Genomic DNA, 72,089 nt, shown 5'->3' on the forward strand with positions numbered 1-72,089 from the left:
CCGACAGAAGCAGTACTCTCCTCCCGTTGTTTCGGTGCGCTAGTTATTAAAGTTTTACGTGTATTTGCAACCGATTTACCCATTGGAATACCTCATAGAGCACTGACCTCCTCGAAGATGGAAGAAGCTGTCACGCGACAGCACGCGCACCCCAACACAGTTTTCCACTGCCTCTACGGATTTTACTGCCTTGAATATTCGCGTGAGCAGCTTACTCACATATATCACAAGACATTGAGGATCATCGGGAATTGGATAAACGTGTACGAGTGAACAGGGACGTACCAGCGGGCAAACGCTAGCGCTAAAGGAAACTGCATCACACCGCTCCACGCTGATTCTGCAGGTCTTTCAACCGACCACGCATCAGCAGTTTTTGTAGCATGCCCCTTGACATGGCTGCTAAACTTCTCCCACAACTTGTGCATGATATCACTAAAGAAGGAACCATTGGCCGCAAAAAATGTCCAGTTGCGTGCCTGAAGAATCGCGCTGTCCGACAGTGTTTTTGACAATCCCTTGGACTACCAGTTGCAGACGATGTTGGTCGGTGCTCTCAGGCGAAGTATCTAGAGATACACGCACTCGTACACTGCCTGAAGTTTCTGGAGTTGGGGATCTTTGCGGCGGGGTCCTCTCACGCAAAGGATATGGAGAAACACGAGCTGTTGACGATGAGGTCGAGGGTGGAGTTCTGCGTGCAGGTCGTTGATGTATTGAAGGAGAAACACGGGGCTCTGGGATGCCCTCCTTTTCTGGAGTTGCTGCAACGAAGCTGCCTTCAACGTCCTCCCCGCCGCCGTCGACGCCAGTTCTGACCTTCTGACTCGAATAAATTATTCTATTACGCATTTTACGTGATTGCGTGCTGGTTGACTTGAAGAACCGCGCACGGAAATTTTGAGTAGAAACCACAATATTGACATCCAATTATATCACGCGAAAACGGATAGTCTGATAGTTATTTTGCAGTTTTCAAACAAAAAAATTATGAAGAATTATGGTTTGAAAAGCGAGCTGTCGATTCTTAAGTGGGCCAGAGCGGTAGCGAAACATGTATAATCAAGCGCTAGATGAGCACCCAGTGTAGACTCAGCGCATCAACATCACCAAGTCGCGTCTGGATGAGCACGACGCCCGCATCACGCGCGGCAAGAAGCGCACAGACGTCTTTAGCGACCAGCTTTCCCGCCAGACCAAGTCGCAGACCATGCTTCTGTTCAAGCGCGCTGCTCTTACGGAGGACCGCGATTCCGACTGCAAGCTGTTCGACGAGCACCGTGAGGACTGCAGGAATACGCTGGACGAGGACCGCAACGCTCTGGTCATCACGCCTGATTACGTGGCCCGTCTCGAGGCCGACATGAAGGTCCGTGCCGCCGAGTTGCATGTTGTCAAGGACAGCAACAAGCGCAACCCGCAGGAGTGGCGACGCCGAGGTGTACGAGGGCGACGAGTTCATGAACGACGCTTGTCGTCGCCACGCCCAGTTCCAGAAAGAGCTGGACGACCAGGAAGAGGTGGAGAATGCCGCCCAGGAGGAGAATATGATCTCCGAGTTTAACAAGCTCATTGATACAGAGACTGACATACTGGCCGACGAGGAGTCCAAGCGCGAGGAGAAGAAGTGACTCATCACGGAGCTCATTAACAACGCCGGCAACTGAGTGTTGGACTTGCGGCACGAGCACTCGAACCGCAAGAAGGTGGAAGTCAACCGTCTGGTCAAGCAGGCTGTGAGGATGGCCATCAGCCCGCGAACGTCGCTTTTGGCAGGGAGAGTAGCTCCTGCTGCAACGAGCGCCGTGCTGAAGTCGTGCAGTATTATGTATTCGCGCTCTTTCTCCCGTTGTAGCTGGTTTGCTCTGGCGTCTGATCCGTGTCTTAGCATATCGAGAAGACGTCGAGTAGTATCGGGAGCTCCCTTAAGCAGAGTCAGCAGTCTCCTCAACGCTGAGCGTTGGTGCACACTGGCGCCGATTCTTTCATCGTGAATGGCACCAGGCTCGGTAGCTTCTCCGTGGCGCTTGGTCGGGTCGTTGAGCCCGTTTGTGAACGTGCTGGGCCGACCAAAGGCGTTTCTCCCTCCGAGACAGTCGCGGCAAAGTTCAAGCCACGGATTCACTGCGTACGAGTACCTGGTGACAGTCGTGCTCTGTACTAGATCCAGTTTCATTTGGTCGATGCTGTCAGTCTGCGCCTTCGTCAAATGCTGAATATTTGAGTCCACTTGGCGAGCCAGAGAACCATTGCCTCAACGCGGAACCCGCTCCTTGACCAGTTCACCGGTAGGTTCGAAGTCGCTATCGTCCTGAGTGCTACTCCGTGGCAATCGAGTTGTTGCTCCTCTCGTTCGCGTGCACGCTGCTCACTGTGTAGCCGCTGCGCAGTCTCAGCTAAGAACTGGTCATAAGAGGGCTTCGAGGTTCAGACCCTGGCTTATCCGCCGCGTAGTCGGCGTACCGGTGGCTCCCTTGCGGTGTAGTTTCGAACGGAGGTGGCGTGATCTTGCTGGCATGACTGTTGAAAGCGATCTTTGCAGATGTGTCATGCTGGAGGACACGCTCGTATGTCTGCTCGATCCGAGACTCCTTTCGGTCTGGACATCCACAAAGAGCAGCAGGTTAGAAACCCACAGCTGAGAGATTGAGAGCGATACGAAAACTACTTTCCTGGTGCGAGGTAAGGTGCTGGTACCTTTCGACGGTCGTGGTCGGTCTTGTCACGGAGAGCTTCTTCCTCGACCCAGTTGCCCACTAGAGCAGCCTTATTGTTCCTCACGTTGTATGTCGTTGATAGGGACATGACTGTGGCGATCGATCGGACTGCACACAGCAGTGGCTGTGACTACTATGATCTCCACGACGCGCCAGCTAATTAGAGCAAAAGTGTCGTTAAAGAAAACGGGGTTCTCTTTAAAATAACCTGTAAAATCTGCTCGTCACCGTCATTGTTTTTAATCTACAATTTTAGTTTGATCGCTCTTCGAACTCTATCATGTCCACAGCAAACGTGACACGAAAATGGCGACTTTCGGATCCCCATGCGGAGCTGCCCATCAAGAATCACAAGTATGTGAAAACTGCACCGAGATGTACATGGCAAATAAGCGCATCGACAAAATTGCGAACTTCGATGCTTTCGTCAGCCTCGAGGTGCTCTGGATCAATGACAACCAGGTACGTCATCTGTGCAGTAGTTTTTCCATTAAGATTATTTCTTTGACGACCTGCCAGATTCAGGAACTTGACGGACAGGACGGTTGCTTCCGTCTCAAGCAGATCTACGCTCACAGCAACTGCATCCGTTACGTCAAAAGTTGGCATTGTAGACCTGCTCGCCTCGATAAACAAGTCTACTTCTGGTCCTTTAAACAGCTCGCTTGAAGGTTCACCGCAACTACTACGACCGCAAGGCGTGTGCCGAGTTCGTTAAGCGCTTCTAGGTGGACCAGGAGATAAGGAGGTGCGGGGCGTATTCGACTGGCTCAAGGCTGTCATTGAACGCGACATTACGCGCATGGAGAAGTGGCTCGACTCAAGCCGCAAGGAGCGTAAGGAAATCGCGAACCTCAAGGTCAATGGTAAGGAGATCAACTGGGACGAAGACACGCTGGAGCGTATTCTTGCACTCAAGGAGATTCAAAAGAAGATAGATCGTCAGAACGACCCGCCTTCCAACCACAAGGGCGGCAACAATGAGGCTAAGTTGGCTGACGCTGTAAACCCGTCGGAGCAAGTTCAAGAACATCTCGGAGATCGACTCCAGACTACTCAAGGACACCAGCGGGACTGTCCACTGGGCTGTGAGCGAGGAGGACATGGTGAATGTCACGCCGGCGGAGGAAGTGAAGGCTGAAAAGGAGGAGGGGTCTGCAGCCTCGACCGAGGGAGTGTTATAATAGCTCCAATATTACGTTCAACACATCGATCTCCTCACTTACTTTATGTAAACCGTCCTATTCTTTCGCATTTTTGTATAGTATAATCCAGGTCGTGGTCGTCCCCTTTGTCGCTCGTTTGGTTTGCAGTACGTCGGGCAAATTGTAGTCTTGATACGTTTCGGTGGGGTTATTATAGCGTATGATTGGATCTGCAGTATGATCTAAGTCGTTGACGACAAAGAAAGACGGACCATGTTGGCCACAACCTCCACTCCGTTCCTCATCTTGTAGTCATTGTCGGCTGCATCGACGACCGTGATGCAGCCAAGAGCAGCTTCATCCAATTATTTCGGATGAAGCTATTCGAACCGAATTGCCACCGATAGTTGAACCTTTAAAACCAGTGCGGCCACACGTGGACAATGCTTCCATACAATACATTAACATTAAATGCGCAAATGCTATTCTTCAGCAGTTGAAGATAGCGACGTTCTTTCCGCTCTAAGTCACAACTACACATATTGCGATCGTACAGTATAAGTGCCATTACCAGTGTAGTTGCGATCGTATGACACTGAACATTCTCAGTGAACGTAGTGTTTATATCGTTTGGGTTGGTGTGAAGCTCCTTCACATCTTGCATGTGTTCGTTTCTAAAGCGATACACTATCATACAGATGGTGCGTGCAATCCGCCACTATTTTGATGCTACGTACGGCCGCACTTTGTTGTGCATTTGCTACTTCTTTTTGCAGTTAGGTGGCAGACACGGTAGAACTTCGTGATGATTCTCGAACAAAGCACAAAATTTAGCAAATGTTAAAATACTGCCAAATTAAGCCATCAGGTTTTGTATCTGTACGTCGCTGGTTGGACCCGCTCGGCATTCTACCAGCCCTGGGCTGGTAGTCCTCATCGAAAAAATCTAACTACTTTTGAGCTGTCATCAGGTCCTTAAAGGCTGCTGATGTGATCTTCTTAAAACCTTGAAAACGAAATTTTTCGGCGGAATGCGTACCAGTGCCGAACTTGATGCTACGCTCATGACCTCCGATAGCTAATCCAAAATCCAGACGTATTCACTCGCAAATATTTTGCGAATATGGCCAAATCCCCGACAGCAGCAGGATTTGTATTTACGAAGAACTTATGTTCAATTGACCCCAGTTCGCCAGCTTGAACTAAACCAAACAAAATCTTGATAGCGAAGTTGTTCGCATAGACTGTCAGTTTCATGTAGCCATTCGGAACCATAATCTTGGTAATGAAGTGGTACAACATGCGGATCACTTCATCCGTTCCTTTTTCAGCGACAGACTTGACGAACAGGTAGCTGTACTGAATGCCCTTGTTAGCGTAGTAGATCCAAACAAAGAGATACTGAACAGCGATATAAACTACCTCTGAGACGGAGTCGACAAAACACTCGGCAGCTTCAGCTTTTTGCTGTAGCCCATGATCATCACAGCGTGATCATCCGAAGCGGCTGACAGATCTCGCTGGTACTTCTCACTACAGAAACGCTCACAGTAAATCGAAATGCTGTTAGCGTACGCAGCAGAAGCCAGCTGTTAAGCAAAATGCTTCTTGTATTCTTAATACACATACCTCCTCTTTCTGGCTGCGCTTGTTTGAGCATCGAGTTGCTCTGTGAGCTTCGCGGTAATTCGCCTTCATCTTCCAGTACAGGATCGCACCGAAGTCGCACACGTTGCTGTGTTGGGCTCGGATGCGAATTGTGTGTGTATGTGTCTGTGTGTGTGGAGGGAGGGGGCAAGACGGCTTCCTGAACGCTGAGTGCTTAGGCTCACGAACGTCGATGCTATCCTCGAGAGCATACGTTTGCATTTCGCCACGAAGTAGGTCCCACGTAAAGTGACTCGGTAGCATTATGTAGTTATCTGAAGAACCGTGTTTGCGCACAACGCAGTCGACTGGCTTTTGAATGCGCATGCGAACAGGCACCACGCCACCCGCGGAAGCGGCAAACGATCGAAACCATTGTACCAGCTAGTCATTTTCGATCTTGTTTTCGCTCAGATTGAAGTGACCTCCATGTTGCTTTACCGGGAAATCTCCACGTTGAATCTGCTGACCATACCGGGTGACCGTCGCCATTGAGACATCATACAGAGCACACCAAGATGCACGGCAAACATGCCCAACGAGAGGTAGTTACTACGAAAACCTTAGCCGCGATCCAGTCCCGCGACGACGTACAGTAGTGTCTGTCTTCATGAGCAGCGCCAAGGCAGTGCGAATGCTCTGTTTGCGCTCAAGAGGAGTCATCTATACCACGGAGCAGACGCAATCATGTACATTCAGGGCCTTCCCCTCTACACGGCGTTATTCGAAAGTGTCAGTGTTGATTAAGGCCGTAACGCTCGCGCACGTCCGTAGCAATCGAAATGATTCTTCCTGCCTTCCGTGCGTTCATCGTCGATGACTGCGTGCTGGCAATGCAGAGCCATTTTAACAACCAAATTCAGGGTCATACACCCGATGCAGAGGAATGCATCAGCGTCCCCATCAGCTTCTTGCTGATGGTGTACAAGCTGAGCCGCACACCGACGTCGACGTACAGCATCTCGCCCAGTGTACCCGTGCAGATATCGCTCAGATACTTCTCTAAGGCATCCTACATCTCGATCGCACGCTATAAGCAGACAGAAAGTATCACTCCGTGCAGAGGCTCGACCAGCTCTGTCGCGATGTGTCCCGTACCCGGGAACGAAGGGGTCATTCCAGGAGCTATACGCCCCGACGGGATGACCCGAGGCCCTGTGGCTACTCCTCGCCCGGCCGTCCCGTCAGGATGGCCCCCCCTTGAGCTCGACGACTCGCGTGCCCCTGACCGAGCCCGTTAAAGTGGTTCTATAAGGTGGTCCAAGAACGCTGATTCTCAGGCGTCGTGGGACCAAAGCACCTAGCGTCATCAAGTCCCTTCCCAGAACTCCATGTTGTCCCACGAGGGCGGACGTCAGGTGTAGTGAACTCTTCTTTCTAGTATAAGAGAAGCGGTGTAGTGTATGTAAGGAAGAAAATGTGTTAGACCTTTCTTCCAGTTAGCTCTCAGTCTTATATTTCTCACCTTCTACTCAAGAGGAAGCCAAGTCAATAAACAAGCTTATATTCTTTTGAGTGTTCCTATCTACCGTTCTGGCCATTGAACAAGACTGCACTCCCTGAACAGCCGCGGACTACACGACCCTTGAAGGAGCAGGTATACGACAGATGATTCGGCGTGCGGTCAACTCGGGGATGCCGTTGTGCTTCGCCACCACCAGCGAGTCTCCCCATCCCGGATACCGTCGAGAATGCGGGTTCTAGCGGTGAAGAGGGAGTGGTTGATATCAGGCACGGGGTTGTGGCGTTTTTTAGATAATGTGATGCTTGGTAAGGCGCGAAAAGAAGAATGAAGGAATTGGTCACCAACTTGCTCTGCGCAAGATCCGCTTTGAACTGCAATACCATCGTTTACGAAACCGATCTCGTACGTAGCACAAATAAGCTTTCTTCAGAAACTTCGATGCTACACTTCACCACATTGCTCTGCAGCACCTCCAACTTGAACAGGCAAAGATGTAGTCTCTGTGGGGCCACTTCAACTGGCATTAACTACGAAAATTCAAATCAGACCACAGTAGATAGAGTTCAGTCTCTATTGATACCGTTAAAACCTCTTTTTCTTTATATAAAGTTGAAAGACCCCAAAAGCTTCCACGTTATGTAGTCAATCTGAAACGAAGTAAAGGACTTCAAAGTATTTTGAATAGCAGTAGTACACTATATTTCAAAGAGCAAATTGCAAACCGATCCACTCCTTATAATATTTTTTAGACGTGGTTCAACCACTGGTTGATCGGGTAGATGCTGTATGACGCCGTACCGAAAACTTTACAGCAACGGTCTGCGCTCGCTGCTGGATTCACGGCGGTTGTTATAGGCGCGGATAGCAACAACAGCGGCACCAACCACCACGACTGCCGCGATCACAATGACCACAATAGACCAGGTCGACAGATCTTCGCTGCCGGATATTTCGATAGGGGCGAACACCGCTGCAACCTCCGAGGTCGCCGGAATGCACTTCGTCTTGGCCAGTGTGCTGAACCACTTGGCAGCCGGACGTGGGATGCGCTCGAGCTCCGAGGGCTTCGCCGAGACGTAGTTCGTGGAACCAGTCTGGGACGTAAAGTTGACGTAGTACAGTCCGAAGCGTGGCTCAAAGGAGCCCCATTCGTAGTTATCCAGATAGGACCAGGCCGTGTAGCCAATGACTTTGATCTTTTCCTCGGTCACAGCTTTGTAAACCTGTTCCATATAATTCGTGTAGTACCACATCTGGTCTTCAGCACCATCAGCCTCAGCGTTGCCGCACCAACCGTTCTCTGTCAGCAAGACATCAGCCGACGGATCGTGTGCAGCGACCCACTTAATCAAAGCCAGATATCCAGGCGGGTACGCCGTGAACCAAGCGCAGTTGCGATTGCCGTTGCGGTCCTTGCTGGAAGAACGCGAGCCTTCGGGAGCGCGTGTGTCGTCAACACCCTTGTCCTTCTCCCAGCCAAGAGTGAGCTGATCACAGTCACGTTTGGACGTCGGCGAGTCGCAGTCTGTCACGGACTTGGAAGCATAGTGATTGATCATAAACAGATCGTACGATCCCTTGAGGGTCTCTGATTCTTGCGCAGTAAAACGAGGAAGACGGTCGCCGACCACCTCGCGCATGACGGCCGGGTAATCACCAGAGACAATGGGCTGCAGGAACCAACCGTAGTCGAACTGCAGCGCGCGCTCAGCGGCAGCAACGTCCTTGGGATTGGAGGGGTCAAGCGGGAACATCATGTGTGCCACAAGCACGATACCGATGCGAGCCGTAGGTCGCACAATACCGTTTTTACGAAAATCACGGAACTTTTGCACCGCTAGAGCATGGGCACGCAGGAGATTATGAGTCACAACGTACGTGTTGGTATCGGATCCGGTGAAGCCGGGGGCGTGCACGCCGGTACCGTAGCCCTGCGTAACAAACGAGTACGGCTCGTTAAACGTCGTCCAGTAGTCGAGTTTCTGGCCGAACTCCTGGAACACGAGCGTAGCAAAGTCGACGTAGTGCCCAATTATGTCCGAACTGAGCCAGCCTGCCGGGGAGAGCTCCGTTTGCAGAGCCGAGGGCAGGTCCCAGTGGTAGATAGTCAGGATCGGCTTGAGGTTGTTCTTAGCCATATCATCAATAAGGTCGTGGTAGAAGGCGATACCGGTCGGGTTGAGCACCATGCGGCGCTTCGCCGGGTTCCACGTCATGACACGCGACCAGGAGATCGAAAAGCGAAAAGACTGCAGACCGTCGTCGGCCATCATTTTGAGGTCGCTAGGATAGCGATGGTAAAAGTCGTCGGCCACGTTGGCGCAAGCTAGACCGGGTTTCTCTCGGCAGAAATCGTCCCAGATACTGGGTGTGCGACCTCCCTCCGTGTAGGCGCCTTCCACCTGGTACGAGGCGGTGGCTGAGCCGAACATGAAGTCCTTGTGGAAGCAGCGCTCCTCGGCGGCTGCGGGGGCCAGCAGGATGGTGACAGCCGCAAGAGCACACGGCAGCAGACGCAGCATGCTCATTGTTAGTCAAGCTACTAGAAGATGTATATAGGACCTGGAGAATTGGCGACTGGCAGTCCACACACATCGACAATTTGCACTTCAAGTTGGAATATTACCAAAAGAGGGTCATTAAACTTGATTTCAGTAAACGTGGTATCTTGTATTTGAAAGTGTGGACCCCATAATCCACGCAACAATGTTGACACTCCACCATCAAGAGTTAGTGAGCGGTCTCATACTGACACGGAGTCAATTGACCTCTTATTAGAATTAAAGCGCTTTATTGAGATTGTATGTTAAGGTACAGACTCCGCCCAGAAGCTGAGAAGCAAATACATCTTATACCCTCGCAAACACGGTAATACTACTTTCAGCCTTTTCATACGTGGTACTTATTATTTGCAAGAATCAATAGCCTATGATTACTATATATCCTTTGGGAACTAAGATGGTGTACCTGTCCTCCTGCAAAAAACAAGAGAGTGATCCGCTTGGCGACAGCCAATCAGATGCGAATTCCCTCGGATTTTGATTCAGACGCTCGTCATAACCCTTCAACATATTGGCTCGCTCCCTTTTGGCATCGGCCCCACACCTTCCGGGCCTCCTGGCACCTCTACTACGAGTCAGTAGTACTTCCCCCACGGCGAAATCCACCCCGCCGGACTGTTAAATTGTAACTTTGGATGGCCGCAAATCAGTCTATGGCTATTTAATTCTGGGATAGGAAAGCAACGTAGTGCTGATAGCCCAGCCCTCACAGGATTAATTGCGGTGTCCGTCCGTCCGTCCACAGAGACCGGTAGAAAACCGGTACAGCGTGCATGAGTGGTTTGTTCCTGCGAGATGGATGCGGGGCGACTGAGCCTCAAATGATGGCTCCGGACGCTTTCGGCCGCTGCGTGGTTAACGCTCTCATTGCAGATTGCAGGTTGGGAGATGGAGACAGCTCCTCGACGACAGAGCCGGGCTGCTGAGACACCGATCGAGCGGGACGCGCGCATACAAAAGGAGCGTCTGAAACGCGCGAAGAAGCGTGCGGAGGAGACCCCAGCCGCGCAGAAAACGCGCCTAGCAGAAGAACGTCAGAAGAGAGCAAGTAAACGCGCAGAGGATACCCCTCTAGTGCGCACAGAACGTCTTGAGAAGGATCGAGCGAGAAGAGCGAGAGTGAGAGCTGGGCGCGGGCATGCAGCTCGAAAAATACTTCTTGCAGAGAGGCGGGCTGGTGACAGGGCTCGTCGAAGTGGCCAGCGCCGTGAAACCGGGGCTGTTGTTAGCGTCGCTATGGAGGAGCTGAGAGCTGGAGCTTTGAGCTGTGGAAACTTTTCGGGCGAGGAAATTGCATTTCTGGGCTCGTCTCAGCGGTATACGAGTGATCCGCGACTTGCGCTTGCATATCGCCACTGCTTCGGTGTTGACCCGGCGGGGTTTGTGTTTGGCGACGAACAACTTCATGGCGGTAAATGGGACGTTACGCGCGAGCGTCTAATGAATATATTTGATGACTATCCTAAGCCTAATGATTTGACGGCGTGCCAGAATCTCGCGGGTGAAGGCGAGTCGGGGTCAACTGATATATGGGCTTGTGCCTCGTGTGGGCGAGTGTTACTACACAATAAGAAAGGCGACAAGATTGTTTTTCTCTGCTTTGCTGGAAAAGCAGAATTTTGCGTTGGGTGGTGCGAGTCGTAGGAGTTTGTTTGCTGGTTGTTCCGAGGCTAGCGTGCGCAAATACCGTCAGGTTTACTTTGCTGGCGACCAAGTCTATTACTTGATACCGGAGTTAGTCCGCGATATAGAATATATCCCTTTTTGTGAGTCGTGTCAAGAAGATCCAACGAAGAGTCCGTTTAGTGCTGCAAGCGGCCACGATTACGGCCGTGTTGGCGAACTACAGGAGCTGACCCAGATTGCACTGGACTGTATTGCCCCAGTGGAAGTTTTTGGATGGATAATTCCCTAACAGCAAAGCATTCTAGTGGTCATACTATCTGTTTTCCCTTGGACGGCCGTCCAAGGTTGCTGCTGTCTTGCCTCGACTTGCACCTGATTGTATGCCGCGCGTAACATTTGCTGGGCCCAAAGAAGATTGGCGGATTCAAAAGCAAAACTTCCGAGCCCTCTATTCAATCCCGGTCGATTCTGTCTATTAATGGCTCCGTGTGCTTGGTGAAATGAATGATGTTTTCCGGGAAGAGCAGATTCAGATCGATGACTGTGGACAACGCCGTCGCCAGCTGATGGACCTCGAGAACGCGATTGACGATAGTGTTCATGTGACTGACTCAGGGGATGCTAACGCAGTGTGCGACTTAGCAACGTCAGAGCGCTTTGGGTCCGATATACATGTTTGTCGTGGTACGCAAGGGGATCATTTAAATGGGCAGAATGAGGTTATTCAACAATCGGCGGTGCTTCCCGCTCGTGCTGAGTCTGTTTCTGTTGCACACGGGATTGTCGACGCGTTGCTAGATGCAATGCCCCCGGAAACCCAGCCGAGCACGGGCAATTCCTCTCTTCTCGTGCCGATCAAACGGGGTTGTTTGCCAATGGTGGAGTGGCACGAAAACGCTAAAATTCTTGCTGGTGTGTTTCCTGATCTTTTTTTAATGAGATCGGGTCCGCTTCCCTCCGGGCCAATGCCTCAGCGTTAGTTGACCACTTTGTGCACTACTGGGATGGATGATTCGAGAAATCAACACGATTTCTAGCACTACTTTTTTAATCAGATGCAGCGTCACGCCGCCGTGAGAAATGCCGCACGAGTTGGGGTAGTACGCTGAAATCCTCTGGCAAACTAGCAAGCACACAAGAGTTTAAGGAGGCTCTACAACTTGCGAAAGACCAGCCCGACAGTTCTCGTGCGATTAAGCTGAACGCGGTGCTCCTCAGATTACTGTCGTTGGTTGCACGGACCGTCCTGTTTTCTCCGTACGAGGGATCGGCGACCCGGCCAAAGCTTGGGGCGATGCGGTACAAGTATGGTGTCGGACAACATTGGGTGACGATTGCTCCGCCCGAGCATGACGACCTCTTATTACACCGGACTGCTCAGCTACGACACAAGAAACGTTTTTACGACGAGTCTTCCTCGTTTACGCTGAAGGCATGCGGTTTTTCAGACTTGCCACGCGATCTACAAAAAAGTGCCCGTGCGCGTTTGAAGATTTCTAATGCGTACCCCGCGTTGGCGGCACAAGTTTTTGAGCGGAAAGTCCGCGTGTTCACTCAGGCGTTACTGCGGTGCGGCGATAGCTCGTCTACGAGGGTCAGCCGTAATAACTCGGAGCGCGAACAGGGCGTATATGGCCGTGTAGCCGGCTTTAATGCTGCCGTTGAGCCCAGGTTGACGGCCGATTACATCTTCATGCAATTGTTTACGGAGCAGCGGTAAGCCCTGCGCTGTTGACAAGTGCGGCGTCATGTCCTGCGTTGTGGCTATCCCTGAGGCGCTGATTGGACGCAGTATCATGCACTGCGATCTCGAAAGAAGCTTGTGCTTGGCGCGACGAATGGCTCCGCGATCATGATGGTAAGATGCCACGAGCGTTCAACATTCCCGCGCTTGACGTAGCTTCCGATTACGTTGGAGTTATAAATGCGCCGAACGACGAGTGCTATCAACAAATGTTCACACACACCCGCGAACATGCCGCAAAGGATTGCGTGGGAAGTTCGTGTGCCGGCTAGCCCGCCCCGCTGGTGTTCACGAATAAGAGGCTGAGCCGCTAGCTTTACAACTAGCTGCCGCGAGCCATTTAGGGAAGCGAAAGCGTGCTGAATTTGTCGTTGGTGATGTTATCGACGCGGCAGGATCTATTGATGCTCCAATCAACTTCACCAATAAACGGGTGTTGCGCGAGCACACGAAAGGGGCAGTCGTTTGAGAGCAGCGTCGAGACCCAAAGGATGAATTGTTTGTAGAGACCAACCTCTCACTTGCGTGCTTTACCAAGTCACATACAAACTCGACAAAATTTAATGGCATTGCTGCGAGTGATATGGTGGAAGCACGCATACATGGCCAAGGAGAAGGGGGTCTAAAGAGCTGAGCGACGGTGATGTTGACTGCAATACGTGATGTGGAAAAGTATTCTAGCACTGCAGACGACAGCGGTGCGTTTGAACGGCAAGCAAAGTACTTGGCAACTCGCACTGTAAATGCGCGTACTGGAGTAACTGAGTGGCCTCACCAGCTCGTCGCTTATGCTCTCGCAGGCTACCGCTCTTATTTTTGAGCGATACGTTTTGGAATATGTTTCCCCGGGAGCTTAGATGAGGTTGTTTCAGGTGTTGGGCTTGAAGAGGATACTAGGGTACCTAGTAATGAAGGCGAGGAAATACAAGAGGATGGCGATGTGTCCACGAATCAAGGGCGTTTAGAAAAACTGATCAGCGCTTCAATGGACGAGTGTCAGGTGGGAGCCACTCGCGGGTGTCATCACCAGAAAACAGGAGCTAAAATGTACTCAGTTGACAAGGAGGTGGTCTTCGTTTCACAGGCAGTATCGTATCGTCACCAGGGCGAACCCTTTGCGGATTATTCGCCATTAGAATTTGAAATGATCGTAAATATTTTGCCGAGGAAGAAAACGGATACAGAGTTGAGCAGTACTGGACGTGGTCGGCCAAAAAGACAGGGCTTAGATCTCTCGCCTTCGCACTCGTTGAGCCCGGGATTCCAAATATTTATCCGAGCCAAATCAGAACGCCGATGCTTGGTGGAGCCCCGCTACCCTCGTTAAAAAAAGGAAGGTCGTCCCCCTGATTCTTTGGGGAAATACTTGGTGTGCTTGATGACTGAGTGGGCGCTAGGCAACGGTAGGCCGAGGTATGCGCTAAATGGCGACGGCGTGTTGAGCCTTTGCGCAAATTGGAACCGAATTGGTGCTAGTTTTGTTGACCGGATGCGATACTGTGTCGTGGAACATATTTTGCAAAAGGGCTATAGAAATCCGCGCAACGAAAAAGCGTGCTCAGCGTGGAGAAGTCGTAATGCAGACTTTGGACTGATAGGGCTGTGGCATCTGGTCGCACTTCCCCGCAGAGTGCACGTGTATCTTGCGATTATGGGTCCGACACCGAGGCTAGAGGTTCTCTCCATCGAAGACCTTTTGGAATAGACGGTGGGCGCGGCAGCAAAAGATACAAAGGCAGTCAAGACTGCCAGATTAATGCGTTCACCATTTTTAGCGTTGATTCCAAGTGGGGGGGGGTTCTTGAGCTGTTCAGGCTAGTAGTGATGACCCAATTTTAAACCAACCGGGCAATTGGCTCTCATAGCAAAGAACGTTCACGCGATGCTGTCTCCAGAGCAAAATAAATCTGGTCCTTCTCATCCTGTTGGAGAAGACACAGAAAGCGGCTCGACTTCGGGTGGTCTCGGCACTGGTCTTACAGACCGCACCGAAAGGATGACGTGTTCCCCTGATCGGCGCGATGTTTTTGATCGAATTATCGGCTCGGATGAGCGGATGGGCAAACTGCGGCAGACGCTTACTTTACTTCATGGTGGTGGAGGAACGGGAAAATCGAGGCCGATGAGAATGATTACTCTTGTCTTACGACAGCACGGGATTGACACCGTTAATACTTGTCCTACCGGTGTTGGGGCTTGCCATCTTGTCAACGGGAAGACATTTCATTCCGCTTTTAAGACGTTTCGGAAAGGGAACCTTAACCTCGGGTTGCTGCGGTTAACCCTTACAGAAAACGTTGGGTTGATCGTGATCGATGAAGCCTCCATGTTCTGTGCCGAGTTTCTAGTCCTGCTCGATCAACGCCTCCGGGCAATCTACAACTGTGATCAAGTGTTTGGTGGGCGCTCGATATTGTTGGTACGCTGCTTATTTAGTGGTTGTCGGGGCACCTTCCTTAGCGCTAATATGGTACATGTGGCTTACATAGGTTGGCGACTTTTTACAGCTTGAAGTCACCGGGGACACTCCGTTGTGTAAGGGCTTGTATATGACCACTACCTCCGATGCGTTGTTATCGGCTAGGATTTTTTCCCGTCTCTTTAGCATCTATTTTCTCGAGACTCAACATCGAGCAGCTGCCTGCGCGGCTCAGCGGTCGAACATATCCGCCTGTCGCGCGCTACCTAGTTTTTATCCGTCGGGACAAAGGTGGACTGAAGAAGATGCTGCATTGCTCCGACCCATGCCAGATGCCGTTGTCGCCGCTTTAACGAATGAGTTAACTGCTCGAGATGTCGAGAATGATCAAGACTGGATGGATAGTCTCACTATACTCGTCACGAGTAGCGCCGACAAGGCGATTTTGACGTCTTGCACGGCTCAACTATTTGCAAAGAAACAAAAACAAACGCTTTTTCGCTTGAGAAGGCAGCTCCGGCAGGATTTACCTAAAAAGCTGGAGAAGCTGGTGTATGATGAGGACGCAAATCCGGAATTATTTGCGTATTCTGTTGGTGGTGCTCCCGCGAACGTGCTTGATAATAATAGCGAAAACGTTGGATGGGGGGTCGCAAATGGAAGCCGTGTATGCTTCATTCTTTGGCCTGGGATGGTTAAGCGAAACGCAGGATTGTGTCTGCGCTCGCTGAAGATGTGCATCGGCGCGGTAAGGCTGTCATCGATCTACCATTCCTGCCCGACTTTATCTATGTTCAACTGATTGGTACTAACGAAGATGGCGTACTCGCTGAGCAATGGCCTCCGGAGAATAATTTGGAAACGCGATGGCTATACCATTCTGATGGTAGACGGAAATGCAAGGTCAGTGTAGTGATCCCGATTGGTGTCATGGGTTTAATGGGTAGAAAGCAGAGGTTCATTTGGGAGAGAATGCAAAATTAGTGTTGGGGCCAGCTCGCGCAGACCATTAGGGAGATACTTGAAGGGGCTGTGGTTCTCATTCGGCGAGGTTTGAGCACGGATTACAATAACTCAAGGTCGACCTCGATTGGTGCAGGGTCCGATATTCTTCAAGACCCGATTTTTGACCGCGCGGGGGAACTACGTCAATGGTATGCTGGGATGTCGCCGGATCACGTCTTTCACGGCCTGTCTCCTACGCCCTGATAACATTAAAACTTTTGGGGTTAAAGGTTACCTTTTGATAGCAGTAGTGCCTGATAACAGTTGAAATTTTCGGTGCAAAAAGGATAACAGTGAGCGACGGGAATATTGGGTCAGTAAGACTAATCTTCCGTGCGATGAACAGAGTCCAGTGAGGTCTCAAGGACATTTATTTCGCTTTTAATATCAACGAGAGTGTTGGTTTGAATATCTACGACATTGCTGGTGACGCAAACCGGTACAAACCGGTATATCCTATCCCAGCTTTGCGTAGCCCTAGTCAGATGCCTGGCGACCAACTCAAAGTCTGTTCAATTGCTCGTGTCATAGTAAAGATAAGTAAATATGTGAGATGGTGCTACATGTATCATGATAGTGTACTTGATCGATTAAATGTTTATCACACAATGCAGATAATAATTATGCAAAAAGACCTACCATGTACGGTAGGCAGCTTCTAGTTTTGAGCCTAATGACTGCTAAAGTATCCGATTTACCGAGAAGTTTGGGCAGCGAAGGGCAGCGTGAAGGGATGCAAGTGTAGATAGGTAGAAATAATTCTTGTAGAGAAGCTTTAGTACTAAAGGACAAGAAGCTTGTGAAGGGTTGAGTATAAGAATAAGTGAGGACCAATGATGCCGATCCTCTCGTTTTTGTGCATAAATTTGTATTTCGATACATCGTTTTGCATAAAATACAAAGCTCTTTCTTACAGCATTGCTGTGACTTCGGTATAGCAAATCATGTCGGAGATGCATACTTCAACAATTACTTTAAGTACAGGGAGTAGCGGCAATAAGAAAGGGTCAAAAACTAATATCACTGACATTATAATGCATGTGCTTATACAGGACCTCACTATAAGTACTGAGGTAGTCGAAACGAAGCGACGTTCACTCTTTTTTTATTTTGAAAATCAAATTTCCCGCCCACAACCACGAACCCACTCCATCCTCGGCATCATGAACTGCGTGTGCTCGACGAAGAACCCGTCCTACATTTACGCTGACACAGTGCCCCCCACCGCGTATTCGCCTCACGTAGCTGCAGCAGCTTCATGTCTGCCGCCAACACGCCAAGTTTCCTGCGTGGAGCCACCGCAAGCCTGCTGTCTGGACCCAGTCCGCGTTTGGGCTACCAAAGTCACCCTCCATCCATACTGTGTCGAGGCTGCTGAAGAGGGAGGCACAGTTGCTCTCAACATCCATTGACTATTTAGACAGCAAGAAGGCCTCGTCACCCACGTGGTTGCTGCTGGAGACGTACTTGGTGGAGCGGTTGGCAGAGGCTGAGTCGCGACGGTATGCGGTAGCGCGCGCGAGTGTTCGCTGAGATTTTGAAGATACCTCTCGCAAAGTAGCCGAAGTTTACCAAAAGCGGCTGGCAGCACCACTTTATGGCTTGCCACAGCCTCAAGAAGCTATATTATGGGGGAAATTTAAGGAGCCACGATGGCTGCAGGATATGCCTAGTTTCACTACATGTCACGGCACTGGGAAGGGCTGGATGACAGTAAAGCTTTTCCAAGAGTGGCTACAAACACTAGACATAGAAATTACTGAGCATGGCAGACATATGCTGCTGCTGGATAACGCCAACCTATGAGCCAAGGGGTCATAGCGTGGTTGAAGCAGCGCTATATGGCTACAGGGACACAAGAGGCAGCTATACGCAGGGGTTCCGAAAATGCTATTGTTATTTTGTTAGAGGATTCAGTAATACAAATAATTTTACCTATCTCTTAGTCAGAGGTGCCTGCAATAGTTGAACATATTGCACGAAATACATAGGAGTTTGTATGGAGAATGAGTATTGTGAGATTATTGCGCTCCCCGAACGACCTTGCGCACAGTGGCTGCGCTCCAGTACGTGCGGTTCACCTTTAAAAAGAGGATACTCTCGAGATGCAGTGGAGTCATGGCTTGGTGGTGTATGCCAACCACTGCCTTCACCTGACTAAAGAATCTCTCCATGATGTTGGAAGTCGGAGCGATCATATACACTTGATCGCTAAAGCGTGGAGTAGTTTGACGAAGTCGTCTCGCCTGCTCGAGCGCAACTGCGGCAACATCTTTACCCAGCGCCGTTGTCTCCGACGAACTCGATGGGGGAGCGTCTTCCGCGGCTAGCGGCTCAAGCATAGTCTTCTCATCGTTAGACAGCAATCCCTCATGACCCAGCAGCATATTAACACAAGCTCGCTCAAAGCCAGGACGATCTCTGCCTCGGTTTGGAGGTACTTGGCGACTTCGGATTTCTGTGCAATAAGCGCGTCGAAGAGGTCGCGCACGTCGAGTAGCGTTATGTAGTCCGCACTTTGCAACGTTTTAGAGGTCGATTCGTAGATCTTGAGTGTTGATATTGGTCGAGCTGTGTGTAAAAATAGATGAGGTGTGAAGATGTTTGGACCCAGGAGAGGGGTTTTACGTTCATTCCTCAGTAGTTACGAAACGGGCAGATAGATAGGATGCTCGGGCCGTGCGCTCCTTGAATGCCACTTCCTCAATTCCTCTATCAATATTAAAAGGTTTTGAGCTTAACATCGCGAAGAGGCAGAACAAGCTGAGAGAACCTTGAGCTTCATAACCATGTCTCGCTTAAACTAGAAGGACTGCTAAAACTTCGGCTCTCGCAAGCCAGACTTTACTGCCTGGCAAATTCGGATCAGAGCTCTACTAGAGGCAGAAGGAGTTTGGGACATTGTAAACAAGGACCGCCGATACAATCGTCACTGGGGTTTCCGTCGTCGATAAGACTTCATCTCCTAAGACAAGAAGGCGTTTTAGCTACTCATAAACTCGCTAGATGATGCGACAGTCAAGGCTATGAGCAAGTATGAGTACTCGTGGTCAGTGTACGAGCATATGCAGCGCGTGTACGCATCTAAAGACACTGTAAGCATCTTTCACACCAGATCAAGCTTCCACAATCTGAGGTACGACGGCGACGATATGCAGTCTCACATCAACGATCTGGAAGAGAAGGCTGAAACGTTGGCCCGGCTTGGTCGCCCTATCGACGATGAAAAGAAGGTCATGCAAATGCTTGGATCGGTGCCGGATTCCTGGAAGAGCTTCGTAATGGTATGCCAGAATCAAATGAGACTGAAGTGGCGAGACCTGCAAACAAAGCTTCTACTAGAAATGGACACTCGCAAATATACCCGTCATATCACTGAAGTACAAGCCCACGTTGCCAGTAACTTCATTCTCGATCTTAACATTGTCTGTACTGTACCCAGAGCAGCAGTGAAGCTGCACACTTTGGTCAAGGACCACCTCGTCCTTTCAGTGGACGCATGCCATTTCATGGTCAGCAATATCGTCACTTGCGCATCCATACCAGCGAAATGATCGTCGTGACAAAACCAATTGTGTAATTACTGCGGTAAACCGGGACACTTTATTAGCGATTGCCTTCTAAAGCAAACCACAATCGTGAGTGTGGAATCACAAGCCAATCGTCAGTTGCTGCGATTGGAAAGGCCGTCACTGATAATGCAGGCGAAGAAAACCTCGACAGCTATGACGTTCTCACTATCGCTGTATCTATGGATCAAATGAACACTTCGCCGGAGACGGCCCTGTAAGCCGCGGAATCAGCTGGTCCCACCATAGCACGTGACGCGTGGGTACTTGACTCTGGTTGTACCCACCACATGTGTTTTGACAAGACTTACTTCTCCGATATGAAGCCGATTGACAAGAAGGTGTATCTAGGTGCCAACCATTTTCTCGAAGTAAAAGGAATTGGTGCTGCAACACCGACGAAGACGGGAACTACGTCAAGCTGACGCTTTCCGACTTCTTATATCTACCCGATATTAGCCGCAATCTCCTGAGTGCACGGTGCCTCCGTGAAAAAGGAATCAACTCCGACTTCAGTACCTTCGTTGACCGTGCTGTCATTCACAAAGGGCGCATGAAGATCAAGTCCGATGCGAGCCCGTACAACAAACTGTATGTGTTTAAAACGAACTCGATTAATATACCGACTGAATCCGCGTGTAGTGGAGTTGGAAGTCTATCCATACAGCTTTGGCACTCACGGTGTGGCCATTTAGGATTTCAGAACATCGCCAAGCTTGTATCTAGAGGACGAGCACACGAGCTGCAAGTTTCAAAGCGAGATCTGGTTGATTTTCTGTTGGTGACGTGTGTGAGCGATCGAACCAACATCGAGCGTCATTCAAGCGGACGTACACGCAGCACGTATATCAAGTGAACGAGTTGGTATACACGGATATCAAGGGGCCCATTGAAGTTCCGTCGTTCAGTAACAAGCGCTATGTTCTGTTATTTGTCGACGATTTTTCTGGGTTTGTAACTACTTTCTTACTGGCGCACAAGTCGGAGGCGTTTGTACGATTCAGGGAGTACGTAGTGGCTGCAGAGACCAAGCACAACCTACCTGTAAAGGCGGTAAACTCGGATAATGGTGGTGAGTTTACGTCACTTGACTGGAAAGTGTTTTGTCAGATGAAAGGGATCGAACGCCGGACAGCAACGCCATACACACCAGAGCAGAATGGCAGTGCAGAAGTTCGATTCCGAGTGCTGTTTCGGAAAGTACGGGCGCCACTTATTGATGCTCAACTACCAAAATATTTCTGGGGAGAGGCTTTCTTTACGGCAACGTTGCCGAATAATATAAGTCCACTACGACGAGCAGATGTCACGCCGTTCGAGCGTTGGCAGCGGAAAGAGGCTGACTACACTAATATTCGAGTATTTCGATGCATTGCATACCCTTACGTTGCGCCAGCTCACCCGAAGGCACTGCAACTGACGGAAACGCCAAGTACACGTATGACACTCGACAATCGTAGCGTGAGAGGCATATTCGTTGGATACACTGAGGACCAGAAGGCATGGTGAGTTCTTCACTGCGAAACGAACACTTTTGTGATGGCGTGCCACGCTACATTCGACGAGTCTGGCTCCTTCGCTCAAATGAACCTCAACCGGCTGGAACTGCAGAGACTCGAAAAACAACAATGCCTGGACCTAATTCAACCCTCTCAACAGGCAAAAGTAATTCCTGATCTAGCCTTCTACGCGGAGCCTGTTATTGAAGACACCAGCGAATATGACAGGGAGATACGGCAGTTAGACGCTTTTATTGACGAATTTTACCTTGATGGGCATGTGGACAAGAGCGGAGAACTACCGGATGTGGCCTGCTACATTGGTCGTCATGGCAGTAATAATGGTACACCATTACAAGGTCGCATTGGAAGCAAACCACAAGTGCTTACCATGTGTGGAGCAGACCAGCTCTCAGAAAAGCAAAATGATGCCGAGGTCCTGGTAGCCACTGAAGACATCGCAAGCAAGACGAAGAGCAGCAAAATAAATAACATGGCCACGCGGGTGAGCCCAAGACCCACGATGGAGAGGTGAGTGGTCCGGACGGGCCACACTGGAGAAGGACAATCGACAAAGAAGACAGATCCCTTATTGCTCATGGTACATGGGTGCTCGTAAAGTTGCCCAAAGGCAAGCGAGCACTGACGTCCAAATGGATCTTCAAAATGAAGTACGATGCTCAAGGAAATGTTGAGCGATACAAAGCCAGACTTGTTATACGTGGATACGAGCAAGTGAAATACGTGAGCTATGACGAAATATTTGCTCTAGTTATTCGATTAGAGTCTTTGCGGATGCTGCTTGCTCTGGTGGCGATTAAAGACTGGGAGTGTCACCAGACCGACGTGGACACGGCATTTCTAAACGGCGACATGACGGAAGAAGTGTACATGCTGCAACCAGAAGGCCTCGTGAAACCTGGTCAGGCGCACCTTGTTTGCAGACTTCTAAAGTCGCTGTATGGGTTGACGCAGGCGCTGAGGGCATGGCACAAGAAGCTGACAGATTTTATGAGAACCCACGAATGTGTGAAGTTAAATAGCGACGCCTGTATTTACGTCCGTACTGGAGCTAGTGGAGTAGCAATAATTGATATTTACGTGGACGACCTACTTCTGATTGCAGATACTGTGAGTGGAATTCATGAGATCGAGACCACGCTGCCATCGGGCTTCAAGTGTAAAGATATGGGCAAAGTTCATCACATCCTCGGACTCCGAGTGCGCCGGAACCGAGCTTGCAAGGACACTGACTTTTGACCAAACCACGTACGCGAAAAGTGTCTTGGAGAAGTTCAACTTAGCGCAGCTAAACTCATGTAAGACTCCGTGTGATCTTGGAGTCGTCCTATCTAACCCGACAGCCCCAAAACGGAGAGCGAACGAGAGCAGATGAAGAACAAGGATTACAGAGGCCTGGTCGGTTCTCTAATGTACCGTATGAGTGGTAGCAGACTCCAATATTTCATTCGGAATCCAATGTGTGAGCAAGTACTTGAATAATTCGGGGCTCGCACATTGGAATGCTGCAAAACGCATTCTTCGCTACGTGAAAGGGACTATTGGTCACGGACTTGTCATCAACGGGCGCAGTCGCAATGGCTTCCAGCTAACTGCTTTTGTGGATTCAGACTACGCAAAAGATATCGGCACAAGAAGATCCGTATCGGGTTACGTCATGATGCTAGGAGACTGCGCGATAACGTACTCGTGTAAGAGCCAAAGGACGGTGACATTATCATCCACCGAAGCGGAGTATATGTTGTTGGCTGATGGAGTGACGGAACTGATCTTTCTTCGAGAATTATTGGAGGAGTTAAACGTGCAGTAGGCCCAACAGTGATCAATGTGGATAATTAATCGGCAATCGCAATGGCCAATAATCCTATTCATCATCAGCGGACAAAACACATTCACTCAAGATATCACTTTGTTTGAGAGCGTATCGTCATGGAGGACGTTGTCATTGAATATGTGAGTACGAGGAACAATATCGCTGATCTACTAACGAAAGATGTGACCACAGACGTACGGCGCTACGAGGACGACTGGGGGCTCTTGAGGTGCGCGACGAGCAGGAACAATCGACGCTTGAAGCGCGAAGTCGAACTTGAGTGCAAACTACGGCGTACGGGGCTCTTGGAGGGCTGGGTACGGGCTGGCTTCATGATGAGAGCGTAGCGACAGCGTGCGGAGCTCTCTGAACTGGACACGAGCTGGCTAAAGGAGACTGGTGACGGAACACGAAACTTCGAAAAAGGCTGGGTGTTGGCCGACCAAGAGGATACGATGTCTGAGATGGAGGCGCGTTGCACAAACCCGAGCTCACTGTGGCTTCGCGAGCACAGAGCGGGCATTGCTGGCTAACTACAGCTGACCACGTGGGAGTGTTGAGATTGGTCGAGCTGTGTGTAACGATAGATGAGGTGGGAGGATGTTTGGACCCAGGAGAGGGGTTTTACCTTCATTCCTCAGTAGTAACGAAACGGACAGGTATATAGGATTCACGGGCCGTGCGCCCTTGAATGCCACTCCTCATTTCCTCTATCAATATCAAAATTGATGGTGTTGATGATCGTCTTCAGCTGCTTCTCCTTTCGGCGCGTTGGCATAAAATCCGCCAGCCTCTCTTCAATGTCATCACTAATGAACTCCTTCAGTTTAAAGTATCTGTTCACCATGACAAACATCGATGACCAGCGAGTGTCCTGCTGAGGGACAGGTCGAAGAAGTGTTTTTCGCCTAGCACAACAAAGAATAATCAGATATCAGAAAACTAAAAATAGTTGGTTTAACACACCTTAACTTTGCGGACACCAACAGCGAATTCTTCACCTTGTACAGCAACTTCTGGATCTTAGTGATCAGCTCATCGTCGCCAGAGAGGACCAAGTTCACCGCCAGGTTTAGACGATGGCTGGCACAGCCTACCATAGGAACCTGCAGCTGAGTGGCAACAGCACCGTTCACGGAGCAATTATCTCCGACAATGTAGGTAATGTTGGCTTTGCTCCGGCCATAGTAAGAGAGAATTGTGTCCAGAAACTTAGCGTGACTGCGGGCTGTGTGGTCGTCGACCTCATCGTCGACAAGTGGCGCCATTGCGACCAAAAGGTTCTGTACTTTGCCATCGTGTCGAAAGGATGCAAAGATTGCGACGTAATGCTCTGAACGGAAGGTCCACCCGTCGAAAATGATATCAAACGACTTTGGCAGGATACCAGCGATCACAGTTTCAACTTCACGGACTAGTAGGCAAATGTATTTCACGAGGCGGTCCGTCGAAAGGCTCCCAATCCTTACGTAGTTAGATGCCGCGACTGTCTCACAGAACGAGAAGGGCAGATTGCACGAGAGCACAACGTTAGTCCAAGAGAAGACTGTGTGAGTCTTGTCATCGATGAACCCAACTAGCGTTCCCGTATTTGAGCTGGCGCTGGTCATGTCCGCAACCCAGTTCGTGTGCCACATGAAGACGTGGCCAAGTAGATTTGGGTAGCCAGTGTTAGGCTCCATTCGGCGTTGGACACCACAGCGACACTTGTATACTGTAGTAGGCGCTTCGTCATCGTCGAGTACAGCCTTGAAGTAGAAAGGCGCCACTTGCTTCGACGTGAACGGGTCCGTGCTGACCATCTTCTTCAACGTCTTGGCCTTCTTGGAATTCTTTGGCGCTCTGGATGGGGCTGAAGCTGTCTTTCCACGCGGCTTTGGAACACTCCACGGGGTCTTCGCAGGCATCGTATTGAGTTAAGTAGACAATGGGCTGTGAGGGTATTGCTCCAACTGAAAATGCTAAGATGTCGGAGGATTGATGCGCCATAAATCGATAAACGTGATCCATTTAAAGCCTGTGGAGAAGTGATTGTGAACCGGTCTCAGTAAGACCGGTTACAATAGGATTATTGGTGACACAGAGCACAAAAAATTGCAACCCTTCAAAGCAAAGCTGAAAATAAATAATTTTTCGATCAATATAGAAAAGTAATTAATAAAAATAGTATGTTCGGAACCCCTGGCTATACGTCTACTTGACGGGGACACGGATCCGTACAGTATCGTACCATTCAAAGCGCTTCAGTGGATATGTGATGCCGCGAACGAGGTGCCGTTACAGGATATTAGAAACTACTGGAGGCATGCTGGGTTTTACGCTGATGACGTGAAATTGACATCTACAGCTGTACTCAATCCAATCGAGTAAGATATTTATTTTTTGATACAGTACATTTGAGACCTCTTCAATTGTTTTTACTTATGTAACGTAAACGCCTTCAGTACTTAGTTCGTTGAACCCTTTCTTATTGCCGCTACTCCCTGTACATTATTACTACTGTAGGCAAAGGCGACTCGTCTGGCGAGGGTGAATCAGGGGTTAATGGTAACGTGAAGTTAATATAGTGATAATATCACCTGGTAGACCAGTTAATCTAAAACATATCACCTAATATTTTCGTCTTACACCATTTCAGGTTCGTTCTCCCCACCGCAGGAGTTCGATACAACCCCCCAGAGCCGACTTGCACATAGGACCGGGCAAATCTCAGTTCAAAACACCTAATGCCTGAGTTCAATACACACAGGTGTCTCTTTTTTTTGTGGCCAATTACTGCGAAAGTACCAACTTTTGTCATTTCGAGACCATTCGAGAACTCAAAGGCATCCATCTATTCATCGTTTCGCCTCGCGCCCCTTTCGTTTTGGCATAATGGGTAGCACTTACCCTGAAGACGTTCGTGCACGTGTCCTCGAGGCAGCGAAGGCTGGTGAGAACTGGCGATTGGTAGCAGCTCACAACGGCGTTGTGGTGGAGACTGTGTGACTCGGGTGGAATGGTCTCGAAATGACAAAAGTTGGTACTTTCGCAGTAATTGGCAAAAAAAATAAAAGAGACACCTGTGTGTATTGAACTCAGGCATTGGGTGTTTTGAACTGAGATTTGCCCGCTCCGGGGTGGTTGTATCGAACTCCTGCGGTGGGGAGAACGAACCTGAAATGGTGTAGACAAAATAATATTATTAAATATCAACCTAATATTAGTTTGAACATTATATTTCTCAAAGATTGCGTAATTGGAATTAATCCACCAATCATGTATCGTTAAAGATTGACTAACTGAAGTTTTACTAATCAACAGTTAGAGAAATGGAGTCCGGGACGATTCTGAAAGTGACGGCAAGGTTGGTGTTGTGTGTTGGCACTGCTAAGCGCATTAATCTAGCGTCACAGGCTGCTCGTTTATGAGACGCACGATCTGGACGAGGCTATCGGCAGATAACAAGAACAAATATCTTAATTTCGCTCTATCGACTTCAAACAAATGCAACTGTTTGCAGTTTTCCATCTCGATCGGCTTTGTCTGTGTCACAGTAAAATACTCGAGCAAATACTTGTCAGTTTCAAAGCCTGCCATCACTACTGCTGCTTTATAGCTCGACTGTAAGAGTTCTTAGGTGAGCCCTCGGTTCACAGAGGGCAAGGTGGCAAGAAACGTACTTAAGTGAGAAAATATCAGAGCGGCACGCCTACATAATAGCGAGATGTTTGGCGCCAACACTTCGAATCTATTTGAGGAGCCGCACGCCAGTATCCACGTCCAGTTTGCAGTCTCTGGTCACATTCGACAAATTTCAGCACAAAACATCTTTTAAAATCGATGAATATGGAACTTCAATGTCTTTGAGCACGAGTCCTATGCACCTTTACAAACTACTACCTTCCCATCCCTCTCGCAGGGGTCATCCTCGTGTTGAATATCGTGATGACGACACCTAGCCGACTGGCATCTGCAGATGAACCACATACCATCGCTATAGTCGACCGTGACCTCTTGGCCGCGGCGGATGTGTTTGGCGCTTGCTACGACAACAGTGACGCGACGCCCGTTGCTGACCTCGACGAACTTGACCACCGGCTCACATGAGTGGTTCCGGAATCTCATTAACGCACCCATCTTCTCCGCATTAATCGCAGAACGGACCGGCTAACTTGGGCGTTCAGGTCACTGGTCCAGTAGGAGACGAAACCCAGTGTTGCGCGATCGATCGGAGCGCGCAGCACTGACGTGTTCGACCTTACCGAAATACTGACCCAGCACCTCGTCGGCATCGATGTCGTCAGCGCCAATGACTGCCAAGGTGTTCGTGCGCTGGTTCCGCGCCAGAAGAACCTTATCGGATTCCGCCAGCCCGTTGCCGCGCGCGTCATCATAGGGGCAGGCGTTCGCGTTGCAGAGTACATGCATAAGTTAGTTCCGACACGAGTCCACTCGTCACGGGTCAGAGCACGTACACCACCCGAAGTGCTGGACTGTTGAGAATAGGGTCGCCAGCGGGTTATACAGCTCGCGCAAGTGAGCAACGCGACACGGCCACCGTGCGGGCACGAACGCGTCATTCGGCAGCGAAGCAGTGACCGAAAGCAACGACACACCGGAACAGTTGCGTCTCTCCTCACAGTTATCATGTAAGTGATGGCGAGAGTGCGAGCGACGTTGCGTCTGTGGGCAAGAGTGTTGCGCAGGTGGGGTTTCACGGCTTGGTAGTGGACTCGCCACCGAAATCTCGATCGTGGTGGCGTCAGCCACGGAGGCAACGCTGTACCGGTGTCGCTGAGCTCCGCACCCTTGTTCAGATCGTTGCTGGATTGGATGATCGGTGACGTGTTCTCCTCTTTACTGGAGGTATCGCTGATGCAGCCTAGCCTCCAGTAAAGCGAGGAATGGGTCAGATGCACCATCGTTCCTGACAGTAGCGATGTTAGTACAAGTTGCTAAAAATCCTTCTTTTGAAAACGAACCCTGTGATATGGAAGTCGGGGTCGTCTTCGCGCCTCCGAGCGCAGATTTGAGAGTGAACGGCCTTTCAGTTTGGCGGAAGATCTATGTAGTCGGCAAAGTACCCTAAGAGTGATGACCAGCATATTAAATACAAAAATCAAGAAAAACACTTACGGCTACACGACTTACTTTTAGAGTCAGGGCTATCTATCGAGACGAAATCTACGACTTTCCGGATTTATGCGCGTAATATTATGCCGCCTCGGAGCGAAAATCCGGAGCGGTTCAATCGGCCGGTTAGGATATTTAGATTAGAACTCACAATACTTCTAACTAACGACATCCTATGACTAAGAGAGCAGATACTGTTAAACAACGTGCCTAATTTGTGATCTGATTAATGAAAATGAAGATACCGTTTTAGGCAAGCTGTAGCAATTGATTATATTCAAATTTTGTATATGTAATGGTAAAATAGTATCGCCGAAGCAAAGCGGAGGAGGTAAGGTCCAGCATAAATTGGTGGATTTCGTACAAGTGGTCCAATGAGATCGCTAGAAAGAATGTGTTGGTGAACACCAAATGCGGCTACCAAAGTGGAATCAGATCCACATCCAAACCACCATTTTGGGGCCTGGCGGACGTGAACGGGAGAGCGTACCCACCAATGGTGATTCATGAATTATTATTTATCATCATCTCTTTCCGCGCTAAGAGATTAAGCTCTGTAATACATCGCCATCAAGCGTTATTAACCCTTTCAACCATATATACATAATGCAATCTTGCGCCTCTTAGCGAGTGTTACACACGTCGATCGTGATTACGCTGATGTGTATAGGATCGCCATATCGTAATGAGCATTTACTGCAAATTTTGTAAAATTTCGCTAATAAACCTACGAATTCCGAAAAATAACAGTATTGCCTCCAAATATGATAGCGTTATTTAGTTGCTGGTCGCTGTTATGAAGCCACAAAAAATATAGCGAATAGCACGCTGACTCAAGCTTTCGAATAAGGGTGCTTAGACTTTTACCAAGATCGTATTGGTTGTGCTACTTTCAAAAACCCAAAAGCCCTATAAATTGGTGGGACAGAGAAGTATGGCATTTTGCTTGGCAGACGCATCAACCCTGGGGAAACAGAGAAGTATGGCATTTTGCTTGGCAGACGCATCAATCCCGGGGAAACAGAGAATCCTATTATCAATATTCATTAACACAAGAAGCGTGCAGAAAAGATGTTTTAGGAGCTGTTGGAGTTATAAAGTCCGCTTTAGATTTATCGCATTACCATGCAAGTACCCATTCTCGAGCGGATATGGCGAAAGCCAGTATCATCATGCATAACATGATTTGCGAAGAATCTCGCAAGGTTAACTACGACACCCACAACTACTTGTTTGAGTAAGGTGCTGACGACACTGCTGATTTCGATTTTCGTATAAGTCGCCCTGAAGGAAGAATGCCAAGATCTATTGCGGAGCTTTCCTCTCGAATCGGAGAAATAGAGAATTCAAGGATTCATTTTCGATAACGAGATGATCTCATTGCCCATCTTTGGCAATTTTATGCTTATGAATAACAGTAATTAAACAATCCGTTTTAATTTTTTTTCTTATTGAGAGTGCGGCTTCTACATTCGATTCGTAAAATATGATGATAGCTTCCATTGTGCACTACAAAAAAGAAGTAAATAATGTCTCATTCTGGCGTGTTCTGAAGGGATATTGATCCAGATTAAGTTTGTTATGAGTTAAACGTGAGGTGGTTCCTAGCTGTTTATCTGGATGTCCAGGTCCGATATTGCAATGGTGCCTGCCATAGAAGGAGAGATTGTTGTACTCTGCCCCACTGAGACATATGTGGCTGATGCGTCCTCTCGTTGCGATTGTGGTAGCACCGTAGTGTCCGCCAGCTCGTTCAAACGTCGCAACAGGATGGATAACCGCGATTTCAGAAACGCTGCATGATCTGAGGATGTAGGCGTGACAGCAGAGAGCTCGTTCAGCATTGTGTGGAGTGTTTGCTCTTGTTGAAGTCGCTGTCTAGAATTAGGAAGACCAATCTGATCCTTCATAATTTCAACCTTCGCCTCCATGCTCGCGCTGAACTTCTCTTGTGCTTGCACTGTTCGGATCTGCACACTTTAAACTACCTCCGGTCTTTTCGTCGTCTTCTTACCTTCGGGTCTATCAGTATCTCCAGACGTTTGAGATGCAGACCCCTCAAACACATTCGGTCTCGAATTCTCACCATTGGACTCCGCGTGGCGCTTGGACCCGAGATCAATAATCATCTCGAGCTTGGGACAATTAACTAGCTGGTTGTAACAATCAATATACTGGAAACGTCTTTTATATTCCGTATTGTACTGTAGATGTGCCCTCTCCATCATGTCGTTTTCGTTGGCTCCGGACTGGTTTATGGCCTCGGCCTTCTTGCAACAGCGTATAAACTTCGAGATTGATTTCGAGATTTGACCAAAATAAGATTGAAGGCTGGTCCAGGAGCGAGGTTTAAGCGAGATATCCGCCAGGGATTTTGCAATAGGCACTGAAATTCTCCATTTCATCTTTCACTCGCGTCCAATATTTATCCGCGTTCTGGTCGGTGCCGACGCTTGCATCACTCGTCACGCGATCCCAGGCGTGAGCCAGCTCAAGATCCTCAACAGGATCGTAATTGCGACCCCATGCTAATATCCATTCCATCGATATATCCCCGGCAACGCCAAACCAGAAGTGATTGCTCTTGCGCGTGCTGGAGCCGGATAGATTGAGCTTTTGGCGCGAAACGTTGGCCGATATGGTGCAACAGGGCCTTTTTTGTCGAAGGCTATCTTGGGGCAATATTTGACCGCAGGATCGCCGGGAAATACCCATCGGAATTGTGATTGCACTTCGCCGTCACTTCGCCTGGGTACCTACCTCTAGGCACGTGCCTGGAGCACGCGGTTGGTGCGTGGCAAGCGTGCCCTGAGGGGTCATAAGTTGAAGTGGGTCGAATGGAGATATCTGATTGGCTGCTCCCAATTTGTTGGCATGGTTAAAGCCAGGGTCGGATTTGTGCATATCCAGTCCACATACAAAACGCAAGTGATTTACGTTGCCAACGCCTATGACGAGTATACGACGAAATGTATGTTTTGTTTATGGATTTACATGTGATTAGGAGGACTACGGAGGAAAGTAGAAAGGAGCTGGCAAAGCAAGCCAGGAACAACTAACTCAATAAAACTCACTTTCGGATTTCATTTCTTCTTAACCCTCGACTACTACAAGCCTTGAACGCATACTCTCAATTGGTTATGAGCCCAAGCTACGCCGACAACATCGACAAGCTCGTGGAAGACAGCTACTTCCACTGGGAGTTTAACATGCGGATGAAGCTTGCTCGGAAGGGTCTGCTGCCGCAGATCATCAAGCCCGAGTTCGACCAAGTGAGTGATCGCTCCACGGCAGAATGGAAGACCAACGATCTGAAGGCACTTGGTGTTATCGCTGGAGACGTGAGTCTCACGTACCAAGTTTACGTCCGTGGAGCACTGACTGCCGCTGATGCGTGGACGATGCTCGAGGAACACTTCAACAAGTAGACGCTCAAGAACCGGCTTCTCGTCAAGAAGTTGAACAACTTCAAGATGGAGCCTGGAACCAAGTTCGCTTCCCACGTCGATCAGTTCAAGGAGATCGTCCTCCAAATGGAGACGATCGGTGAGACTCTGGACGAGACTCGCCAGCTCGTGTTGCTCCTTGACAGTTTGACGGACGAGTACAAGATGATCAGTACTGTCCTCGAGAACACGCCCAGCGTGACGTTGGCCTACGCGATCCAAGCACTCCCTGGTGTTTAAGCCTCGGATGAATCGTCATCGGCTCAAGAGAAAGCTTTCGCTACGAAGAAGAAAGATTTCGGTGGCAAGCAACGTTTCAAGGGAAAGTGCCTCTACTGCAAGAAGCAAGGGCTCCGAGAGCTCGAGTGCCGTAAGAAGAAGGCCGACGAGGAATGAGGGCATGCGGCACGAGAGAAAGCGTCCGACTTCTCGTTCATGGCAACGAGTGCAATGACCAAGAGTGAATGGCTCGTCGACTCAGGTGCAAGCTCGCACATGACCAGCGTCCAAGACAAGTTCGTGTCCATGAAGGAGCTGAAGACGCCAGTCCGTATCACAATCGCGGATGGCACGAAGATCGACGCAGTTGCAAAGAGCACCGTCGGTATGAAGCTGATAGACGGGACGTCTGTCACGCTGTCGGATGTCCTGTACATCCCTGAAGTTAGTCGAAGGAAGCCTCATCTCGGCGGCGAAGCTGGCCGAGAAGGACGTCACCGCGCAGTTCAGCAAAAACAAGTGTGTCTTTAGCTTTGGTGGTGCTACCGTCATGGAGGCGAAGCGCTGTGGAAGCATCTACAAGTTGAAGACAGTGGGGGGCGAGGTGTGTCATGTTGCAACGACTACTCGTAAGAAGTCATGGGCTGTTGTGCACGCCCGACTTGGCCACATCCCGTACAAGCGCTACGAGGAACTACTGACCATGGCAGAAGGAGTGCCTCGCGTCACGGGAGAAGTCCACGGGGACGACGTGTGCGCAGGCTGCTGCATGGGCAAGATGAAGGCTGACAACTACCCGAGACATCCGGAGAAGCTCGTCAAGAGTGCCGGTGTGCTTGACCTGGTGCATACGGACGTAATGGGTCCGATGGAAACCACGACACCTGGTCGTTGTACGTACATCGTCACATTCATTGACGACTACTCACGCCACGTTACGCACTACTTCATGAAGGCCAAATCGGAAGTACTGTCGAAGCTCAGAACGTACAAGGCCGGAATAGAGAATGCAACCGGCAAAACAATCCAGCACCTGCGTTCGGACAACGGCGGTGAGTACACGCGCCGGGAGATTAAGGCCATCTCAACCACAGCGGCAGCAAGCATGAGAAGACGGTGCCGTACATACCTCAGCAGAATAGACTGGCTGAGCGGATGAATCGGAGCCTCGTGGAGATGGCTCGCTGCATGCTCTATCATGAGTGTGTCGACAGGAAGTGGTGGGCAAAGGCAGTTAGCACTGCGGCCTGAATCATCAATCGAATTCCCAACTCGGTCAATGTGAAGACACCCTTCGAGATTGTGAGTCATTCCAAACCACAACTCAAACACGTGAAGGTGGTCGGTGCAGCTGGATACGCTCACATCCCCGACGAGAAGCGCCGCAAGCTGGATGCAAAAACGCTCAAGTGTCGGTTCATGGGTTATGAGGAAGGAGTGAAGGGGTACCGCGTCCTCAACATGGCAACAGGCAAGGTGCAAATCGTGCGCACCGTGAAATTTATTGAGACAACTGATCCTGCGCGCATCATGACTCACTTGGATACCGAAGACGACACAGACGCATTGGTGCCAAGCGTGGATCAGATGTCGCTGAATGACTCCACGCAAATCGTTTCCACCGATGTTGAAGTTGCTGACGTGATTCCACTTTAACGTGACTTGAGCATGGATACTGCAATGATGCCATACGACTCGACACATCCTATGATTACTCGCTCGCGTGTTCGGCACATTGACGAGACAACGGATCCTGAGGAGGCACGCACCAGGAAGAAGCAAGCCATCCATGCTTCATCGTCGAGTGGGACAAAGCGTCAGAAGATGACTCAAGAGCGACCGAGGCCAAGTGGTAACGAGCTCGCCATTGTTGAGAGTAGACAGCTGATGGCTACCACCGGGGCTGTCCCGAAGACGTACGCAGAGGTGACTACTAGTGCGGACCAAGACAACTCGAAGAAAGCGATTGCAAGTAGACTTAAGTCGCTAACGGACAACGGTACCTGGAAGTTAGTGCCAAGACCAACGCACCAGCGCCCGATCGGTTGCCGCTGGGTGTTCGCGCTGAAGCGCAACGAGAAGGGACAAGTGATTCGACACAAGGCTCGTCTCGTGGCAAAGGGGTATTCACAACGACAGGGCATCGACTACGAAGAGACGTAAGCGCCTGTGGCTTACCTGAGCTCAATCAGGGCAGTGCTGGCCAAGTGTTGTACTGAAGGACTCGACATCGAGCCGTGCGACGTGGATACAGCGTTTCTGTACGGGAAGCTTGAAGAAGAGATCTACATGGAGCTGCCATAAGGTCTTCGGGAGCTACTGGCACTGGCAGAGACTCAAGGTGAAGATGATGTCGTCTGCATGCTACTGCAAAGTCTGTACGGACTCAAGCAGGCGTCTCGTGTCTGGAACGAGACCACCAACAACCATCTCAAGACCATGGGGTTTCAGGCTGCTGACGCTGACCCGTGCATCTACACGAGAGGTGCAGGTGATGACGAGTGCATCGTGTGTCTTTACGTGGACGACATGCTGATTGCGTCACGAGACAAGGCCATCATCGCGTCGGTAAAGGCTGGCATCGCCGAGAAGCTCAAGATCAAGGATCTAGGGCCCGCCCGTTTCATTCTCGGTATCGAGATCGACTACGACATCGATGGCAAGAAGCTTGGCATCTCACAACACGCATACACCGAGTCGATCATCAATACGTTCGGTCAAGAAAACGCGAAGTCAAGCCTGATGCCACTAGACCCAAGTCTACACTTGACTAAGGAGGACGGACCGGAGATCAATGAAGACAAGGCTAAGATGAAGTTGAAGCCGTACCGATCGCTCATTGGTGGCATCAGGTACCTGGCGTGTGGCACACGACCTGACATCTCGGTTGCTGTTGCCAAGTTGAGTCGCTTCCTGGAGAACCCTGGTGAGAAGCACTGGGATGCTGGAATCAAGGTGGTGCGATGTATGTTGAAGACCAAGGACGTGGGCAGCGTGTACGACGGATCGCAAGGAACAGAGCTCGTCGCCTACTCGGATGCAGACTGCGCAACCGCGACGGCAGACGCTCGGTTAGCGGGACAATGCTCATGATGTGCGGGCACCTGTGATTTGGCGCTCTACGTTTCAGAAGTCCGTCGCGCTAAGCTCGACTGAGGCTGAGTGCATGGCTCTGAGTGACTGCATCAAGGAAGTGGTGTGGATACGCCTACTGCTCAAGGACATTGGTGCTGAACAAGAGGGGGCTACGGTGATCTACGAGGTCAACCAAGGTGCCATGGCGTTGGCGAAGAACGTCGGTTATCAAGCTCGTACCAAGCACATCGACATTCGCTACCACTTCATTCGTGAAAACGTTATGAGTGGTGAAGTTGAGCTGGAGTATATGGAAACCAAGAACCAGCTCGCGGACTTCCTTACCAAAGGTCTGTCGTCGAGGATGCTACGCTACTTGATGATGAAGAGCAATTTGGTCGTCAAGCTCGAGACGTCGAATTGAGTGGGGGTGTCGTGATTGCACTTCGCCGTCACTTCGCCTGGGTTCCTACCTCTAGGCACGTGCCTGGAGCACGCGGTTGGTGCGTGGCAAGCGTGTGCCCTGAGGGTTCATAAGTTGAAGTGGGCTGTATGTAGATGTATGATTGGCTGATCCCAATTTGTTGGCATGGTTAAAGCCAGGGTCGGATTTGTGCATATCCATTTCACATACAAAACTCAAGTGATTTACGTCGCCAACGCCTATGACGAGTATAGGCGTTGCCGACGAAATGTATCTTTTGTATATGGATCTACATGTGATTAGGAGGACTACGGAGGAAAGTAGAAAGGAGCTAGCAAAGCAAGCCAGGAACAACTAACTCAATAAAACTCACTTTCGGATTTCATTTCTTCTTAACACTCGACTACTACGACCGCAAACGCATACTCTCAATTATCGGCAACAATCGTATAGCTTTTGTCGGGATCGGTGCGAGCAAAATGAGCAAAATGAGCAAAAACCTGAGTAAAAATGAGTTTTGTCGCGGCTCTCAAATTACTGGGACTCTGTATGACTCCACCGTCCGCTCCAAACGGCAAACTTAGGCGGAATTTATAATAACTAATGCCGTGCGTCGCCCGGGAAACTTTGGATATTGCCAAAAGTTTGCGCCTCAGAGTGTGGAATCGGAGCCCCCACACTCTGAAAACGTTTTCTTAGGTAAGTAGCTAATTTTTATTATTGGAAGTGCTTATATTGGAATTTTTATTACGGTAAAACTTTGCCACCAATACAATACAGAATTGTATTTTCCGACCTCTTATTAAAAGGATCCATTGTTTTTAAATGCAAGATTCAAAACAGTTTTACTTAAGCCGTACACTGTCTCTAGCTCATTCGTGTTCTAAGTTTCGTTGCCGACTTCTTATCGTGCTGTTAAAGTCTTGCCTCCGTTGCGACGCGCACAGACATTTCAAGTAAAATCATGCAAGTAGGCTTCTTCCGTTAAAATAACTTGACTTCACATAAGGTTGTTTCACTTGTTTGACTGGGTCAACATTCACCCATTCTGAGATAAAAATACACATTTCATTACGTATTGCGACGGTTTTACATGAAGCACGCCTTACGAAGATCGAAAAAGAGGCGATCTTAATTGAGAGTATGCGATTGCGGTCGTAGTAGTCGAGTGTTAAGAAGAAATGAAATCTTCTTCCGTTAAAATAACTTGACTTCACATAAGGTTGTTTCACTTGTTTGACTGGGTCAACATTCACCCATTCTGAGATAAAATTCACATTTCATTACGTATTGCGACGGTTTTACATGAAGCACGCCTTACGAAGATCGAAAAAGAGGCGATCTCAATTGAGAGTATGCGTTTGCGGTCGTAGTAGTCGAGTGTTAAGAAGAAATGAAATCCGAAAGTGAGTTTTATTGAGTTAGTTATTCTTGGCTTGCTTTGCTAGCTCCTTTCTACTTTCCTCCGTAGTCCTCCTAATCACATGTAGATCCATATACAAAAGATACATTTCGTCGGCAACGCCTATACTCGTCATAGGCGTTGGCGACGTAAATCACTTGAGTTTTGTATGTGAAATGGATATGCACAAATCCGACCCTGGCTTTAACCATGCCAACCATTTAGGATCAGCCAATCATACATCTACATTCAACCCACTTCAACTTATGACCCCTCAGGGCACACGCTTGCCACGCACCAACCGCGTGCTCCAGGCACGTGCCTAGAGGTAGGAACCCAGGCGAAGTGACGGCGAAGTGCAATCACGACACCCCCACTCTATTCGACGTCTCGAGCTTGACGACCAAATTGCTCTTAATCATCAAGTAGCGTAGCATCCTCGACGACAGACCTTTGGTAAGGAAGTCCGCGAGCTGGTTCTTGGTTTCCATATACTCCAGCTCAACTTCCCCACTCATAACTTTTTCACGAATGAAGTGGTAGCGAATGTCGATGTGCTTGGTACGAGCTTGATAACCGACGTTCTTCGCCAACGCCATGGCACCTTGGTTGTCCTCGTAGATCACCGTAGCCCCCTCTTGTTCAGCACCAATGTCCTTGAGCAGTAGGCGTATCCACACTACTTCCTTGATGCAGTCACTCAGAGCCATGCACTCAGCCTCAGTCGAGCTTAGCGCGACGGACTTCTGAAACGTAGAGCGCCAAATCACAGGTGCCCGCACATCATGAGCATTGTCCCGCTAACCGAGCGTCTGCCGTCGCGGTTGCGCAGTCTGCATCCGAGTAGGCGACGAGCTCTGTTCCTTGCGATCCGTCGTACACGCTGCCCACGTCCTTGGTCGTCAACATACATCGCACCACCTTGATTCCAGCATCCCAGTGCTTCTCACCAGGGTTCTCCAGGAAGCGACTCAACTTGGCAACAGCAACCGAGATGTCAGGTCGTGTGCCACACGCCAGGTACCTGATGCCACCAATGAGCGATCGGTACGGCTTCAACTTCATCTTAGCCTTGTCTTCATTGGTCTCCGGTCCGTCCTCCTTAGTCAAGTGTAGACTTGGGTCTAGTGGCATCAGGCTTGACTTCGCGTTTTCTTGACCGAACGTATTGATGATCGACTCGGTGTATGCGTGTTCTGAGATGCCAAGCTTCTTGCCATCGATGTCGTAGTCGATCTTGATACCGAGAATGAAACGGGCGGGCCCTAGATCCTTGATCTTGAACTTCTCGGCGATGCCAGCCTTTACCGACGCGATGATGGCCTTGTCTCGTGACGCAATCAGCATGTCGTCCACGTAAAGACACACGATGCACTCGTCATCACCTGCACCTCTCGTGTAGATGCACGGGTCAGCGTCAGCAGCCTAAAACCCCATGGTCTTGAGATGGTTGTTGATGGTCTCGTTCCAGACACGAGACGCCTGCTTGAGTCCGTACAGACTTTGCAGTAGCATGCAGACGACATCATCTTCACCTTGAGTCTCTGCCAGTGCCAGTAGCTCCCGAAGACCTTATGGCAGCTCCATGTAGATCTCTTCTTCAAGCTTCCCGTACAGAAACGCTGTATCCACGTCGCACAGCTCGATGTCGAGTCCTTCAGTACAACACTTGGCCAGCACTGCCCTGATTGAGCTCAGGTAAGCCACAGGCGCTTACGTCTCTTCGTAGTCGATGCCCTGTCGTTGTGAATACCCCTTTGCCACGAGACGAGCCTTGTGTCGAATCACTTATCCCTTCTCGTTGCGCTTCAGCGCGAACACCCAGCGGCAACCGATCGGGCGCTGGTGCGTTGGTCTTGGCACTAACTTCCAGGTACCGTTGTCCGTTAGCGACTTAAGTCTACTTGCAATCGCTTTCTTCGAGTTGTCTTGGTCCGCACTAGTAGTCACCTCTGCGTACGTCTTCGGGACAGCCCCGGTGGTAGCCATCAGCTGTCTACTCTCAACAATGGCGAGCTCGTTACCACTTGGCCTCGGTCGCTCTTGAGTCATCTTCTGACGCTTTGTCCCACTCGACGATGAAGCATGGATGGCTTGCTTCTTCCTGGTGCGTGCCTCCTCAGGATCCGTTGTCTCGTCAATGTGCCGAACACGCGAACGAGTAATCATAGGATGTGTCGAGTCGTATGGCATCATTGCAGTATCCATGCTCACGTCACGTTGAAGTGGAATCACGTCAGCAACTTCAACATCGGTGGAAACGATTTGCGTGGTGTCATTCAGCGACATCTGATCCACGCTTGGCACCAATGCGTCTGTGTCGTCTTCGGTATCCAAGTGAGTCATGATGCGCGCAGGATCAGTTGTCTCAATAAATTTCACGGTGCGCACGATTTGCACCTTGCCTGTTGCCATGTTGAGGACGCGGTACCCCTTCACTCCTTCCTCATAACCCATGAACCGACACTTAAGCGTTTTTGCATCCAGCTTGCGGCGCTTCTCGTCGGGGATGTGAGCATATCCAGCTGCACCGACCACCTTCACGTGTTTGAGTTGTGGTTTGGAATGACTCACAATCTCGAAGGGTGTCTTCACATTGACCGAGTTGGGAATTCGATTGATGATTCAGGCCGCAGTGCTAACTGCCTTTGCCCACCACTTCCTGTCGACACACTCATGATAGAGCATGCAGCGAGCCATCTCCACGAGGCTCCGATTCATCCGCTCAGCCAGTCCATTCTGCTGAGGTATGTACGGCACCGTCTTCTCATGCTTGCTGCCGCTGTGGTTGAGATGGCCTTAATCTCCCGGCGCGTGTACTCACCGCCGTTGTCCGAACGCAGGTGCTAGATTGTTTTGCCGGTTGCATTCTCTATTCCGGCTTGTACGTTCTGAGCTTCGACAGTACTTCCGATTTGGCCTTCATGAAGTAGTGCGTAACGTGGCGTGAGTAGTCGTCAATGAATGTGACGATGTACGTACAACGACCAGGTGTCGTGGTTTCCATCGGACCCATTACGTCCGTATGCACCAGGTCAAGCACACCGGCACTCTTGACGAGCTTCTCCGGATGTCTCGGGTAGTTGTCAGCCTTCATCTTGCCCATGCAGCAGCCTGCGCACACGTCGTCCCCGTGGACTTCTCCCGTGACGCGAGGCACTCCTTCTGCCATGGTCAGTAGTTCCTCGTAGCGCTTGTACGGGATGTGGCCAAGTCGGGCGTGCACAACAGCCCATGACTTCTTACGAGTAGTCGTTGCAACATGACACACCTCGCCCCCCACTGTCTTCAATTTGTAGATGTTTCCACAGCGCTTCGCCTCCATGACGGTAGCACCACCAAAGCTAAAGACACACTTGTTTTTGCTGAACTGCGCGGTGACGTCCTTCTCGGCCAGCTTCGCCGCCGAGATGAGGCTTCCTTCGACTAACTTCAGGGATGTACAGGACATCCGACAGCGTGACAGACGTCCCGTCTATCAGCTTCATACCGACGGTGCTCTTTGCAACTGCGTCGATCTTCGTGCCATCCGCGATTGTGATACGGACTGGCGTCTTCAGCTCCTTCATGGACACGAACTTGTCCCGGACGCTGGTCATGTGCGAGCTTGCACCTGAGTCGACGAGCCATTCACTCTTGGTCATTGCACTCGTTGCCATGAACGAGAAGTCGGACGCTTTCTCTCGTGCCGCATGCCCTCATTCCTCGTCGGCCTTCTTCTTACGGCACTCGAGCTCTCGGGGCCCTTGCTTCTTGCAGTAGAGGCACTTTCCCTTGAAACGTTGCTTGCCACCAAAATCTTTCTTCTTCGTAGCGAAAGCTTTCTCTTGAGCCGATGACGATTCATCCGAGGCTTGAACACCAGGGAGTGCTTGGATCGCGTAGGCCAACGTCACGTTGGGCGTGTTCTCGAGGACAGTACTGATCATCTTGTACTCGTCCGTCAAACTGTCAAGGAGCAACACGAGCTGGCGAGTCTCGTCCAGAGTCTCACCGATCGTCTCCATTTGGAGGACGATCTCCTTGAACTGATCGACGTGGGAAGCGAACTTGGTTCCAGGCTCCATCTTGAAGTTGTTCAACTTCTTGACGAGAAGCCGGTTCTTGAGCGTCTACTTGTTGAAGTGTTCCTCGAGCATCGTCCACGCATCAGCGGCAGTCAGTGCTCCACGGACGTAAACTTGGTACGTGAGACTCACGTTTCCAGCGATAACACCAAGTGCCTTCAGATCGTTGGTCTTCCATTCTGCCGTGGAGCGATTACTCACTTGGTCTACCTCGGGCTTGATGATCTGCGGCAGCAGACCCTTACGAGCAAGCTTCATCCGCATGTCAAACTACCAGTGGAAGTAGCTGTCTTCCACGAGCTTGTCGATGTTGTCGGCGTAGCTTGGGCTCATAACCAATTGAGAGTATGCGTTCGAGGCTTGTAGTAGTCGAGGGTTAAGAAGAAATGAAATCCGAAAGTGAGTTTTATTGAGTTAGTTGTTCCTGGCTTGCTTTGCTAGCTCCTTTCTACTTTCCTCCGTAGTCCTCCTAATCACATGTAAATCCACAAACAAAACATACATTTCGTCGGCAGCGCCTATACTCGTCATAGGCGTTGGCAACGTAAATCACTTGCGTTTTGTATGTGTACTGGATATGCACAAATCCGACCCTGGCTTTAACCATGCCAATCATTTGGGAGCAGCCAATCAGATATCTCCATTCGACCCACTTCAACTTATGACCCCTCAGGGCACGCTTGCCACGCACCAACCGCGTGCTCCAGGCACGTGCCTAGAGGTAGGTACCCAGGCGAAGTGACGGCAAAGTGCAATCACAACAATCTCCCCAAGCCATTTCCGACATTGCCTTGCTCTTTCTGAGTATGCTTCTCACTGCATTTCATGGGGTCTTTAATCAACCCAAACCTTAGTCATTGAAACCTTTTATGATGTTATGGAAGGCACCCATTGCATAAACTCTCATTGATATTTGTTCGTTTTACCCCCAAGGATTGTTTGTACAAATTGAAGAATGCCATCACCCCCCCCCCCTTTGAGGACGCACAACTCCCGTTCTTCGCCGGTTCCTTGGTGACTGCACCATGAAACAGCTATAATTAGCTCTGGGATGTAAGTAGCTAGATGCATTTGATGCAGTCCCTGTCAAAATTGGCCTAATGGAGATGACGGTCATATCTGTCATTTTTTTAAATCATAAAAATGAAATTTAAAAGCTGGGCCAGCTCGTTGGTTAATAGGTACTACAAGCGTAATTTATATTATTTAAGAGATACACCCATAGTTTGATGCGATGCATAATCTATCGTGCATCCAACTACGTGCATCCAACAACGCTAATTATAATGTCATTACTTACTAAGTGCCAGGTAGGTAGTACTCAAACTCTAGAGTTTTTTTCAAGCAAGGCGCGACTTTGTCGTGGAACGTAGACACTTCCAAAAACTAATATTGATACCCTGCACTGTGCGACCGTGAAGACAATGGCTTGATATTTTAGCGTTAAGCCTCGGCTTAAGTGGCCGTCACGTGCTGCAGCATCACTTGGTGTGTTCGAGGCGAGAGCATGTCTCCGGCATGCATGGAGTAGGTGGTGGGAATTGTGAACTTACCGTGGTCCGGAGTTTGTTGTTCCAAGCAATCAAAACGAAAGGTCGCTGATACGGAGGGTGCCAAGGGAAAGCAACACTGAACTGGGAACCCGTCCGATAAAGCCTTCATGTATGCACCGTGATGGCAAAGTTAGCATTATGTAGTGAAACCGAACTTCAGCATCGTACCGCTGAGAAGAACTCCTGCACACTCTCAAATGCTCTCGTAGTTTTCGAGAATAGCTCAATCACGGGGAGGAACTCTGACACCTGCATCACAGACGATAATGACAGTATGTCAACAAAGACAAATACACAATTGACAATGACAAAACTTACGCTGAGGGGAAATTGGTCGCTCATGTAGACAGTTGCAGGAAATAACTTCGTGATCTTGTGGCATGATGGCTGAGTGTGCACCATAATGCAGCGACGAGGGTGCAGAGCACGTAGCGACACGGGCAAACTCTCAATAGACAGTCCAAACCAGTCTTCAAATGTCATTTCCTCTTCTTTGACTTTTGTCTTCATGTCCCAGTCGTCAATTTCAGGGGAGTCTCTTTCCTTATTACAAACCTCAGCCTCTTCGGTCTACATTCCAAACGAGCCATTGGAACTCCCTGCAGGCGAAAAAAACAAGTCGCGAAAAACTTACCGAATAAGGGAGTATGAGTTGTCCCATGTGACAACAAGCGTGCCTATGCTGGCAGTCTTGAATGAACCGCTCTGCTCTTTTAAATGAGCCTGGGTACGTTGGAGAGGAATGATTTCGTCCCTTTCATCCCCGTTGTTCTCTTGGAGAAAGCGAACACCAAAGATGATGTCACGCTTCTCAGTTGAAAACTTCCACACCACCTCCTCGCCCTTCGCCAGCTCCAGCGACACAACGTGATTGGATTTGGGATCAACCACCACCTCGGTATAGTGGTCTGCAGCTGCAGTCACTTCGGTCAACAATGATACTGCATTACACGCAGTCGATTGCTAATCATAATTCAAAAACAGTCAGAAAGCGGCAAATTGAGAATGCTGCCTCTACGTACTCGCTCGTCGATCGATTTTGGAGGCGGATGCTTCGGGTTGTGTGGCTTACGGTAGCGAAGCGATGCCTTCACACCGATCATGTCAACAACCCGCGTATCTTTCCAACAGCCAATGTCTTGTAGCATCGGAGTAGAAGAAAACCAAGCGCATTTCTTCTCGAAGGCAACATTGGATGCGTCGAAATCGGTCGTAACAATCGACATGGTCATCAAGAAGTGCACCATCTCGTCGAGATCGAGCTCCGTCAGCTCCGTGTCAAGCTTCAGCAGATTAGTGCACGTCTCCGCCTCGTTATCCAGACACAGGAACTTCCCATCAGAGCCTAGTAGTAAAAACGACAAGTCTCCTCGGTTCCACTTGCCTTTCGTAGCCCACTAAGGTTACATCGAAGCGGATATCCTGGGCCGCTTTCCAGATCTTCACCGTGTCCGATGGCAGCCAGCGAGAGACACCAGGAACCCACGTGGAAACATCGATGTGCATCTCACAATAAAAGTCGGGCACTTCAGCCAGGCGGGGACAAATGCTGTCAATCTTCTTCTGCAGAAGTGCAGGTGCTTGCTCTTTCTCTTCAAATAGCAACAAATTGTTGGAAGACTGCAGTGCTCCATATCCCTTGAAAAGCGCTAAAACTCACCTCGGCAAATAAGAAGCCGCATAATCTCTTCGTTTTCCGATACCAAGGCATGGTGAATGGCCTTCCAGCCTTCGGTATCACGAGACCGAACTCTTGCTCCAGCGTCCTACGAGTGGACCCAGCGAGTCAGTACTATTCTCCTCGTGCAGCATCGACGTTGCGGAGATCAGAGGGGCTTATACCAACAAAGACTTGACGATTGCTGTTGAGTTTCGATGAGCGAACTTCAGCGCCAGATGCAGTGCGCGATTACCTCGCACGTCTCGTGTCTCTAGCGCCGCCTCACCGTCAGTCTTTAGTCACTCTCGGATCTGTAGCAAGTTCCCATTCTGTCCGTATCACGTAGAAATTAATTATCCTTGGCAATAAGGTGGTTGCAGCTGTAGCGCTGTCGGGACTGACCCAGAGCGCTATCTGGAGTGAGGTGGGCGCTAGGTCGATCGGATGAGCTCCATTGCTGACTGCATTCGAGCTCTTCGTCATCGTAAGGTATTGGCTGCGAAGGCGACAGCTTGGCTGGGACGAGTATGTTGAACCTTTCGTTTAGAATTTCATTGCTTTAGAATCTTTTCATTCCCTTTACATGAATAATCGATCTTCACAAGGATCCTGCTTGACAAAATGAGTTTCTCATGACATCAAACTGAAGGTGTAGCTGTACTGTAGCTGAAACTAGTCGATCTTGGGTGTGTGGTCGCTGCAGTCTATGCACCGCGGTTGGCGACCGCAGATGAAGTGACAGCGATTTACTGTGAGAGACAAAACATGAAAAAAGGTGTATTTATTTTTGTTTCATCGAGCTATTAACCCCAACATATTTTGTCCTTGGAGAAAGGGCCAAAATTTGGTCAGTGTTTGCCGCCTTCTGGGGAATTTTGTCCTTTTGAAGGACAAAAACAATCGTACTTAAGACGTTTTTGACACTCTGAAGGGAAACTTCAACCGCACTCTTGGCGCGCGCGCTAGTGCAGCTACAGGGCCCTTAACGTTACAAGGAGATGCTTGAGAGCGACTCATCTAGCAGTTCTTCGTCTGATAGCGACGAGAACACCGCTACTGAGGCAACGACATGGCGAGACGTGGAGAGCTGCGAAGTGCAGCTGCAAGTGAACGATGTTGAGCGCACGCTGCTGATCAAGTCTCGTACTGAAGCGGGCGCGGTTTTGGCGCGTCTTCGACGGCGCATGTTTGGATCGTCGTCGTCTGGGCGAGCTAGTGTCGGTGATCTAGTAAGTGCGTGGATGGGTGAATCCATACTATCTGCAATCAAGAACGTCGTGAATAGAAGCATGGAGCCGGAGTGGCATGTGTGCGTGAAAGCGTTGCTGCAGTTTGTGGAGGTGGAGCTTTGGCTGAGCTACTATGCCGTCACGCCGACATTCTTCTACCACCGAGACAATCGTAATTACTTTCCCCCGGCACAAAGCGCGATGCCGCAAACGCGATACATGGCAATATTGAATGCGTTGGGAGTGCAAAGAGCTCGTAGTGATGGTATGACAGAGCAATGGACCGCTCCGATGAGTCCTGATAGAGATATTTCTCATGTGGCTGGACTCATTAGACAGTTGTGTGGAGAAATCGGATTCGTAGAAGGCACATCAATTGCCTCGCTTGATGATGATATGATTCGCCTTCGGTCTCATTTGGTTGATGACGTGGGGCTGACACATGTTCGAAACCCAAAAAAGGGGTAAGCACATTATGCCGTGAATATATTGCGTCTTCATCAATGCTTATATCGGTGATGTATACAGGTATGGACCCGTTCAACATGGGATTGTTTTTCTTACAACGGGACTGTTTCTCGGAGGGCATGTTGCCACTCGTGGGGAGCAGACTGTAGACATTGTGAAGCTTTTACAACGGTCTTTATGCGGTGCCGCTACTGAAAGCCGGATTAAACTCCCTGGTATAGTTCATGCATTGGACCGGGGTTATCAATCCATTGCAGTAAGCCAGCACATCCATAACGTTGGTGGTAAAATAGTTGGCACACACGAGCGAACTGGTAACTTTCCGTTTACCTACGGAAAGAAAGCTGGTAAAGACCAACGAGAAATTGCAGAGAAGGGTGTAAAAACAGCGTATTGGGCGTCAAAAAAACTTCCTGCTGTAAAAGCAACAGATACTGCGGCGGGAACTGCGTATGCTCTAGCGTATCGATCCGGTCTTGGTAAAGTGGCCACATGCTATACTACAGATCGAGCTTTTGGACCGGGGCGCTGGTCATGTATTTGCACCCCACCCAAAACGCAAAGTGTGTCAAATATTGACAGCTTGTTTGAAGCTTTCGAATGTGGCATTCAGAAGCTAATGGAGACACAACGTACTCCGGACTGGTTTCTTATGCGAAAGTTTTGGATTACAGGCTCGACAGCTAGTCGAATTTTTTAACCATATTGCTCGTTCTTCACCGGATCCACAACTAGTGCAAGACCCCGTAACTGATCCACACGTGAAAACGGTGTTATTGCTGCTGTCAATTCAATGCTCTCGTGGCGTGTCTAATGGGGAAGTAGTTGCCCCTGTTCTCCTCTCTAGACAAGAGCTAGAAGCCAAAACATGTGAAGAATTGAAGTCGCTTTGTCGTGATGGTGGCCTCCCAATTACCGGCAGAAAAAAGGAGCTTGTTGAGAGGCTTTGTAATGGGAATTTGACCGACACTACGGATCAAAACTCCTCTGGTGGGGAACTTTTGTCGTCTTGGTTCATGTCGCCAACGTCGTCAGCTGCGATGAAAATTGGCTCACACAATGAAGCAAGTATTTCAGATCACATTCAACAGTTTTTCGACAAACATTCTCGTTACCATGTCGAGCGACTGAAAGATTACGGTCTACTGTGCGGGTAAGTGGGTTGTCCCTGCTAACAATTGAATTTGTTACTGGATAAAGCTTTTGTTATTCTTCTAGACGTGAAGCTCCTCACGCTGCCTTTTCACCAGATGACATAGGATCGATTCTCTGCACTAATCGAGGCAGATTTTTTGCTGTGATGGAATATAAGACACGGGTGGTAGAGCGAACAAAAGAGAAAGAAAACGAGCTGGCGGAAAAGTTTGGAGTGTTTACCTCTGTAGAGGTGGCTGCAAGCTGGTACGGTACTACGACGTTCAAAGAATTGATACCAGATACAAGTCACAGATGTCAAATTCTCCATGGGATCGTTTGCAGTGGGCTTCGCGATGGCTTTATTGTTTATGCCTCACCGACAAAGATCATTCGTGTGGTTCATATTTCAGTTGGAGACGATATGTGTGGAACATACCATGAGGCGATGCTGGTAATTCGTGAAGCATACATGAGGTGGATCTACGATGAATCTGTGCCAATTCCATCGTTTTCCTCGCGCGACTTAGGTCACTGTATTGATTTCGATACCTTGGCACAGAATTTGGACTTGTGGAGAGCTCTCGTACGGATGGTAGATGAAAAAGGGTGTCCTTTGCCACCTGCAAAGCATATCCTACCATCGTTGGTTGCATACTGGAATCGGATTAAGGGAGGTATCGACGTTTATTCTCGATATCTTAAAAACGCCAAGGCTTGCCATTCATCACTGCCGCCGACGGCGGCAATTTGGCTACGAATGCTCATGACACTCGTATATAATGCGTACCAGTCACACCAACTCTTTCAGGTAATGTGATCTTTACAATTCTTTTCTTGATTCCTTTTCATCATAGTGTATACACGACTAGGCGGAAGACCACCTGCGCGACAACACGCGGTGTTTGTCGTATACCTCGTACCAAAGCTACAAACACAATCTCGCCAGTTTTAAAGGTTTTTGCCGTGATGCAGCTCTTTCCCTCGGAGCCCCTGCCACCTCCGACACAACGCGCGTTCTGCGATCACTGGAAAATCTTCCGGGAGATAATGAAAATGACACACATGAGCTGTGGTCGGGGCGAGGTTTTGCTTACAAAAAGAGAGATCACTACGACAGAGATCCGGAGTGGATAAATCGACGGCTATCAGGGCGATTGAAACACGACCACGTAAGGCTATTTGATCTGGAAACATTTTGATATATGTACGCTCTAACCCGTGGACTTCGTACCAGATATTAATTGAAGGTGAATCTACACAATTATGCTGTGTTCTATGCTGCCAGCTGAAGCACGACCAAGAAAATGCCGGACATACTCGGAAAGGTTTTAAAACGCGGTATCAGTGCAGTGACTGTGGGGTTGCTCTGTGTCGTACCGAGCGCTGGGTCGGTCAACTGTCGTGCTACACCAGATTTCACGCTGATCAAGAGTTATCAAAGCCGCCTGAAGCACCCGAGCAGCTTCTCCCGAGTACAAGACAAAACTCGCGGGTTAGAACCGCACCAAACCGTCAACGGAACTCGCTGAATACCTCAAAGCAGCGTGCTCCGAGAGTGCGCTTACAAAGCAAGAAGCGTAGGCGATCACTGCGCTTACAGGAGCAGGAATAAGTGCTCCTTAAACTTTGTCCTATGGAAAAGGACAAATTTTTGGCCTGGTATGTAGGACAAATCGTCGTCACGTAGCTCTTCACGACGCCAAGTTTCAGTCGTTATGCACGAAGCAAGATTTCAGTTGCTTTCATCACAAACGGGTTTATATTGCTGCTTAACGTGTTGGGTGGCCATGCCTAGCATCTAATTGCTGTTTTTTTTTTTGCTTGTGGCAAGCAACAGAAGTGAGAATTGGTCCTATTTTTTGTCCTACCAAAAGGGGCTGTTGGGGTTAAGGGTGCTCAGGTAGCTAGGCGTATCCATAATATATTTCTATACTCCATTATCTTTATAAAAAGGGAAAATTTCCAAATCCTGGTACTCTGGCTGAGTGCATTTGCGACCTAGTACTCATATAAATAAACTATTCATATCACAAGTCTTCCATTCCCTCCAGCGTGATGTCGTGGTGTTAGACGGTGGAGCAGTCTCCTGGTCGCTCCATTTCGCTCTCCATTGGTGTGCGGCTCGCCACTCGACAAGACGCTACGTTACTTATCAAGAGTGTCGCGCTCGTACAGGGGAATGAGGCTTGGCTAAACTCGTCACTAAGCGTGCGTATCGTATGTTAGGTGGATTTACGAGGTCCAATCAGATACCTGCATTTTCCCTCCGCATCTACCCTGCGAGTGACCCGTCTCAGCGTAGGCAAGTACGGTTACCCACCGTTGCGTCAACTCCTTCCAATTCCCTTCTCCAGACTTCACAAAAGAAACTGGCGCGTACTTGTAAAATGGCGTCGAAGAAGTCTGTCGTCGCTCAAATGGTGGAGGAGTTCCCGTTTGAGGCCACTGACATGGACTTTGTGAGGGCGTTCAGGGTATACCAAGCGAAGGAGTTGAGGCGTGCACGAGGCTACACCTCAAACCTCAGGCGGGCTCTTTAGCTAACAACAAAGAAGGGTTCATCGAGCTTCTGCGCTCGTATCGACAGCAGCGACGTAGCGAAGACGCCGCAGTAATGGCAGGACCACACAAGACATTCACGAGAGCAGCAGAGGAAAAGGCGACCAAGCACTGCCGCTTCCGTTTAGCGAGCTTTGTCTTTGGTGATAGTCTGATTGAGTGCATGGGCGAGATGGACGGGATACCTGGTCGAGGATCTGTTGGTTTGGGAGCTGTAAATGCCAGCGGTCAGTACTGGCATGGCGTTGCGTCTAAATTCTGCGGTGCAACACCTCGCTACGACAACCTCATTAAATCACAAGAGGAATATGAAGGTATTTGGCCGGCTGGTACGCCACAGCTGTCGTCGACTAAGCTCATGAAATTGTGGCAGGAGATTTGATCGCTATACCGTACGGCTAAGTCGAGGTTCACTCGTTCTGGAACGAATGAGGTGAGCTTCGTCTCGTTCTGAGACGACCGCTCAGATGTTTATTTTGTACGTGATTGGCTTAGCCTTCGACCGGAGCACGAAGTTTTGTGGAAGGAGTGCTCCCCTTGAATGCACGTGTGAATACGTTGCGAGCTTAGAGAGCGGCAACAGCGGCTGAGCAGCATGGCAAGGAAAACCCAACGCGTCGTCGGCCAGATCCAGCTACACTGGAGGAGAAGTCTTGGCCGGATTAAGCTGGGACGAAGAGAAAGAAAAGAAAGAATCTGCTGTTACAAAGACGGCTGATTTAGCCCAAGCCGTTCACAATGGAATGCTTATAATTAAAGATCTGAAAGAAGGTGGCACAGACAGCGGGGTCGTGAATCAAATCCAGCAGAACATAAATCCTCTCATCGAGAAGTGGGTGAGCGAAATAGATTAAGGTCACGCATGCGTAATGAATAAATGTCGATTCACAATTTATTATCGTGGTTTTTGCTGTGTGTGTGTTTGTTTTAGCTTCTCGACTATCTCACTTCGCAGAACACTTTTAATAGAAAGAAGACAGCTATAATCACTAGCCTCGTGTGTTAGCACATCACGAAAAGCTATGCGAGTTAGCTAGCTTCTGATAGCAGGTCGTTGGCGACAGGGTCGGTTTCCTGGTTGCCGTTTACTCGTGCTGTGGTCACGAAGCTGTGTAGTATGACTGCGCAGTGAATAATCTTCGTGACGTGTTTAAGACTGTGCTGACGTGGCCGCTGAAAAATGCCTCACTTCCGCACGAAAAGACTAAATGCCCATTTCTATTGTGATCCTCGACTGCGATAAATGAAAATTAAACGAAACCTTTTGAGTCATCGCCAATCAATCCTCCTAAAACCTAACATACAAGACCCACCCTAAGAAGAGACAAGGCCGCGCTGCAGCGTTAAGTGACCTAAATGTGAGTGTCAAGGTCCTTATTGAAAAAGGCTTTGAGATTTGAGGGTGTGCAAGTAAGTCAACGCATAGGGTATCGTGTCCCGGGGAAGAAGGTTAGTGATGACTACCAGCGCTCCTGTAAAATCTTGAGGTTGCTTCTGTAAGTGTTTAGGAAGTCCAACCTCACTGCCCATGCTGCGTACGATAACCTGTTCACATTTGCACAGACTAGCTTATTGAGTTATTTCCACAACACCAGTGTTTGCTTCTGCTACCTACTACGTAGTACTTGGCAGCATTAAGTGGCCTACATAGTACCAGATCGCAAATTTACTTCAGTCAGTGGAAAATATGACCATCATTTGACGAGCCTAATTGAATAGTACCCGGATTTGGCAATTTCCCCAAAAGAGAATGACTTTCGGGATAAAGATGTGAAAAAATTGCAAATCTAAACGGAGAAGACCGGCTGAAGCGAGCAGATACGAGGGCGCGTACCCGCAACAAACCCGCGCGGTGTGCCTGCGGTGTTTGCGGAGATGGACCCTGCGGTAAGCTTTCCAGCGAGCCAAGCACGGCTAAGAGGATCTTTTTATGCGAATCATTAAGGTGCAAATGACTTATGTGCTCTTAATATTAGCCCCTTGATTACCAACGTCGTAATTTATGACATAACAAAACGTTTTGTCGTAATTACGACATTCATAGCGCTTATACAGAGTTTGGCTCAAATCATAATTTTCAATAGTTTAATCAAATGAGTTGCACGTATTCGAATAGTATAGCGTCAAAGAGGTTTTTGAAAAAATAAATGGAGAGGGTGGGATAAAACGAAGGTGGAGATAGCGGAACAATTGCCAATCTTGGGGAAGAGCCAGCCCTAGACCAATAAATTCAAAATCTAACGGATTGCGCGAATTCGGTTGAGCGCCAGGCGGGAAAGCTGCCGCTGCCGCCGCCGCCCTCCGCGAGATCGACTTTCCACATTTGTGGCGCTAGCTCCGCTGCCGGCTGACCGGACAAGAAGCCGACCGGGCTGTCTACGCAGTGGAGATACGTGGCCTCTGATGGTGTCCATGTCTTCTATGGCGAGGCCGCGCTCGTAGAGCATACTCTCAACTCCGGGTTGCTGGAAATGGGCGAGATCATGACGACCGGACCAAAAGCAACGTGCACGAGCACGTCTCAGCACCAGACCGAGAAAAACTCTTACGAGCACGAGTTCCAGTACCAGACCGAGAGCGCCGTCCACGAGCACGAATTCCGGCGCGACTACAACGACCTCGACGACCAGGCTGAGAGCCACGACCACAAGCTCGAGTCCCAGCGCGGCCATGACGTCCTTATCGACAGAGGCGGCCACGACCACGAGTGCCAGCGCGGTCACGACGCACAGACCGAGAGAGCCGACCATGCGCACGAGACCCAGCGAAACGCAACCGCCAGATGAGAGCGACATCAGAATGAGTGTATTGCAGATCGACACGAGCGTGCAGCTGTCCCAGAGGACATTGGACGCGCTGTTTGGCAACGGGTCCGATGTCGAGCTCTCACCGGCTACTGTGCCACGGGCGTTTGGCTTGTCGGCGGTCGAACTGAATGTAGAGGCGTTGGTCCTGGAGGGCGAAGCAGAGCCGTCTGCTGCTGCCTCTCCTGATACTACCTCCCCCCAAGTGCCCTGCCTGCGTCTCCGAGTTAAAACGGACGTCAATTTATCCATGGCGATGAGAGGCTTGGTATCTACGAGATCTGTAGCTCCGGCGAGAGCGAAAGCGAAGTGATGGTTGAAGACGAAGGCAGCCCGGGGCATGGTGACTCCGAGAAGGAGGAAGACAAGATCACAGACGGCGACGCTGTTCAGATGGACACCGCCTTCATCGAGGCATTGCAGATTAACAGCACCTCCGTGGACAAGCAGGCGAAGAAGACACAGGAGAACGCATTGTGCGCGATGGACTGGACAGACGTTTCTTTGTTGTTCAAGGGCGACACGCCAGCGTACATCGGCCTCAGTTATGAGGAGACCCTAACGGTGCCGGAGTTACGTGCGCTGTGCGACGCAAGACATTCTTCTACTTCATGCCCAAGTCTTTGTCGGTGCTCATTAACACGGAGACCAACAGATACGGTCTCCAGGTCAACCGTCGAGCTACCTCGATCCAGTCCAAGCAAGGTGCGTCCTGACGCGAGATATTGACTCATATCCGACGGCGACTGAGGGCGAAGCCAGCGTATCAAATCCACGAGATCTTGCACGTCATCGGGTTGCTTGCTGCGAGCATGCTGTGGCCGCAGAAGCCCCGTTTCGGCACGCACTGGACGAAGGTGGAGGACGGCGCACTACCTGCGGGGAGTGGTTCATGGCCCGAAATCGCTGCATGGACATCCTTCGCGATCTCCACATTGTAAACAGCGAGGAGTCGCGCAATCGGGACAAGTTGGGGAAACTGCGGCCGGTCGAAGGCAAATTGCAGAAGCAAATCTCGGCAAGGGGGGGTGGTCACTGCCGGCGGTGTTCTTATTCGACGAGAGTGTGCTACCGGCTACCTTCAAGCGGAACACGACACGTATGTTCATGCCTGACAATCCTCACAGGTATGGGTCAAAGATGTTTATGACTTATGACTCGCGGACCGCCAATTGACGTCGGTGCTTCTTATTTCATTGTTTAGTATGCCGTAATTTCACGACGTTGGTCTTTCGTTTTGTTATCCTATGTTGTTTCTTACTAGTTTTGAGATGTACTCTGGAAAGCGCAAAAGCGGCGAGGGCGATGACAACGTTGACGGCAAGACAAGCGCCGCCGCCATTGTCCGTAACCTCAAGATTGCGTGGATGCGGTCGACATCGACCGGTTCTACTCGTCGGTCTTGTTGGCAGTTGAGCTGTTGAAGATGAAGGTGTACGTCATCAGCACCAGCATGACTAACCCCTTAGGCGACGATGCTGACGTAAAGGTGAGTCGCTCGATCAGACCAACCATCACCCCGCGAGGCGCGTTCATGTTTTCCCGCTCGGTCGCGGTCCCCACCATGGTGGCGTTCCACTGATGGGAGCGCAAGCCTGTGCACTTTTAGTGCACTTGCGCAGTCATGTCGAAACCCTCATCTCGTCGCAAGCTCAAGCGGGTGGGCGGAACCACGTTCCCATGCTCGGCGGCGGTGACAGACTACCAGCGATGGATGTGCGGAGTTGATGTGCACGATCAGCGTCGCCTCTAATCTTACTCGTTGTAAACGTCGACCAAGTTTATCAAGTACTATAAGAGCTTGTTTCTCGGGATGGTGGACCTCGCATTGGTGAGCACGTACATCTCGCACAAAGATACGGCCAAAATCGTCCCATGAACTACGCTGATGAAGCACACCGAGTGGTACTCCGTGCTCCAGAATCAGTTGCTTCAGCTGAAGGCTGAGGACTTCGTCGGCGTCATCGCGACGCCGGCTACCGACACTAATAAGCGTAAGCGCTCCACTGTTCGTCTCACCCACGCGTTTGAGCAAGCCGAAGACTGGGTGACGGTCAGTGGGGTCCAGAAGCGCCACCAGCCCTCGTGCAAGGTGTGCGCGCTGTTGCGCTCGACCCCAAGAAGAATACGTTCGCTACGACGTTATTTTGTGAGGGCTTCTCCGCTGATAATGCTAATGGCTGACTGTGAAACAAGACACAGTGTCAATACAAGGGCTTGACAAAGACGTGCTTCGAAATTGGGCACGATGACTTTGACGGTGGGCTAGCGGTCCCCCCTGCCTTGGGCAAGCGCGTTGTGCTGCGCCGCCCGGGCAAGAAAGAGGGGAAGCACCAGAGGACACTCCACGAGCTCCAGTTTCGCGACGAGGAATGCAAAGGCAAGGGTGGTGACAGTGATTTCGTGTGATTGCCTGTGCTGTGCAGCCTGCATGTATCATGGTGAGTGAAGGGTTGACGATAGCCGTGGACTTTGCATTGAATCAACGAGCCTTCGCTTCGCCTTTTTTGCAAGTGACTGACTTTACTATGCAACATTTTTGTGACAAATGTGCCCCTCTTTTCAAACGGATCCGTCAATAACGTCGTCCGTTACGACATAGGATTCATCTAAACGCATGTATGCTTTACGACATTGTCGTGTGAAACCTGTTTAACCCTTCTACACCGGCATTACGGATAATCCGGAATACAATTTATGGAGGTGTTATTATTCCGGGATCTCTGCTTCATAAAATCTGTCATGTTATTTCCGCATATAGGTATTTGTATACATAACCTTTGACAAAGTAAGCATCGAACCCGTGACATGATTTTTTGCGGGAAAGGGTTTGGGTTACTGTATAAGAATCCACAAGGCTGGGAGCCGTCCATTTCAAAATCAGCGGCCACCCAGACAGACCAACACTCTCAAGATGGTGAAGCCGTTCAAGCAAATTTGGAGAGAGCTGACCAAAAAAGGCTGGAAATCCAGACGGCCGAAGGGATTGAGCGTCGACTACACCTACGTACCACCCGAGGGAGATGCAAAGGGCGTTGAAGGTGTCGACTACTTCGTTGGTACGCTACCGACTTGTATTGCTGCGTTGAAGGTGCCTAACTGTTGCTGTGTATACAAAGGTGAAGTGAGTCTACTACGCTACTGCCGAAGCCAAGGATGGCTGGAGCTACCTTCTCTACCAGCTTCAGTGCTTCCTCTCCAGACAGCAGCTTCTCTGGAAAGTGAACTACTGACTACTGTCCCCACCACAGGAGCCCAGACAAACCAACTGCTGCCGAGAATGATATCGCTAATTCCGGAAAGACCTCAAATGGCAAACGGAAGGCTAGCTCGACAAGAAGCAATGCATCGAGCAAGCGGCGCCGGACTGGTATGTAATCGCTGTCCTGGTATGTCTGTTTGTTGCTAACGTATTGACGTATTACGGATTATACAGGCAGCACTGTTCCGGAGAGTAATGCTCCTGTTCCGGATAACATCGTACACTCTATTCCGGATATGACTGGAGCTCTTCAGGATAATGCCTCACGTGCTGTTTCGGATGGATCCGTTGATACTGCTCAATGCTCAAACGATCACTGTGAACGCCCAACTCCTGCCATTACCCTCGATGATTTTGACTCGGATGATTTCTTGGCTGCTCTTCGTCGAGACCGTCTCTTTGACAAAACCGATGATGAAGAACTCTACTTGGAGGAAGGAGACTAGTTGCTATCTCGAGTCTGATACCGAAGGAGATGAAGATAGCATTTTGTTGGACAAGGACATGTGTGATGTCGATGACGAAGCGTCGACCGGATCTTACGAGGACGATGAACTGGACGATGATGTGAACTTTGGTATGGATAAGGAAGTCTTGGATGATCTGCAACGTGCTGGATGGGACACGTACGATAAACACACAAATGGTCAGCTACGTCTCGATGCTTTGCCGATGTATGAAGGACCCTTTGGACCTACCAAAGCTGCGCTAGCGTATGCAGATAGCCCCCTGGCAATGTTTTTCTTCTTTCTTCCGAAAGAATTGTGGAGGAAGATTGCAGAGGAGACGAACAAGTTTCGGGATGAGTGCGTCGAAGCGGTAGCGCTGTCGATGCGTGAACGTGCACGTCTGCGCCGTGAGAAGGCTCCGTCCACTGTAGTGCTGTCAGTGGAGGCGTATAGAACCAAGCTACAACGCAAAACCGCCATCCAACCCCATGAGCTCATTCGGTTCATAGGCTTGTTGATCGCCCGTTCACTGGAGCCACATCGGGAGAGCCTAAGCCGCCAATGGATAACGAAAGTGGAAGGTGCTCTATGTAGAGGGACGTTTGGTCAATTTCTCAGTCGTGATCGCTTTAAAGAGATCACACGGTACATACACTTCAACGACAACTCGCAGCAAGCTACCAGCAACGATCGGGTATTCAAGATCCGGCCTGTGATCCAAGCACTCCAGAAGACGTTTTTCTGCGGGTATCGTTTAGGAGCCAAGATCGCGTTCGATGAGGGCATGATCCCCATGAGGCACAAACGAAACCCCATGCGCCAATACATGTCTGCGAAACCGAACAAATGGGGGACGAAGTTTTACTTGACGTGTTGCGCTGAGACTGCGTACTGTTCAAGGTAAGTTGCTTCATCTTCCGTTTCGTAATATGCTCAGGATGTTATTGAACACATTACGGATTCGGACTCATAACGGATAATACTGACTATGTTATGGATGGTGCGTTGTAGGTTGGATATCTATTGTGGGAAGGCCAACAAAAACGAGAAGAATGTCGCTCAAAAAGCAGTTATCAAGAATCTGACCAAGGCGTTGCGAGGTCAGCCAGCTCGGCGCTTGATTTGCACGGATAACTTTTACACATCTGTCCCGCTTTCGGACAAATTGCTCTCTATGGGATTCTACCATGTGGGCATTATGCGTCGAGACCGGCTGGGGTGGTGCAAGCAGATTGAGTTCACGCAGAAGACAAGACCAAAGCGTATGCAGAGAGGAACCTATCGTATTGCTCAGTGGCGAACCGGCCTGAAATCGTGGCGTGTGTGTGGATGGACAACCAACCTGTACGATTTCTAGCTACTGGGTGCTCGACGCAACCTGAAAAAGTTTCTCGGCGGGAACCGGATGGCTCTATCACTATGGTACCATGCCCGCGCTTAGTCGTGAACTACCACGAAACGATGGGTGGAGTGGACGTCCACGACCAGTTGCGCTTGCAACGTTACACAATCCAGCGGTCGGTTCGAATGCGGAAATATTACAAGACTATATTTTTAGGCCTTGTCGACCTTGCTTTGGTGAACGCGTTCGTCGTGCACAAAATCGCCAAGAAGCGCCAAGGGAAATCCGTACCAACACACGCTGAGTTCATGCGGCGGCTACACGTTGACCTCCTGTCACAAACCCGTGAAGATTTTCTTCCAGAAAACAACGGCGAAGAGCTGTTAGCTGCTCCGGTGCCAAGGCAGCCACACGCCCTGCAGCAGACGAGAGAGAAGAACGGGCAAAAGAGTAGGCAGTGGCTGTATAAGGTGTGCTCCGCGTTGGCAGGACCGGGAGTACGGAGCTATGAGAGCAGCTACTTCTGCCGGACCTGTTCGCTTTCTAAGAAGGGCCGTGTAACCCTGTGCAACAAGGCGCGACGGCTGGAGTAGGGCAGTGAGTTTACGTGTAGCCAGGTGTGGCACCAAACGTGGCGCAACGGTACCGCCGTCCCTCCCGAGCTAGCAGCACAAGATTCGCTTCGTAGCGAAGCGCCGCGTGGACGACGGCAACACCGACGAGGATTTTTTGTAGGATTGAATGAAAGTGTGTTGGCTCCATGAATGATTGTCATTTTGGCGCGAAATTCGTTTGCCCATCCGGTAACTATCTGAACATTTATGCAGGGTTATATTAATTTAGAGAATTTTGTGCGCTCTTTGTTTACATGCCGTTTTTGTAACAGCGTTCTCAGCCAATCGTAAGCTCTCACTTGATAACGTGTCCCTGCAATAGGCTTTCAAAAAGATATTTAGTACTGATTTTCCCGTATACGTTAATTCATATGCTAATTAATACGGATAATCCGGAACAATTTTCGGGGTAAAGGGGTTAAGAATTTATACGCGTCGAACATCTGTTCCTTTCAAAAATTGAATCGCATGGCTTCGTCGTATAATACGATGTGTCAGATCTTGGATTAGGGATTGTGAGCCGTTATCTTGGATTTCAGTCGGGCACATATGCCTTACTATTACAGTATATTACTATTTGTCACTCTAATTACTTTATTCAGCGTCGTTTCTCTGGATATCGGGGCACTGCAAAAACTACAGGCCACGCTCGTTCATTTTAATCTCTCCGCTTCTAACCTTGCAGCGTTTCTGTCCGTCCGTCTGTCAATAAGTCCGTCCGGTTCCTTTCTTGCTGTTTTTTCCTACATTTTCGCATGGCTACACTCGGGCCTTTCTTATACAGTTTCGTCCCATCCTACCGACCGCGCCTACCTTTCTGACTTGACTTAACTATGCCTAAATTACAATTATGGCCAAAAGTGGACACAATTAACTCGCGCCCTGATTGGGCAATACTTGTTGACCTGCGACACTGTCTGGATCTGTCGCACAATCAGACCGCCTCTCGCCCTCGCGATTGGACGTAAGGTAAACATTTCTGCTGCGCATGAAACACACCGATTGGATGTAAGCACCAAGGCGAGCTGTGCTGACGTTTGCGTATTTACATTTAGCTACACAAAACCTGTCGTATGTACTGCAAATCGGGCACAGAAACCACTTTATTTTCTAAGAGCTCTGCAATAGAGATATTTATTATTTTTAATGTAGACTTCACACAGTATTTTGTAAGAGCTCTGGGATGTTATTTTCCACACACTTTTCAAAGTAAAGACGATATTAATAGTATTAATATTATTAATAGAAGCTTCACAGGCCGCATTTGTAAGAGCTCGGCGATGCTATTTCCCACAGACTTTCTAAAGTAGAGACGATAGTATTTTTTTAAAATTAAAGTAGGCTTCACGACCAGCGCGTTTTGTAGGGACTTTGCGATCTTTAAACTTCACCTGGCACTCACCACTGCCACGGTGCGCGGCTGCACGGTCATTGCGCTATCTGCTCCCGTGCACCGCACCCGACGAATGCATGCGCGCACGATAGATAATTTTTTTAGTCAATTTGTATTGCATGTAAAGTATGTACTTGTTTGGAAATCTGATAATAATATATTATAGCAAAACCAAATAGTAATATTATAAAACATTTTTATATTTGCCTAATAATAAATACCAGCCTTACAGTACCGTGCTATTGGCTAATATTTGGACACAAGCTATTGGTTAAAACAATATATTTTGCTAACATACTGGTGGGCCCTACGTGCAAGCAATGCGAGGCGAAGATTGACCCGCTTCTGCCGAGCCCGCAGCGGTCTACGACGGATGCCCGGGCGCGCTGCGTCGGTTGCGGGAAGCTGCAGTGGTTACGCATTCCGTACAATCTGCGGGCGGGACATCGTGCGGCGCTGTATTGCTTGCGAGAACGGCCCAAAAGCGGTTGAGTTCTGGGAGGAAAAGCCCCCACCACCTGGTTCGGCCGAAGTGCGTCGCAAGGAAAGCCTGTCAAACGTCAAGAAGGCGATGGGTCCTGACTGGTACCCCGAGAAGAAAAAGAGGCGCAGCCGTCCTCGCAAGCTGACCGCCCAAAACGCCAAGTCCATCGAGCGAATAAAGCAGCAGATGAGCAAGTAATTGGTCAATGTACTCTTTCAGGCCTCCATTTTCTACCTATCTTTCTATTTCGTATATTGGCTGACAGTGCGAGGCTTGGAGCGGCACAAACGGTAAGCTGACTATGGCGCTGCCAATAGTGGTGACGCACCTATAGAGCGAAACGCGTTTCATATAATAATTAGCGCATGGTATCTACTGTGTACCCTTGCAATCTGACCGTTTCTATCTGCATACACGTACACTCGCTAAGGCAAGACCACGCTATCTGTATTGTCAACGTTCACTGCGTATATTTCACTAATGTGCGCTCACAAATTGAAACTACAGTATTTAGTGAGCACTACACGCGACGAATACGTTGCTGTCTACGTAGACACGAGCACGTGTGCGGTAATGCAGACCAATACAGAGGATGTGGCAAGTCGATGTGCCTGTACGCAGTACCGTACTTTAGTGCCCTGTTCAAATTGGTCGAGATCAGAGCTGGGATGGTTACAAGGTGTACCCGCCGCGCGCGGTCAGCTAGCCTGTATCTCTGCGGTATGACCACTGCCGAGTTAGTGACGCGCCTGGTCATATAGACTGATACATCTGAAGCGTAAGCACAGTAAGTCAGCACGACGACGCAAATGTACCGAGAAAGCGACAGTGACCCTATACATATGTTTTAGCTCTCACGGGCGCGTGTTATACACACTCATTAGCGACCTCGCGCTATACGCACGGACATATCAAATAGCAAACCGAGTTGATAAGTAGGCAGCAAAAATACTTCATATATTGTACATGAGCTACTTTCTAAATTTAGGCTAAACATCACTACAATATGATACTCTGTCTACAGCCATGTGGCTTTGCGTGTTTGGCATACATATAGGAGCCAGTAAATGCCACTCGATAAGGATCTACGCCACTCTGTCGGTCAGTATCTATGCAAATAAGTTTGTAGGTGCGTCAGCTATGCAAGTAAGATCAATGCATGCGAAAGATAGTGGAAATACCCTTCAGTAATATAATAAAAAGCTCAGCGGAACAGTTTCAATGCATACTATCGGTATTTGTGGCGACCATCGGCAAAACCTATCTGTCCTAAACGATACTTCGCGCGAGAAGCTGACCAAACCTTGCTCTAATAGATCGTCGCAATCAAAGATATGGTGTCGACTGCCTCACGGCGATGACGTGACTGATGGCATTAGGTTTGAGTAGGTGTATTTTCTTTAGCTTCACTGGGATTGCTCACCGATATATGCCAATTTGGATTATCATTGATACTGACACGTCTTCCGAACAGCATATGTAAGCTTTGAAATCACGCGCGCCTCCGATTGGTGTCATTTTGGGAGCTATGCTCTCAAATGAGATTATAGACAAAATCTTCCCGGGTAAGATGGTGCTCATCTGGCAGATCACGTTAAATCCTGGTCATGTCTACCATAACATGTGAACACTAAGGTTATTGTATGCGGAGTTGTTTTGCAACGTTACATAAGTATAGCACAGTATGCATTTATTACGTGTAGCTTTGCGCTGAGTAGAAACTCTAAGCCCACCGCAGTGCAGCGGAGGTGGTCAACCCTCTCTACACCAAACAACCATGCCCTAGCGTCCGCGGAGCGGGCGCCCAGAGCGCTAGTTTCCCGCCTCCTAACCTTGTAACCTGTCCGTCCGTCTGTCTGTCCGTCGTTTTCCTTTCTTGCTGCTTTTTCCTGCCTTTTCGCATGGCTACAGTCGGCCTGTCTAATACAGTTTCCTCCCATCTTAACGACCGCGCCTATCTTTCTGACTCGACCTAGCTATGCAAAAATTACAAATATATCCAAAAGCGTCACACAATTAACTCGCGCTCTGATTGGGCAATACCTGCCGACCTGTGACACTGACTGGATCTGTCGCACGATCAGACCGTCTCTCGCCCTCGCGATTAAACATAAGGTAACATTTCTGCCGAGCACGAAACGCATCGAGTGGTTGCAAACAGCCGGGCAAGCTGCGCAGATAATTAATTATTGATTAATTATCTGCGCAGCTCGCCCGGCTGGACGAATTATTAAGTTAACGAAATTCTCTCAGTACCGAAAAGACTCCTAAGAAACAAGACGAGTAATGCATGGTGATGAGCAAGGCGCCGATGATTCAAGAGAGGGATGAGCTGACGTACCTCCAGCTGTTCACGTTCGCGACGTCGGCGAGGATTTACGAAGAAGACGCGGACGAAGAGCAAGTCTTGGAAGCGATTATTGACATTTAGCTACACAAAACCTGTCGTATGTACTGCAAATCGGGCACAGAAACCACTTTATTTTCTAAGAGCTCTGCAATAGAGATATTTATTATTTTTAATGTAGACTTCACACAGTATTTTGTAAGAGCTCTGGGATGTTATTTTCCACACACTTTTCGAAGTAAAGACGATATTAATAGTATTAATATTATTAATAGAAGCTTCACAGGCCGCATTTGTAAGAGCTCGGCGATGCTATTTCCCACAGACTTTCTAAAGTAGAGACGATAGTATTTTTTTAAAATTAAAGTAGGCTTCACGACCAGCGCGTTTTGTAGGGACTTTGCGATCTTTAAACTTCACCTGGCACTCACCACTGCCACGGTGCGCGGCTGCACGGTCATTGCGCTATCTGCTCCCGTGCACCGCACCCGACGAATGCATGCGCGCACGATAGATAATTTTTTTAGTCAATTTGTATTGCATGTAAAGTATGTACTTGTTTGGAAATCTGATAATAATATATTATAGCAAAACCAAATAGTAATATTATAAAACATTTTTATATTTGCCTAATAATAAATACCAGCCTTACAGTACCGTGCTATTGGCTAATATTTGGACACAAGCTATTGGTTAAAACAATATATTTTGCTAACATACTGGTGGGCCCTACGTGCAAGCAATGCGAGGCGAAGATTGACCCGCTTCTGCTGAGCCCGCAGCGGTCTACGACGGATGCCCGGGCGCGCTGCGTCGGTTGCGGGAAGCTGCAGTGGTTACGCATTCCGTACAATCTGCGGGCGGGACATCGTGCGGCGCTGTATTGCTTGCGAGAACGGCCCAAAAGCGGTTGAGTTCTGGGAGGAAAAGCCCCCACCACCTGGTTCGGCCGAAGTGCGTCGCAAGGAAAGCCTGTCAAACGTCAAGAAGGCGATGGGTCCTGACTGGTACCCCGAGAAGAAAAAGAGGCGCAGCCGTCCTCGCAAGCTGACCGCCCAAAACGCCAAGTACATCGAGCGAATAAAGCAGCAGATGAGCAAGTAATTGGTCAATGTACTCTTTCAGGCCTCCATTTTCTACCTATCTTTCTATTTCGTATATTGGCTGACAGTGCGAGGCTTGGAGCGGCACAAACGGTAAGCTGACTATGGCGCTGCCAATAGTGGTGACGCACCTATAGAGCGAAACGCGTTTCATATAATAATTAGCGCATGGTATCTACTGTGTACCCTTGCAATCTGACCGTTTCTATCTGCATACACGTACACTCGCTAAGGCAAGACCACGCTATCTGTATTGTCAACGTTCACTGCGTATATTTCACTAATGTGCGCTCACAAATTGAAACTACAGTATTGAGTGAGCACTACACGCGACGAATACGTTGCTGTCTACGTAGACACGAGCACGTGTGCGGTAATGCAGACCAATACAGAGGATGTGGCAAGTCGATGTGCCTGTACGCAGTACCGTACTTTAGTGCCCTGTTCAAATTGGTCGAGATCAGAGCTGGGATGGTTATAAGGTGTACCCGCCGCGCGCGGTCAGCTAGCCTGTATCTCTGCGGTATGACCACTGCCGAGTTAGTGACGCGCCTGGTCATATAGACTGATACATCTGAAGCGTAAGCACAGTAAGTCAGCACGACGACGCAAATGTACCGAGAAAGCGACAGTGACCCTATACATATGTTTTAGCTCTCACGGGCGCGTGTTATACACACTCATTAGCGACCTCGCGCTATACGCACGGACATATCAAATAGCAAACCGAGTTGATAAGCAGGCAGCAAAAATACTTCATATATTGTACATGAGCTACTTTCTAAATTTAGGCTAAACATCACTACAATATGATACTCTGTCTACAGCCATGTGGCTTTGCGTGTTTGGCATACATATAGGAGCCAGTAAATGCCACTCGATAAGGATCTACGCCACTCTGTCGGTCAGTATCTATGCAAATAAGTTTGTAGGTGCGTCAGCTATGCAAGTAAGATCAATGCATGCGAAAGATAGTGGAAATACCCTTCAGTAATATAATAAAAAGCTCAGCGGAACAGTTTCAATGCATACTATCGGTATTTGTGGCGACCATCGGCAAAACCTATCTGTCCTAAACGATACTTCGCGCGAGAAGCTGACCAAACCTTGCTCTAATAGATCGTCGCAATCAAAGATATGGTGTCGACTGCCTCACGGCGATGACGTGACTGATGGCATTAGGTTTGAGTAGGTGTATTTTCTTTAGCTTCACTGGGATTGCTCACCGATATATGCCAATTTGGATTATCATTGATACTGACACGTCTTCCGAACAGCATATGTAAGCTTTGAAATCACGCGCGCCTCCGATTGGTGTCATTTTGGGAGCTATGCTCTCAAATGAGATTATAGACAAAATCTTCCCGGGTAAGATGGTGCTCATCTGGCAGATCACGTTAAATCCTGGTCATGTCTACCATAACATGTGAACACTAAGGTTATTGTATGCGGAGTTGTTTTGCAACGTTACATAAGTATAGCACAGTATGCATTTATTACGTGTAGCTTTGCGCTGAGTAGAAACTCTAAGCCCACCGCAGTGCAGCGGAGGTGGTCAACCCTCTCTACACCAAACAACCATGCCCTAGCGTCCGCGGAGCGGGCGCCCAGAGCGCTAGTTTCCCGCCTCCTAACCTTGTAACCTGTCCGTCCGTCTGTCTGTCCGTCGTTTTCCTTTCTTGCTGCTTTTTCCTGCCTTTTCGCATGGCTACAGTCGGCCTGTCTAATACAGTTTCCTCCCATCTTAACGACCGCGCCTATCTTTCTGACTCGACCTAGCTATGCAAAAATTACAAATATATCCAAAAGCGTCACACAATTAACTCGCGCTCTGATTGGGCAATACCTGCCGACCTGTGACACTGACTGGATCTGTCGCACGATCAGACCGTCTCTCGCCCTCGCGATTAAACATAAGGTAACATTTCTGCCGAGCACGAAACGCATCGAGTGGTTGCAAACAGCCGGGCGAGCTGCGCAGATAATTAATTATTGATTAATTATCTGCGCAGCTCGCCCGGCTGGACGAATTATTAAGTTAACGAAATTCTCTCAGTACCGAAAAGACTCCTAAGAAACAAGACGAGTAATGCATGGTGATGAGCAAGGCGCCGATGATTCAAGAGAGGGATGAGCTGACGTACCTCCAGCTGTTCACGTTCGCGACGTCGGCGAGGATTTACGAAGAAGACGCGGACGAAGAGCAAGTCTTGGAAGCGATTATTGACATTTAGCTACACAAAACCTGTCGTATGTACTGCAAATCGGGCACAGAAACCACTTTATTTTCTAAGAGCTCTGCAATAGAGATATTTATTATTTTTAATGTAGACTTCACACAGTATTTTGTAAGAGCTCTGGGATGTTATTTTCCACACACTTTTCGAAGTAAAGACGATATTAATAGTATTAATATTATTAATAGAAGCTTCACAGGCCGCATTTGTAAGAGCTCGGCGATGCTATTTCCCACAGACTTTCTAAAGTAGAGACGATAGTATTTTTTTAAAATTAAAGTAGGCTTCACGACCAGCGCGTTTTGTAGGGACTTTGCGATCTTTAAACTTCACCTGGCACTCACCACTGCCACGGTGCGCGGCTGCACGGTCATTGCGCTATCTGCTCCCGTGCACCGCACCCGACGAATGCATGCGCGCACGATAGATAATTGTTTTAGTCAATTTGTATTGCATGTAAAGTATGTACTTGTTTGGAAATCTGATAATAATATATTATAGCAAAACCAAATAGTAATATTATAAAACATTTTTATATTTGCCTAATAATAAATACCAGCCTTACAGTACCGTGCTATTGGCTAATATTTGGACGCAAGCTATTGGTTAAAACAATATATTTTGCTAACATACTGGTGGGCCCTACGTGCAAGCAATGCGAGGCGAAGATTGACCCGCTTCTGCCGAGCCCGCAGCGGTCTACGACGGATGCCCGGGCGCGCTGCGTCGGTTGCGGGAAGCTGCAGTGGTTACGCATTCCGTACAATCTGCGGGCGGGACATCGTGCGGCGCTGTATTGCTTGCGAGAACGGCCCAAAAGCGGTTGAGTTCTGGGAGGAAAAGCCCCCACCACCTGGTTCGGCCGAAGTGCGTCGCAAGGAAAGCCTGTCAAACGTCAAGAAGGCGATGGGTCCTGACTGGTACCCCGAGAAGAAAAAGAGGCGCAGCCGTCCTCGCAAGCTGACCGCCCAAAACGCCAAGTACATCGAGCGAAAGAAGCAGCAGATGAGCAAGTAATTGGTCAATGTACTCTTTCAGGCCTCCATTTTCTACCTATCTTTCTATTTCGTATATTGGCTGACAGTGCGAGGCTTGGAGCGGCACAAACGGTAAGCTGACTATGGCGCTGCCAATAGTGGTGACGCACCTATAGAGCGAAACGCGTTTCATATAATAATTAGCGCATGGTATCTACTGTGTACCCTTGCAATCTGACCGTTTCTATCTGCATACACGTACACTCGCTAAGGCAAGACCACGCTATCTGTATTGTCAACGTTTACTGCGTATATTTCACTAATGTGCGCTCACAAATTGAAACTACAGTATTAAGGGAGCACTACACGCGACGAATACGTTGCTGTCTACGTAGACACGAGCACGTGTGCGGTAATGCAGACCAATACAGAGGATGTGGCAAGTCGATGTGCCTGTACGCAGTACCGTACTTTAGTGCCCTGTTCAAATTGGTCGAGATCAGAGCTGGGATGGTTATAAGGTGTACCCGCCGCGCGCGGTGAGCTAGCCTGTATCTCTGCGGTATGACCACTGCCGAGTTAGTGACGCGCCTGGTCATATAGACTGATACATCTGAAGCGTAAGCACAGTAAGTCAGCACGACGACGCAAATGTACCGAGAAAGCGACAGTGACCCTATACATATGTTTTAGCTCTCACGGGCGCGTGTTATACACACTCATTAGCGACCTCGCGCTATACGCACGGACATATCAAATAGCAAACCGAGTTGATAAGCAGGCAGCAAAAATACTTCATATATTGTACATGAGCTACTTTCTAAATTTAGGCTAAACATCACTACAATATGATACTCTGTCTACAGCCATGTGGCTTTGCGTGTTTGGCATACATATAGGAGCCAGTAAATGCCACTCGATAAGGATCTACGCCACTCTGTCGGTCAGTATCTATGCAAATAAGTTTGTAGGTGCGTCAGCTATGCAAGTAAGATCAATGCATGCGAAAGATAGTGGAAATACCCTTCAGTAATATAATAAAAAGCTCAGCGGAACAGTTTCAATGCATACTATCGGTATTTGTGGCGACCATCGGCAAAACCTATCTGTCCTAAACGATACTTCGCGCGAGAAGCTGACCAAACCTTGCTCTAATAGATCGTCGCAATCAAAGATATGGTGTCGACTGCCTCACGGCGATGACGTGACTGATGGCATTAGGTTTGAGTAGGTGTATTTTCTCCAGCTTCACTGGGATTGCTCACCGATATATGCCAATTTGGATTATCATTGATACTGACACGTCTTCCGAACAGCATATGCAAGCTTTGAAATCACGCGCGCCTCCGATTGGTGTCATTTTGGGAGCTATGCTCTCAAATGAGATTATAGACAAAATCTTCCCGGGTAAGATGGTGCTCATCTGGCAGATCACGTTAAATCCTGGTCATGTCTACCATAACATGTGAACACTAAGGTTATTGTATGCGGAGTTGTTTTGCAACGTTACATAAGTATAGCACAGTATGCATTTATTACGTGTAGCTTTGCGCTGAGTAGAAACTCTAAGCCCACCGCAGTGCAGCGGAGGTGGTCAACCCTCTCTACACCAAACAACCATGCCCTAGCGTCCGCGGAGCGGGCGCCCAGAGCGCTAGTTTCCCGCCTCCTAACCTTGTAACCTGTCCGTCCGTCTGTCTGTCCGTCGTTTTCCTTTCTTGCTGCTTTTTCCTGCCTTTTCGCATGGCTACAGTCGGCCTGTCTAATACAGTTTCCTCCCATCTTAACGACCGCGCCTATCTTTCTGACTCGACCTAGCTATGCAAAAATTACAAATATATCCAAAAGCGTCACACAATTAACTCGCGCTCTGATTGGGCAATACCTGCCGACCTGTGACACTGACTGGATCTGTCGCACGATCAGACCGTCTCTCGCCCTCGCGATTAAACATAAGGTAACATTTCTGCCGAGCACGAAACGCATCGAGTGGTTGCAAACAGCCGGGCAAGCTGCGCAGATAATTAATTATTGATTAATTATCTGCGCAGCTCGCGCGGGGGGGCGGATTTATTAAGTTAACGAAATTCTCTCAGTACCGAAAAGACTCCTAAGAAACAAGACGAGTAATGCATGGTGATGAGCAAGGCGCCGATGATTCAAGAGAGGGATGAGCTGACGTACCTCCAGCTGTTCACGTTCGCGACGTCGGCGAGGATTTACGAAGAAGACGCGGACGAAGAGCAAGTCTTGGAAGCGATTATTGACATTTAGCTACACAAAACCTGTCGTATGTACTGCAAATCGGGCACAGAAACCACTTTATTTTCTAAGAGCTCTGCAATAGAGATATTTATTATTTTTAATGTAGACTTCACACAGTATTTTGTAAGAGCTCTGGGATGTTATTTTCCACACACTTTTCGAAGTAAAGACGATATTAATAGTATTAATATTATTAATAGAAGCTTCACAGGCCGCATTTGTAAGAGCTCGGCGATGCTATTTCCCACAGACTTTCTAAAGTAGAGACGATAGTATTTTTTTAAAATTAAAGTAGGCTTCACGACCAGCGCGTTTTGTAGGGACTTTGCGATCTTTAAACTTCACCTGGCACTCACCACTGCCACGGTGCGCGGCTGCACGGTCATTGCGCTATCTGCTCCCGTGCACCGCACCCGACGAATGCATGCGCGCACGATAGATAGTTTTTTTAGTCCATTTGTATTGTATGTAAGGAAGGACTTGTTTGGAAATCTGATAATAATATATTATAGCAAAACCAAATAGTAATATTATAAACATTTTTATTTTTTGCCTAATAATAAATACCAGCCTTACAGTACCGTGCTATTGGCTAATATTTGGACGCAAGCTATTGGTTAAAACAATATATTTTGCTAACATACTGGTGGGCCCTACGTGCAAGCAATGCGAGGCGAAGATTGACCCGCTTCTGCTGAGCCCGCAGCGGTCTACGACGGATGACCGGGCGCGCTGCGTCGGTTGCGGGAAGCTGCAGTGGCTACGCATTCCGTACAATCTGCGGGCGGGACATCGTGCGGCGCTGTATTGCTTGCGAGAACGGCCCAAAAGCGGTTGAGTTCTGGGAGGAAAAGCCCCCACCACCTGGTTCGGCCGAAGTGCGTCGCAAGGAAAGCCTGTCAAACGTCAAGAAGGCGATGGGTCCTGACTGGTACCCCGAGAAGAAAAAGAGGCGCAGCCGTCCTCGCAAGCTGACCGCCCAAAACGCCAAGTACATCGAGCGAAAGAAGCAGCAGATGAGCAAGTAATTGGTCAATGTACTCTTTCAGGCCTCCATTTTCTACCTATCTTTCTATTTCGTATATTGGCTGACAGTGCGAGGCTTGGAGCGGCACAAACGGTAAGCTGACTATGGCGCTGCCAATAGTGGTGACGCACCTATAGAGCGAAACGCGTTTCATATAATAATTAGCGCATGGTATCTACTGTGTACCCTTGCAATCTGACCGTTTCTATCTGCATACACGTACACTCGCGAAGGCAAGACCACGCTATCTGTATTGTCAACGTTTACTGCGTATATTTCACTAATGTGCGCTCACAAATTGAAACTACAGTATTAAGGGAGCACTACACGCGACGAATACGTTGCTGTCTACGTAGACACGAGCACGTGTGCGGTAATGCAGACCAATACAGAGGATGTGGCAAGTCGATGTGCCTGTACGCAGTACCGTACTTTAGTGCCCTGTTCAAATTGGTCGAGATCAGAGCTGGGATGGTTATAAGGTGTAACCGCCGCGCGCGTATATATCTGCTAGCAGACGCGCGGTCAGCTAGCTAGCCTGTATCTCTGCGGTATGACCACTGCCGAGTTAGTGACGCGCCTGGTCATATAGACTGATACATCTGAAGCGTAAGCACAGTAAGTCAGCACGATGACGCAAATGTACCGAGAAAGCGACAGTGACCCTATATATATGTTTTGGCTCTCACGGGCGCGTGTTATACACACTCATTAACGACCTCGCACTATATGCACGGACACATCAAATGGCAAACCGAGTTGATAAGCAGGCAGCAAAAATACTTCATATATTGTACATGAGCTACTTTCTAAATTTAGGCTAAACATCACTACAATATGATACTCTGTCTACAGCCATGTGGCTTTGCGTGTTTGGCATACATATAGGAGCCAGTAAATGCCACTCGATAAGGATCTACGCCACTCTGTCGGTCAGTATCTATGCAAATAAGTTTGTAGGTGCGTCAGCTATGCAAGTAAGATCAATGCATGCGAAAGATAGTGGAAATACCCTTCAGTAATATAATAAAAAGCTCAGCGGAACAGTTTCAATGCATACTATCGGTATTTGTGGCGACCATCGGCAAAACCTATCTGTCCTAAACGATACTTCGCGCGAGAAGCTGACCAAACCTTGCTCTAATAGATCGTCGCAATCAAAGATATGGTGTCGACTGCCTCACGGCGATGACGTGACTGATGGCATTAGGTTTGAGTAGGTGTATTTTCTCCAGCTTCACTGGGATTGCTCACCGATATATGCCAATTTGGATTATCATTGATACTGACACGTCTTCCGAACAGCATATGCAAGCTTTGAAATCACGCGCGCCTCCGATTGGTGTCATTTTGGGAGCTATGCTCTCAAATGAGATTATAGACAAAATCTTCCCGGGTAAGATGGTGCTCATCTGGCAGATCACGTTAAATCCTGGTCATGTCTACCATAACATGTGAACACTAAGGTTATTGTATGCGGAGTTGTTTTGGAACGTTACATAAGTATAGCACAGTATGCATTTATTACGTGTAGCTTTGCGCTGAGTAGAAACTCTAAGCCCACCGCAGTGCAGCGGAGGTGGTCAACCCTCTCTACACCAAACAACCATGCCCTAGCGTCCGCGGAGCGGGCGCCCAGAGCGCTAGTTTCCCGCCTCCTAACCTTGTAACCTGTCCGTCCGTCTGTCTGTCCGTCGTTTTCCTTTCTTGCTGCTTTTTCCTGCCTTTTCGCATGGCTACAGTCGGCCTGTCTAATACAGTTTCCTCCCATCTTAACGACCGCGCCTATCTTTCTGACTCGACCTAGCTATGCAAAAATTACAAATATATCCAAAAGCGTCACACAATTAACTCGCGCTCTGATTGGGCATACCTGCCGACCTGTGACACTGACTGGATCTGTCGCACGATCAGACCGTCTCTCGCCCTCGCGATTAAACATAAGGTAACATTTCTGCCGAGCACGAAACGCATCGAGTGGTTGCAAACAGCCGGGCGAGCTGCGCAGATAATTAATTATTGATTAATTATCTTCGCAGCTCGCCCGGCTGGACGTATATTATTAAGTTAGCGAAATTCTCTCAGTACCGAAAAGACTCCTAAGAAACAAGACGAGTAATGCATGGTGATGAGCAAGGCGCCGATGATTCAAGAGAGGGATGAGCTGACGTACCTCCAGCTGTTCACGTTCGCGACGTCG

General features: G+C 49.1%; 6 protein-coding genes across 6 annotated transcripts; 1 reads left to right on the forward strand and 5 right to left on the reverse strand.

The window, feature by feature from the left end:
- Nucleotides 1-7,780: 7,780 nt before the first annotated feature.
- PITG_01462 (lactase-phlorizin hydrolase, putative) lies at nt 7,781-9,502 on the reverse strand (the record flags this gene model as incomplete). The annotated part of the gene is made up of 1 exon (XM_002908082.1): nt 7,781-9,502. The coding sequence occupies one exon, from the start codon at nt 9,500-9,502 to the stop codon at nt 7,781-7,783; it is 1,722 nt and encodes a 573-aa protein (XP_002908128.1).
- Nucleotides 9,503-16,015: 6,513 nt separating this feature from the next.
- PITG_01463 (uncharacterized protein) lies at nt 16,016-17,862 on the forward strand (the record flags this gene model as incomplete). Its single annotated transcript, XM_002908083.1, has 4 exons — nt 16,016-16,072; nt 16,424-16,478; nt 17,044-17,070; nt 17,750-17,862. The coding sequence occupies 4 exons, from the start codon at nt 16,016-16,018 to the stop codon at nt 17,860-17,862; spliced, it is 252 nt and encodes an 83-aa protein (XP_002908129.1).
- A 9,536-nt stretch (nt 17,863-27,398) lies between these two features.
- Nucleotides 27,399-28,135, reverse strand: PITG_01464 (uncharacterized protein; the record flags this gene model as incomplete). The annotated part of the gene is made up of 2 exons (XM_002908084.1): nt 27,399-27,526; nt 28,021-28,135. 2 exons carry the CDS (start codon nt 28,133-28,135, stop codon nt 27,399-27,401), a joined length of 243 nt encoding a protein of 80 aa, XP_002908130.1.
- A 1,815-nt stretch (nt 28,136-29,950) lies between these two features.
- Nucleotides 29,951-31,166, reverse strand: PITG_01465 (uncharacterized protein; the record flags this gene model as incomplete). Its single annotated transcript, XM_002908085.1, has 3 exons — nt 29,951-30,306; nt 30,361-30,499; nt 31,107-31,166. 3 exons carry the CDS (start codon nt 31,164-31,166, stop codon nt 29,951-29,953), a joined length of 555 nt encoding a protein of 184 aa, XP_002908131.1.
- Nucleotides 31,167-42,391: 11,225 nt separating this feature from the next.
- Nucleotides 42,392-43,042, reverse strand: PITG_01466 (uncharacterized protein; the record flags this gene model as incomplete). Its single annotated transcript, XM_002908086.1, has 3 exons — nt 42,392-42,635; nt 42,701-42,781; nt 42,851-43,042. 3 exons carry the CDS (start codon nt 43,040-43,042, stop codon nt 42,435-42,437), a joined length of 474 nt encoding a protein of 157 aa, XP_002908132.1.
- A 120-nt stretch (nt 43,043-43,162) lies between these two features.
- Nucleotides 43,163-44,520, reverse strand: PITG_01467 (uncharacterized protein; the record flags this gene model as incomplete). The annotated part of the gene is made up of 6 exons (XM_002908087.1): nt 43,163-43,495; nt 43,555-43,863; nt 43,931-44,122; nt 44,236-44,298; nt 44,379-44,383; nt 44,496-44,520. The coding sequence occupies 6 exons, from the start codon at nt 44,518-44,520 to the stop codon at nt 43,163-43,165; spliced, it is 927 nt and encodes a 308-aa protein (XP_002908133.1).
- Between the last annotated feature and the right edge of the window lie 27,569 nt (nt 44,521-72,089).

The sequence above is a fragment of the Phytophthora infestans genome, genomic scaffold, assembly GCF_000142945.1.
Source record: "Phytophthora infestans T30-4 supercont1.2 genomic scaffold, whole genome shotgun sequence".
Taxonomy (NCBI): domain Eukaryota; phylum Oomycota; class Peronosporomycetes; order Peronosporales; family Peronosporaceae; genus Phytophthora; species Phytophthora infestans.